The following is a 50,725-nucleotide window of genomic DNA, read 5'->3' on the forward strand; positions in this document are numbered from 1 at the left end:
TCGGCAAAAACAAAAACAAATAAACGAAACTTTAGGCGCCTTCCCAGGAAAATATGTTAGCTCGTTGTCACGACGCGGCTTTGGCTGGTCTTCAGACTCCGTTCACAATTTTTCATTCCTCGCTCGACGTCTTTGATGTACGTGTGTCGCATCGCACAGATAACACGGATGTTCAGGTCATTGCACATACATATGAGCATATCCTACCATTTTTCCTTATGAATAGTTGACCAACCCTACTTCGCGGCAGCGGTCCAATCCAGTTACAGGGAAACTAACTCAAATACTATGAGATTGTTCAGACCTACATTCACAGATGGGTGTGAAAACGGGATCAAAAATGATATTTAAGATGTAAAGCAATACAAAGCTGTATTTGGTGCTACCTTTGAACATTTTTTTAACACTTGAAAGATCCAATTTGAATATCACTAGCAAACTTTACACAACCCTGCTTATTCATGGGTAATTGTGATTATGTAGATTCACCACCATAGACAAAGTGTGTCACAACTTTCAGTTGTGAGGCCAATACGTTATATATTACTAGAACGAAGATAAAACCAAGAATTTGGGCAATTCTTGGAGGCTAAATTGTCAAGGTGCTGTATGGTTTCCGGGATCCGTGGCATGGGAATACTAGTTGCTGGATCACAAGTGGGAGGATGTTTTTGCCTCCGTGTCAGCCTTGTAGAGTTCTCACAGGGACTGCCCACTATGGGGATCAAAGTCTTTTAGAGAGACCTTTGGCCTAATCCAGCCTAAATATTTTCCTTCGTAGTGTTTTCGGGAGATACTCAAACTGCACTTCTTACTGATGCATCTCCCAGTCTGATGACAGCTTTCACAGCTGGAGAAGCTCCCTGAAGGCTCAAAGCCAGTGAGATGGTAGATAAATGCAGTGATGGGAAGAGCAGGAAGACCCTGTAACTTCCCAACTTTTCTTTTAAAAAGGAACAACAAAACTGGGATTTTCTTCAAGGTCGTGATTATCTCAGGGAAAGAAGACAACAGTCCTTAGCTCTTTATGGCTCCTCAAAATATCACCTTGCCCCAGACCGGATGCAACTCTTAAGGCAGAAGTCAAGATGGATGTTTTGCATTTGTTGCCAAAGCAGGATTTCTCTATGCAATGCTGCCATTGGAAGTCACTGGAGTCTTTTCCCCACGCCCACAGAAGACGCACCCTGCAAAATCATACACTGAGCACTTATCCTCAGGTGCAGTAATGGCACAGTGCCCGCCCACCCACTCCCACCAGGGAGGATCAAGCACTTCACCGTTGCAGCTGAATAGCTGTGAGAGACTTGGGCTCTGCTAGGACTGGCAAACCCTTTCACACATTCTCACATTCACGCCTTAGAACCTGTAGTGATGTAGTGTCATTTCATTCAGGTCAACAAATGGGGAAAACAGTTAAAACAAATGGCTGCAAGCTGTTGTTTACACATGAGTGTTAAGAAAGGAGAATGGCTGTTTAGAGCAAGGATGTGAGATGTTGCAGCACAGTGCAAAACACATGACTAATTTATAGGATCTTCTTCCAGAGCTATGGCCAAGTTTCAAAGGAATTCTGCAAAATCAGGAATCACAAAGTTCTGGGGGGCAGAACACAGGCTTCAGTCAAGGATGAGTTGGTGGGGCTATTCTGTTCAACAACCAGGCTAAATCTGAGACAGGAAAATGATCCACCGGGCTCCTTTGAAAGGGAGAGAAGTATACAAACTGATAATACTGATGATGACGTTTCCTAAAAAACATCCTGTATCATCATAGTGATATATTTCAGATGAATAAGTGTTTTTTTTCCAGGAAAACAAACTAATAAAGTTTCTGAGTAATCCCAATATTTTCAGTCTTTTTTCCCCAATGGTTGAACGCAACTGTTCTGCCAGTTTTCTTTTAGTTTGCCTTTTAATTAATCTGGAAGCTGGCTCGCTTTTGTCATTATCCAGATAGTAAAGTATGAATGGAATATGCAGATGAGCTGGACATGATTGTTGATGCTAGAGCTAGCAGGACAATCTACAAATTTCGCTGCCTTCCTAGAGTCCTGGATTACATCTCTCATAAACTTGAAAGCAGATCTGTGTAATGTGTATACAACTTGAGGAATGGTCAAGCTCTCACTGTGCCACAAGATATATGGGTAAGGGTCTGGGTTTGGTGCGGTGATCATTAGCTGTGCAAGACTAGCATACAGCTAATGTTCAATCCCTTTGCCTTTGGTATCTATATTAAAATGAGACTTGTTTTATTATATACCAAGGGGCTCAAGTTGTTTTTTAAAAATTAATACATTATAGTAAGACTAATTGCAACCAAGCTTTGAAATCGTAACAGTAGTGGTTGAAACATAAAATCTCTTCATTCTTGAAATTCCGGGGACCTAAAAATTTCCTTTCCTGAAGTTGTCTTGGTTTGTCACTTATCAGTACTATATTTTTTTTTAATCTATCTATATATATTATTGGGTTCTTTTATTTACATGTAAATGATATTGTTTACTTATTCATTTATTTAAATTTATTGACCACCCAGTTCCTGTGGATACCTCCCAAAGCCCTGGTATCATCCAACATTAGCAAGTATTTTGACTAACTGTAACAGCAGTCAGTAGATGGTAACAGACCTCCTATAGCAGTGTTTCTCAACCTTAGCAACTTCAAGGTGAGTGGACTCCAACTCCCAGAATTCCACAGCCAGCCATGCTGGCTGGTGAATTCTGGGAGTTGAAATCCATACATCTTAAAGTTGCCAAAGTTGAGAAACACTGTACTATAGTATGATGGATACCTATGAAATAATATTAATGAAAAAAGGTAGCTTTGGCAATGAAAAGCATCTAAAACTTTTGTTATTTTAATGCCTAACATAGTAATTGTGGCACTAACTGCTCCATACTCATAACACTTTATGAAGGATTATCCGAGTCGGGTAGATTTTTCTGTCATATTAAAGCAGTTAATCTCTATAATGCCACACGTCTTTAGCATTTATGAAATATCAGGAGTGGTCAGATGTGGTCAGAGCTGCCTCCGTTGAAAATGAATTAAATATTCAAAATTTTCCAGCAAAACAGAACAAGTCTGCATATCTGAGCTTGGGGTAAGCCTGGAGTACTTGACAGATTGTATTTTCGCCTAATCACATATAGAATTGTACTTTGCAGATTAAATATCATTTGAAAGAGGCTGGCGATCCGAATGTTAAAACCAGAAATTTAAATGAATCAACATTAAAGAACAGACTACTGACTGCTTCTTCAAAACTGCTATCTCCCAACAGCCCAAGTATCTTAGCTATATAGCTGCTCTTACGCCTGTATATTGTAATGTTTCCATGAGCATGCATGGAAATCTACTGCTGTAACAGGCAGTTTGGTGTAGCGGTTAAGGCATCAGGCTAGAAACTGGGAGGCTGTGAGTTCTAGTCTTGCCTTAGGCACGAAGCCAGCTGGATGATTTTGGGTCAGTCATCCTCTCTCAGCCCTAGGAAGAAGGCAGACCACTGCAAAAGGTTGCCTGGAAAACTGCTTGGATTTGTCAAGGAGTCAAAGGCAAAAAGACCTCCAGCTCTGTTGCTGCCATCTATTGGTCATCCAGATTTTTACAGCTCAGCAGGTAGTGATGTGAGATGTATCATGGTTAGTAGATCTAAATGGACAGATTCGTAATCTGGAAAGGGAAAAAGACCTCTGAGATAGCCTGTTTGGGGAAGGAATCTCTCACAAGGATATCTGGTAAGGAGCAGGTTTGGATGAGACCCTCTGAACTAAATGAAGACTTCAATACTAAGTCTTTCCAAGGAGATGAAGGGTCTGAGTGAGAGGCCCAGAACAGCTGGAAGGCCAAAGGTTTCCTGTTCTTTCTTTAGAGTCTGGGTTGTACTTTGTATCTATACTTACATGTATTTCCTATGCCAATTCAAAAACCTAAAAGGGCCTTAATTTGGTTTCAAGTAACTACCACATTTTTCTATAACCATTCTATCAAAAAAACAACTCTCTAGTAAAAGAGCTGTGAATATAGACATAGGAATCCAGGGCAGCTTGCCTGCTAGCATTGAAGACAGTATGCAGAAGGCAGCTGAACTTAGATCTGAAAAGATCTAACTGTCTGATCAGAGCTGAAAGTCAGCGTGATCCTCCCTTACCAGACAGGTAGTTTTTACTACTGCAATAAAATGTTTGTTGCACATTTTCACTCAAGATTACATTCTGCTTGGTAACCATGAAATTGCAATAGCCAGTTGTTATTAAAGATAGCAAAATCATATCACTGAATGAAAAAGAATCATAATACAAAGTACATTGAGGCTTGCAAAAGTGTGTGTGTGTGTGTGTGTGTGTTAAGTGATCCCTCCCCACAAATCCAAATGACAGCTCAATGAAGACCTAGCAACTTCAGGTTCTCTAAGAGCCATGGGGAGAGCCAGTTTGGTGCAGTGGTTAAAGCACCAGGCTAGAAACCAAGAGATGGTGAGTTCTAGTCCTGCTTTAGGCACAAAGCCAGCTGAGTGACCTTGGGCCAGTCACTCTTTCTCAGCCCTAGGAAGGAGCCAATGGCAAACCACTTCTGAAAAAAAAAAATTGTGCCAAGAAAACTGCAGGGACTAATCCAGGCAGTTGTCAGGAGTCAACAATGACTTGAAGGCGCAAAAACAAAAAGAGCCATGGGGAGGGGAGGGGAGGGGAAGAATGAAAACTGCTTGTGGGGAGAGATTGAATTGCTTGAGTCCATTATAATTTCTACACAAGGGTGTAGCAGACTGGAATCCTGAGCAGGAGGAATCCTGTAAGGGAAAGAAGCAGCACCCATTTGTTGACAGTGAATACACACTCACAGACAGATTTGGATTTATTGTACCAAATCTTGAAGGATTGCCAAATCTTGCAAGATTTAGCCATATTTGTTCTAACTTCTGTGAGATTGGTGATCTTATGCTTTCAGCCATTGAAGTTAAACAGAATTTTAGTTTAATTTGAGGGTCAGTTGCATTCAGTCTGATAGAGTCATGAGTGCAATGTGCCATCAGATGCCCTCTGGCTTCCATGGTGCTCAGATCTTCCAGCAACAAAGTAGTGGCCCATTTAAAGGAAAAGCATGGTATGCTTGGGCCCAGACATTGTGTGTTATCAATTGTGTGTGACTTCAACCAAGTATACTTATCCCACCTTGATGATGTTTTGGAGGGCCTTCAAGACCTGGCTGTTCTCCCAAGCCTTGGTTGGAGTCCCTTGCTGGATATTGGGGCATATGTTCTGTGTGGTCTGCCAGATTTACTATCTTGTTCTTTTCCCTCTTTTCTAATGCGGTTCTTATTTTATATGTTACAGCATTGTTCTTATTATATTGTTTTTATTCTGTTTATTGTACTGTGAGCCGCCCAGAGTTATTTGGTACCAAATCAAATTAAATCAATCAATACTTTAGCATAATGGCTTAACACAATGTTTGCACTCAGTTATAATAAGATTTTTCATCCAGGATGTTAGGAAAACTGTTGTTTGTAGAATAAAGAAATACAAAGATTTTAGGAAACATGCTGCATTTTTTTTCTTTTTTAAAGATATCATAATATAAGCTGAAACAATATGGTCAGGGCTATCTTTTCTCCCCATACCTGGCTAATGCTAAATGGCAATGCTGTTTTTCTGGCTCCAGCCAGCTGCATGGCTCCAAAAGTTGGCGTGCAAGTTCTTCCATCCTAGTCAGGTGATTTCAGCCCCTCAGCCATAAGATCAAGCTCATAACACCACGTTTCATAGCGGTAAGCCATGCGGATCTGCGCCACATTGGTCCTGCTGATGTTATTACCCTGTGGCCCATCTTCATGGTAGTTCTTGCCCAAAATATGGAGCTTTTCCTGTCAAAGGGATGCAATGAGTCACACATGCATTCCAATAACTTCTTCCCTAATTCCTCCAATTAAAAAAAGAGCTTCCTTTTGCTTCTATTCCTTCTCTGTACCCTTTTTCTCCCTTTGGTCAACCCTTGTCATATCCCCAGGTATTCAGCAATCTTATATATTCCTTTGAGATTTTCTAGTAAGCATCGTACCTCATGAGACAGGCCACACTGCAGGACACTGTTGCGTGCAATCTCACACATGTCACAGGTGCTCAGCTTGAAGACCTGAGCAGCAATTGCATATTCTTCCATGAGAGGCTCCTGAGGAATAAAAAGGTGCTGAAAGGACAAATGCCAAATCTGCAGCCATCCATCCTGCCAGCTTCCCATCCATTTTTAAAGAGCAAATATCCCTGGAAAGGAACTGGCTTCCTACCTTGGTATAGTGGAATTGCATGGGATCATCAGTGGAGAGAGATACCATCAGTCCCTTCTGATGGAAATCAAGGAGTGGGTTTTTGGCATACTCTAAGAAGAGACTGTTGTTGCTGAGTGGAGACATGGCAATTGGGATTTGGGCTAGGAAGTAGAGATACTGCAGCACAGGGCTCTGGAGGAAGAGATAGCAGACTGAGTTAGTACAATCAGGAAGCAGGATCTCTAGGAATTGCATGGGATTATCAGTGGAGAGAGATACCATCAGTCCCTACTGATGGAAATCAAGGAGCGGGTAGAGAATAGGTTTCAGGTTTGTTCTAAGAGAAAGTTGAATAATGTTGTTTCTATGCTCAGGATAAATCCTAGTGCTTCTTATGTTATTCATTAATTGTTGCCCAGCACTTGGAAACACAAATCATTTCATCTATATCCCCACTTAGAAATCTATGATGGGAACTGAACACTGGGAAAACCTAAGCACTTTATAGAAGCCAGCTAGACCATATTTTCAAACGCAAGAGGAGATGAGCTCTCTGTGTAATATTACTATGAAGGAAAACCATATAAGTATCTAAAAAGGATGCATTACACCTGAGTTCTTCTTTTGAATGCTGGAACTCACCTTCATCAGGTTCAAGCCATGAGAAATATTATCTGCAGTCATGAAGGCAGCCAGGAGGTGGGTAAGAGAACCAGCTTCTCCACAGTGAGGACGAAACAGGAAAGTGTTCATACCACGCTTCCTGGAAATAGTAAGGCAGCCTTTATATATACATCTTGGGTTAATTAGGATAGAAGCAATTGGATGAGACAGAAGGATCCCTCCATAGAGGGATCCAGCTAGCTAAGACTTTATTAGATACTATGACACACACTCTCACCCTGCTTTCCCTTCCATTTCAAAGGTATAGTGAGAGGAGAACAAAAAGCAATTGGAAATCTAAATTTCAGGGGGGAATTCAACAGTCTTGACCTTATCCAAATTCATGTGTTCTTTCTTCTATAGTGAATCTGGAATGAAGACTCTAAGAGCTTGGATTGATGAAGGGATCTGATTGATGCAAATGCATTCTTGAAATACATTAGCCAATAATGCATTTGCCAGAGTTAGTGGTTAATCTTATCAGAACCATCAAACTTAAGAATATTACTTCAGATAAGAGTTAGCAAAGGGAATTTGAATATCAAAGCATAATCCAAAAGCAAGCTGGAGCCAGAACTCACCGTCGAAGATGATTCAGCACCAGGATGTTGGCATACATATAATACAAGTAATATGTATAGGATGGATTCTTTTCATGGTCCCACTCCTCTGGCTTGGGGCTCTTGGTACAAAACATATGCCCACTGTGCTTGGACTCATCATCTACACTATCAAAACCAGTAATCTGCAAATAGTAAGAAAACATTGTACAAGATGGCCATCTTTATCCAGTGTGCTAAAATCTCATAATGGTGTGATATCTTATTTCTTGTGATTCTCAGGGTCAAGACCCTCAATTTGATGAGCTGTTAACTTGCTCTAGATAAAGATGTGCTGCCTTAGATTTGCTTTCAGACCTTTGATATAGCACTATATCTTTGATATAGCACTATATCTTCTGGCATGCATTTTTAAGGAGCGTGGCTAGTTTCTGACAATGGAGTTAGGACCATGTCCTCTGCCCTGGCCTTTCCATAGCAGGAAGTACTCACATAACGCAGGAAAACGCTCAATTCCTTATTGTCCTGGGGGTTGATTGTTGCCTGAAACACTGGCAGAAAAATGTTCTCCAGCATCTTCCCAAAGTGTGGTAGAAAGTTCTTTCCCCTGAACACATCACTGAGGGAAGGGATAGGAAAAAGAAAACCAGTTCAGCTGAGTTCCCACACCACAGCAGAAGTGAATGGGCTGAAGGACAGTTTACAGTGAGGATGTAAAACCTGTCACCTCACCGAAGTCTTGGATGTACCCCTTCCCAAGTTTCTCCAAAAATTGTTATTACAAATTGTGTTTATATACCACCAGGTTCAACAGAAATAACTCTCAGCAGTTTACAACATCAAAATATAAAACCAGAATAAAACAAAAACCAGTAACAAACATAAGCAACATAAAAATGATAAGTATTGTATAACAGTGACCATTCATTCCTTAATGGCTCCCCAGAAAAAAATCTTGTCTATTTCTGGAAAGCCAACTATGGAGTGGTGATGTCAATGGTGGGGTTTTTTAGGGTTGGGTTGTGAGTTCCTTTTTTCTTTTTTTGGCATATGGGATATGGTTGTCTGGACACTTCAGATTCTCCCTCTATTTTCTTCTGTTTTTAAACTGTAAGCTGCCAGAGTAATTCTGAAGTTGGACAAACTCTAAATCTAACCCTCCTCCTCCTCCATCATCGTCATCATCATCACCACCATCACCATCTACTTTCAAAATGGAGGGTGTTCCACAACATGAAGGTCACAACAGAAAAATATTGCCTGTGAGCTCCAGCCCCTTTTACCTCTTCTACATGGATGACCGTTAAGATATTGGTATTAGTCCTAGAGAACTAAAAAAAGAATGAATTAATTCAAGGCTATGCCATGGCTACGGCCTTGGAGTTGGAGTCAGAAGATTCCACCTCACACTTTCCCTCAGGCTATGAGAAATACATCAGGAGCTAGAGCTTCCCAGGGCAGGCATCCTGAGAATGGCAACCACCAACTACCAGCTGTCAGGCTTCACATAAGGCTCAGCAGTAAATCTTGGCTCTCCAGACACTGAAGCCTTTATTCAGTAATTGGCTTACTTGGCTCTCAGACATGACCCAGTTGATTAGTCTCTTTATTGCACACAAGAGTGAAGCCATATATACACAGATTGGTCCATGGCAGTAAATGGAAATCAAAACCCTTATATAAGTGTTCAGAGTTCAAGTTTTGGGCTTTTTCCTCCTGCTCTTCTGAGTCAACAGATACTTGACTGTTCTATTAATGGCCATGAAGGATATCTGATATATAACAGTTCTATCTAGCCTGGGAATCATTGGCTCTTGCCTCTTCAGCTTCATTCCTTATACCAACTAGCACAGAGCATAAATAAGGGTTTTCATTAAGCCCACAGAAAGAGTGAGAGGAAAAGACAGCAGATTTAGACCCAGGAGAGACAAGACAAGAGCAGCTATCTTAACAATCAGAAGGCAATCAACTAGTTGAAGTGGCTTCAGTTCTAGTTACAATAGCTATACTGCATGAAGTTTCTGAGAAGCTTCAGCCAAGTTCAAGCCAACTAAGACTGACATAGCCCTTATTTGACTGAGGAATCAGTTATCTCCTGTTTCATTGTAGCTCAGTCGTGGCTCAAGGGAACTTGCTAGTAGGAAAATTAAAGGGAAGAGAAATATGAGCCTTTTGGTCAGGGAACTGGCCATTTAAGAATTCACACGACTTTGGCAGATAGTGGATTAGATGGGATTGGATCATGAGCAGTTAGTCCATCACCAGTCTTTGTTGGAGCAAGTTATTCTCTTAGAACTTCCCATTCTATTACAAGTTCTGGCCTGTCTTGTCCTTGTATCTTAAGTTCTTATGGTAGCTGAGTGAAAACTAGCTGCCCTGCATCTGCTTACTCTTGCCCTATTTCTTACGGTGTTTCCAGACTGATGCTCCTGGTGCTATTAATGAAAGATATTATAAAGCAGTTCAATGTCTGCCTCTTTAATAGATTTTAATGTGTATGATAGAAAACAGATGGAAGTATGTGGAAAAATGGGTTATAGATGGAGGCTAATGACATCTATGCTCTGTGTCAAATGAATGAGGGTGAGCAACTGCACAGTAAAAGCCTAATTTGGAAGCACTCTTGATCCACAACAGAGTATGACAATGCCTTACTTACTAATATATATAGGTATATATACTAATATATATAGAGATACTAATACTAATATACTAATATATTACTACTATGTACTAATATAATATACTAGTATACTATAGTATACTAGATACTAATATATATACATATATATTTTGCACTTTTAACTGTATTTTCTCATTCTTCTAAGCTGCTTGGGAATTATTTTAAAAATTCAAATCAGAATCTCAATAATAACTTGCAACTATTAAAACCTAGCTAGAGTCAAAACTAACGAAAGTCCAATAGTTGGGCCCAAAAAATATCTTTTGTAAATGCTAACCTCACCCTTTTGTACTTACTAAATTCTGGGTATCTGGATCATCCATCTCATATTGGGTGAATATACACGATGCTGGGTGAACCATCTAGCTAATTTGGGCCATTCTTCTGGTGAGCATCCATAGATAGAAAGTCGTGGCTCTGCGTATTGGTACTTGGCATCCTCTAGGTCAGAGCCAACTTCCTGGTAAATCAGAAATAACAGGTAAATGATCTGCTTCCAGTAGATTATCTCATGCTCAAATTATCTCCCACATAAACATATGTATATATCATACTATCTAACCTTAATGATGGTAGCAAAATACTCGCCATTGATGGCATTTTCAGTCTTGAGGTAGAGATCACGCAATTCACTGGCTCCTACCGGGTTATACTTGGCATTGAACTTATCAAAGCGTTGGAAGGTCTGGCGGCCCTGCAGCATGAAGGAATAGTCATAGTCAGGTACACAAACCAATAAGTGCTGGTTTAATATTAAGAGCGATGGAGGATTTAACTACTTGTATGACTTATCCATACTCAAGTAATAGAAAGAGATCACTTGCACAAGGAAAGAAAAATGGAACTTACTGCATGCACATCAAGTGAATCCACAGTCAGATCATAAGGGTGAAGATTGAGCTTCTCAAAGAGCTGCCTGAGGGTCAGTGTTTTGCCCTTGGATCTGTATACCACCCTTTCAGCATCTACCCGGTATGACTTCTTAATGAATCGTAATAAATGCTTTTGATTCATGCAAGCTGCAGCATGGATATGTGTATCTACCTGTTAGAGAAGTCAAAGGTCAACTGGGAAGAAGATAGTGGTTACTGTTGAGGAATCCCTCCCCCAGAACCCATCATAAAAATGATATTTGAATAGATCAGCCTGCCTCTCTCTGGTTCATCCCAGTTATAAAAACTGCAACTTCCAGAATTCTCAAGTAAACCATAATGAGGGAGCCCTTCAATCCTGTGCTTTAAAATCACATTAATTTGTGTTTAGAAGACCAGTGTCTAAAAAATAAAAACAAATGAAACAATTTGGCACTTCGTTTAACACATTCTACCTTTCTTATTTTGGAAAATCAAAAGTTTTTGAAAGGAATGAAGGAGGAAAAGGCAGGCTTTTAGAAGCAGGAAAGAAATAAATCTCAGGGAGCAGAGTTTTTCATCTGAGCGTTTGCAAAGCTGATGCTAGCAAGAATAAGCAATACTGTCTTTGATGGATTAACACGTGACTCACGTATACATATTTCCAAAAATCATGCAAGAATGAGATGATTGTGTGTCTGAAGTAATTTCCAGTAACTGCTGTATTTAGGTGAGAATGTAACAGTGTGAAAGTCATCGTGAGAATCTCTTTGGCTTCTTTATCTGATGTTATGCTTTCTGATATAAGGAGATAATGTATCACCAAATCCCTCACCTTCCGACAATTATAGAAGTCCCGATGGGGATTGTTCTTCAGCTCCTTCAATTCTTCCATCTCATTCAACATCTCATGTACATTGAACTTGAAAGAGAGGAATCGAAGTCTTCGGTGGGCATAGGTTTTACTGCAACAGTCGCAAGAGAGACCATATACTTGCACATAAGTATCCCATAGAATTAGGAACAAAACACAGATGCAGAAGAAAGAAAAGCGTTTGCCAGTACCACCACCATCTGCTAGGCATGATGGTCCCTGCTATTGTCAGTTTAATAAATGTCACATTCCAAATGGAACAAAGGTAGCAGAATTCATGGCAGCAGAGTCATACTTGTTACCAAGTAGAACAGCTTCTATAAGACAGAGTACAGTTGCTGCATTCAGCTACAGACCTCAAGTGTCAATACAGGGAATTGGTTGTGGTTGGTTTATCATTACTTCTTTTAATTGCAGAAAGTCGCTTTTAAGGGAGTTTGTACTTCTGCACTCAGCACTCTTAGGCTGGCCCAGTTTCTATGTGGATGGTTCATACCACAGGTAAGCACTTCTAGGGGAGATCATCCTTGTTGAGCCCCTCAGAGGCCCTCTGATCATGACTGCTGAAAATGAACAGCACAGCTTCCTGGCCTTTTCAGATGGGAAACACAAGAAACTAGGCATACTGCTATTGAAAACATTTTAAAACTTCCCCAAACTCTCCCCTCCCTCTGATATGTACTGTGGCTCCATCTACTTTGTGACACTCAGTACTTCAAGAATGTCAAGAGCTGCTTTTCTCTACCTCAAGGTCACCAGTTCCTGCTCTAGGACACTTACACGGGCCCCTGTGCTATAAGGGCAAGCAGGAAGTTCATGTCATCAAGAAAGACCTCCAGATTAGGGTAGGACAGGTCCATGGGCTCACCCCTGGCAGCAGCTTGCTTGTCAGCATAGACATATACCACCCCTTCCTTCATTTCTGTATGGTAGTCCAGATTCTCAGGAAGATTGTCAGACTGCAAAGGATCTGCACCATCCTTCACTGCTGAAGTGAACACTAAAATTAAGCAAAGGAGCACTCAAGTGAGGGCAAGGAAAGGTACAAGGTTTATGCCACCCTAGATGTGTAAATAAATGCTACAAATCTGTGGAATCATTAGAAAATAACTTTTTCTTGAGAAAGAAGATCCCCCCACCCCCACCCCAAGCGATGATTTCCTTGGTTGCCAAAAATAAGAACTTTTGCTGAGATTCTTTCTTTTGACTTCTGACTTTTTGGCTATTTGAACAAAAGACTTCTCTTTCCTCCCCACCCCTTGTTTTTCTCTTTACTGTTTCTTGCAGAACTGCTACATCACATGCTCACAGTTTGTTCCTATTAAATATCTTACGCCAAAAAAAACCCTACCATATGCTAACAACACCAGTGAACAAAACAGATCTTTGTCCCCCCTCCCTTTTCACTCCCCCCAGATACATTGGTAAGCAAATGAGGTTAGAATAGGCTTGCTGAGGGTGGCATTCAGTTCTGGGACCTTAGCTTGCCCGTGCTTGCATCATTACTTCCAAAAGTAAAGGAAGAAGGGGATTAAACTCTGTTCTCATTCAAGAACTTTGTACAACTTTTACAGCACTGTTGGGTATTCAAGGTTTTGTCAGCTTGTTTACAGAAGGAACTTGTAACAGAAATTCTGTCCAAAGAATTAAGGTTAGAATTACATGCAATTGATAGGGGAGACTTTAGATCTGGGGCATAACACTTCTGTTTCATATACTGTAGAAGGATTCAGGTTCAATCCCCAACACCTCCAGTTTAAAAATACCCCATATAGGACAATGGGACATCAGCACATTCCCTTTGCATTAGCCATAAACCCAGGGCTGAATGCCATAGCAGAGGGTCTCTGACTATCTGCCTACCTAAGGTAGCAGAGTTAGGTGTGCATTAACAGAAGATGCCGCATACTTGCTCAGTCAAAGGTGACTTGAGAATCAGACTTCTATAACTCCCTCAGGAGAGTTCATCTCTCCCATTTTTGCATTTGATGGACTGGCTCTCACAGGGGCCTGGCAGAAAGCCCTTCTTGCTCTGCCAAGATACCAGGCGTCTGCATCTTTAGTGCCCAGTCTCTGCACCAACAGCTTTTTACTAGCATTGCTGATCAGGTTCCATAATCTCTTGGTATTTCTGCTCTGGAAAACCCTTGTAAGGTTTGACTGGGCTTGACTGGGCTCCCTCAGGAATTGTTCACCCCAATGGCAACACTGTTCATCCTGCACTGGCAGCCTAAATAGCCCTCCTTTCAAGCATATATTTCCCATGTACTCCCAGCGAGACTGGCCAATAAGAAGTTTGTTCATAAGTTACCTGGCCACATCTCTTCATTGGGCTTCCACACCTCATTTTCAATGGTGCGTAAGAACTGGGAGGGAGTCTTAGGGAATCGCTGGAAAGATTTCTGCATATTCTTCTCTCGGATGCACAGGGCACGGTACAGACCTTTGCAGACTAATTCAAAGTCCTCCACAGATACCTATAAATTAACGTAAGTTAAGATTCCTAGCTCCAGATAGTTCATAATGATAAGAGCATAAAACACAATAATGGCTGAAAACTACAGAAGTCTACTCTGGGATCTATATGCATTGTGTAAGGATGGAGTAGATCCAACCTCAGCATATAGCAACTATCAGATCCTCATACCTGGAAAATCTTACCATGCAAAGAGAGAGAGAGAGAGAGAGAGAGAGAGAGAGAGAGAGAGACCATTGCTTAGCAACCTATAAGTCCTTGCAAATCTTAGCAGGGGCAAGCACTCTGCCAAATTGAGAGTCACCCAATGGATGGAACATAGAAGAATTGAAGGGAAGTTGAGAGTCCATCAGTATAAAGTTTTAAGGGGTTGCGTAGTTTTTGTTTTAATCTTGTAGCCTTGCTTTGAGATTATTATAATGAAAAGTGGGCAATATGTTTTGTAAATAAATTAATATTGTAGCAGCAGCCATCTCCTCCAATGATCCATCATCTGAAACAGCAATTAAAGGAAATCAAAAGCTGTGACAAGACCCAATGCTGGAGCTCTTCTAAGTATCTGAATGGTTCAATTTCATTTTTATTTCTTTTGATTCACTAAATCTGTTTTATGATGTATTTGTCTTGGATTCAGATTAGTTCATTCATAACACAGTTGCTGCTGCTAATCAACACAGCTAGAATTTATCACAAGAAAGCCTTAGCACCTTTTCTTTCCCATTCCATTTCTGGACTGTATCCTTTGGGATTCAGAATGTGCAGTGGGGACTGGGAACAAGCAGCAATAATTCACTTTTCTACAGGTTTTGTTATGTTATTGTACTCGGCATATAGTACAGTCTCTCCATTTAGTCAGGGATGGTGGTAGTTTCAGTTATACTTTCAAAGATTTTATAGCTATATTTTATACTTGGGACAAAACTTTATCTCAGGAAATATATTGACTTCATATAGTAGTTGCCATGTCACAGGCTCCTACCCTGTTTGTACCATGCTGCAGAACTCTTGCTGGCTTACAGGGAGTGGCATAGGATAAAACATTTAAGTTCATTTGAAACGATGTATTTTCCCCTACATACTTCAAGTAATCAGTAATAAGCAAGACTTCTTATTTGCAGCATTTACTTTGCAATAGGGCCTATATCATTTGGCTTTCAGGGGTTTCTTTTGTTTATTTGTAATTCTTGCAAGACAGTTTAACAGGCCTCTTATTGAATACTTGCTGTATAGGATAGTACATTGGAATGTTACCAAATGGAAATTATATCTTACATAATTGTTATTGAAAAGTCACTAATGGTAACATCACATCCAAACTGTCTGGATGGTGGAAGGAAGAAGTGACAAAAGAAGGCACAGATAGACATGGTTCAGCATCTTTAGCTACTGACCCCTGCAGCATAATCTCCTGTGATCTGCACCCGCTGAAATTTGGGTACATCTTCATACAGAGCAGTAGTAGAGATGACCTCCTTTAAGGTGGACAGTTTGGTTGAAGACTGCTCAACAATAGGAACAACCAACGCAATGGTTTTCAGCCGCAAAAGTCTCTTCTTCCTGGGATCAGTGAAAAGAACGGAACACAAGCTCAAACTCTGTTCATACTTTGGCAGCAGTTTAGTCCAGTTGATCATTTCCCACATTTATTATTTCTTGTTCTGGTACATTTAAAGTCTATTCAGTTGTTAGGAGTAGAGGAACATGAATTGATCCATCTGCAAATGTCTTTAAACGGATCTAGGACCTTTTGAATTTGGTTTGCATCTTCAGTGCCTTCTTCTTCCTATATTTGCATTCACGCATGCATGCATGCATTCATTCATTCAGTATATAAGATTTTTATATTGCTTCAGTACAGCACGGCTCTAAGCAGTATACAATGTTCACATTATAAAAACAATACTCAGTTAATAACTGTATCCTCATATCCTCAGCCCCACTCAAACAGTTCAATTTCCAAAAAGCCAGGTCTTCCAGAAAAGCCAGATCTTAACAAATCTCTGAAAGGCCATGAGAGTAGAAGCTAACCTTGCCTCTGAGAGCAGATTGTTCCAGAAGATGGGGTGGAGATATATAGCTGGGTATCATAAGCATATTGATGATACCTCGTCCTGGATCTCCCTAGCAGATTCATGTGATTATTAAACAGGATGAGGGAGAGGACCAAACTCTGGGGCACCCTTTAGTAGAGTTCCAAGCCCTTGACTTCTCCGCCCTGCAACCTCTGACCGGATCTGCCCAATCAGTCAAGAAGGAACAGAACCACCAAAGAATGCTGTCCCCTTCTCCTAACTCATGCAGGCAGTCCAGAAGGTTACTGTGGTTCAGAGCACTGAAGGGCACTGAGTGGGCCGAACAGGATGAAAATGGTCATGTTCCCTCTATCCAAATCCCTCCATAAGTCATCTGTGAGAGTTACCAATGCAGTTTCCATCCTGTACCCAGCCCTGAATCCTGATGTCATGGCTACAGATAATCTATTTCTTCCGGAGTCTTTTGAATGGTTGCCACACTACTATTTCAACAACCTTCCCCCAAAAGATATAGAATAGTAATTGTCTTTCAGTGTTGGATCTAAGGCAGGCCCCTTGAGAAAGTTGAGTACCTCTTCCAAGGCCACCGGCAACTCCCCCTCCCATAAGAAGATATTGACCACAGTCACACTCCAATTCCTGGTCCTCTCTCTTGCTACTTTAACCATCCAAGAGGACAATGAGTCAAGTTCACATGTAGCAGAGTTAATATCACAAAGAATCCAGTTCACTTCCTTGAGATCTATAGCTCAAAAACTCTGCATTTTCATGGACTAGAAAATGCAAGGCAAAAGCTATCATTCCTGTAATTCCAGCTAACTAACCCTCTTAGATTTTGAAAGCCTTTACTATTCAAAGTCAGTCATGTTGAAATACTTGGCTACCTCTGGTAAGTATATTAGACTAGACATTTTGAAATGAAGGCTGCTCTGGCACATTTGCATTAGTCATACTGTATAATGTCCCATACATGTAAACCTTCCTAGTCTTGAAAGTCTTTTCCAAGCAAGGAATCAGCTTTGCTCATCACAGTATGTAAGTGTATCTGAAGCATGTGTTTAGTAATATGGGTAACACAAATACCACATGATTCCTTCTTCAGCCACACCTTATGACAGGTGATTCCCAATCTTTCTGGGCTGGTGAAATATTTGGAATGGTGAGCACATGTTGCTGAACTACCCTATTCATAAAATGGCTACCATGAAGAGGTAAATGGAAAGTTATTTGCCTTTTTGCTTAGCATCCCACCCTAATCCTTCTTGGCAGGATACTCTCTAGTACATCTCTGCTTTCCTTTGTTCTTTTTCTAGTTAGATGGCCACCCTTCCAAACAAAGCTCTGGCTCTCATTTTTATTTTCTAAAATGCACATGGGTTTTACACAGAGTTAAATAAAAAGTTGCTACAGAATCAGGTCAGCTTCTCACTTAAAATAATTTCTGTTACTATCAAAAATTAGGTGGGGCAGAAAGCTATATAAATATGATAAATGAATGAATGAATGAATGAATGAATGAATGAATGACTGAATGAGAGGTATGAAGAAAGGTATCTGCACTGTAAATAAGCATTGCTTGCACCATAGCAGAGATCTCGGCTTTACAATGTTACTTATCCAAACTTTCAGGAGTTGTCTTCTTCAGATTTTCTCTCTGGCACACTTATGCCCAATTCTCACCGTTTATCAGAAACATCTGTGTTCTCCTGTTTGATTATGCGCTCTTGCATTTCATGATGTGAGATGGGACAGACATCTGCCACATCAAAAGGAGAGATTTCATGCCGTTCTCCTTCATCCTTCACCTCTGAGGCAAAGACCATCTCTGCTAAGGAACGCATGGCATCATCTGTTTCTGTTGGGACAGGGCAATAGATCAGTAGGTCATCTTAATCCACCAGATCCACCAGAAGGGTTGATATTAACCTCGTGTGTATTCTGAGGAGAGACCAACCCTTCGAGTTGTAGTGCTAAGGAAAAAATATGGAAGTAGTGACTCATCTGGAACAAATGTGTTGGTTTGATGGTGGGTGGGGTCGGCCCTGCAGAGGGGGTTGGTCCTTGTCCATGCTGTGGACTCCACCATCCCATGGGGACTCAGAACTCAGCAAAAGGAGGCTGTAATGGAAGGAAAAGCCACAGCCAGGGCAACGGTCAGATAAGAGATGTCTCAGCTCACAGAAGGAATGGGAGAATGGAAAGCATCTCAGAAGGGACCCTCCCTAGTTCCCTGGAAAGTAAAGGCAAGGGGGGAGAGATCTGCTCTCAGACTTGCAAGATTCTGTAACCTTACAATAGAGGTAGTTTTGGAACTCGTGGTACTGGGTTCCTGTCTGGACTACTCTGAAGGGCTGACAGAGGCAGAGTAGAGAAAAAACGCATTTACTCCATTATATCATTGACTCATCTAACTCAACACACTTTGTCTTGACTGCAAAAATTGAAATAATTACAACAATGCCATCTCCTGGCTATGTAGGGTAGATTCATGGTGACTGGAGGATTCAGTCCTTCCTTCCTCCTTTGGGGAAAAAAACAATCTTAGAGGAGATAAATAAAATCAACCTTATTTTAAAAGGATAAAATGTAACTTCTCCCTTTTTCTTTTTTAACTTTAAATGTTACAATGCAAACATTCAGCATAGAAGGAGATATATTACAGAACTTCCTACATTATGATAGTACATCAGTTGGCAAATTAGTTTAAAAAGGAACATCTAAAAGAAAATATACTACTCTAGAGCTGTGTTTCTCAACATTGGCAACAAAGTGGAATTCATCTTCCAATATTCCCCAGCCAGCATGCTGGGGAATAAATCACTAAAAGTTCTAAAGGAAAACTATATCTTCATCAACATAGCCTGAGATCTGATTAAAGGCTGACACTAAATAATTCAGTTCCATAACTGGTACAGAGACATTAAAAACATGAGATTTAGCACAGCACAGCAAACTGAAATAAAGCACCTAGTACAAATTCCTGGTTGTGCATTTTTCCTATGACTACAGAAATAGACATCCTCTGAAACAATTGTTTCTCTATTCCAGTTACCTGGATTTCTCCAGGTTTTTGAAAATTCCAATCCATTAATCAGAGATTGCTGAGATGGGGGGGGGGGGAACAACAACTGTTCTTTATGGGCCCTTCTCCATGAGCTTCTGCCAAATTCTACCCTTTTCCACCTCCAGCAGAGGGAGGGGCTGGAGTTCCTGAATCTGTGTACATTCACAAAGCCATCTCTCATGCAGAGGGATATGTACAATATTATATGCTGTGATCTGCATTTACAACACATACAAAATACTGCAAACTATATTGCACAACAATAAACTACGACTAGTATTACTATTACTATAGTGGAGGAGAAGAAATAATCAAATGAGTATCTGATCTGTAGATAGGGACTGGAACAAGCAAGAAGGTGATAATGCTTCAGCAAGAGATGTGCAAGTGGAGTAAGCAAGATAAGCATAAGATGTCATGATGATTAAAGGGGAATGCTGGAGACCATGTTAGTGACAGCTGTTTGCAATGCCACTGACATTGCATATTGGGAATGAGTTAGAAAGAATGAAGCCCCCCTCTACTCGAGGACACAGATTAGAAGATGGGCAAGAGGGATCATTCTATTCTGGATGTTTTGCTCCTGCTTAGAGACATTCTTTCTGTATAGGGTTATCAGATATCTGAGCAGGCAAAGGAGGACATGGACAATTGAAGAGGAGGACAAATGTTGGGGGAGAAGAAGACACACTAATAGTTTAACTTTCTTGGCATCCATGACAAAAATTACAGCAAAAAACTGCAAAAAAATGTACTTAGGCCTAATTGTATATGAAATTACTTTTTCCAGCATCAAAAGACTGGTTTTTCAATTGCAGGTTTTTTCCTACAAATCTGTATTTTCAAGAACATAGGATAGCGATAATATACAGTAGAATCGGCCATGATGCACTTTTCAAATTTCACTACAGAAACATATGATGAGTCATGTGATCTACAGACTGGAGCAATCATAGATTTGAAGGGGCTGGACTAAATCCAATTGCTGGAATCAAGAAATAAATCAAAGAATGTAAATCTAGGCTGTTGATGCTTTTGATGGATAAGAAAAAGAACAAAGACAATTTATAAGGTCACAATCCATGAAAGTTTGAATGACTACTGTTGTGAAAACAGTCCAAAAAACACACAAACAAGACACTCAAAAAGCCAGGCAATAATTGATTTTAAGGCTATGCCTGCCAGACAGCGGACATGAGGACAAAAAGGAGGACCGGTCCCCCGTTTGCTGGATGTCTGGTAACCCTATTTCTTTGCTGCCACGGCCACATTCTGCAAAGACAGAGAAGCAGTCTTATTTCTAGCAGCACCAAATCCTTGTATATAGAGCTGTTGAACAAAGTGAGTCATGCTCAGCTCTGTACCCAGCAGTAGCCAGGCATCCATAAAGAGAGACTTTTCTCACCAGGGCAGACTCTGCCAACACCTAGTCTTCTGAGCCAAGCACTAAGTCCAACAGGAGTTCAAAGTATAGAACCCTACAGCTAAAGCAAATGGTATGGTCAACCATACAACCTTGTTTTTGGTTTCTCAGCAGGGCCCAATTTTCAACAATAGATTATTAAGCTAGTATATTCATTCAAAGAGAAGAATTAAGTGGATTTCAGCCTTCTCAATTCATAATATTGAAATATCCAGCTATAGAGAGCTTTGAATTGGTTAAGAAAAAACTATATAATCCAGCTACCCATTACAATTTTATTTTTAAAAATCAAGGATGATGTTTTTTGGTAGAAAAAAAGGAATACAAATGAACAGGCAGAAAATCCCCATGAATGAAATAATGCTTCAATTAATCCTGACACCAAAATATTGATAAAGTTTATTGGACTGTTCCTGGAAAACTGATGCTTTAATAGTTTCTCCTTCAAATGGCAAATTGAGGGTTGATTCCAGCTTTGTACGGATACTCCTGAGTCAACTGGGCAGAAGATAAATGCAACAGTTTTCAAACATGACTCCAGTTGTATATTCGTGTATGAAAGAGGTGGTTTGCACATAATGGGTAGCTCATTGTCCCATATCTGGTTTAAAGAAAATGTTTTTTTTTTAAAAGTGACATTTTGCAACATCTCACCCAGGCTAACGAGGGCAGCACACTCCCTTTGGATCCATTCTTCTACCATCTCTATGGAGTAACTTATTCCCAAATACAATTGCGGCTGAAAATGGATTATGGTAATCATTTGTCTATTTGAATATTTCAAAGATTGGCTCCTTGACAATACTTATGTTTCTCAACTAATGTCAGAAATTAAATAAAATCTGATCAGGTTGCAGGTTGGAACACTGGAGAAAAGCTTTTTGCTTCATTCTCAGCTGTACAATTGTAATTTTCAGTAGACAAATGCCTGAAAAGCTGTGGCTTAAGCATTCTGCATATCACCGTTTATGAACTGTTCAGCAGGGAGAAAGAAAGAACATTAACAAAGCATTGGGGGGCATCTTGGCCAGACTCCCCAAGAGAATTTTAAATGTCTCTCAAAGCCTCAATCTGGGCAAGGAAGAATCTGAAAGTCCCATCACCAACAGCACTTTTTGTATATTATTTCAATATGTGTCAAAAGGTGTGGCCTTCATCTTTACATATTCATAAATATTATCTGCACAGACCTAAGACACCTATTCAAAGCTCATATGAACATGATCTGAAACTCCTGCCTACAAAGATAAGCACTGTGCAGAGAAAAGCAATGAACTGGATATGAGTATTTTCTTAGCAAAAATATAAATATGCACAGTTCACATACATTTCTATATACTTCATGCTCCATAAGCAAGTTGCTGGGGTAAATTCTCAATGTACATTAATTCTTTTGAGAGATTGTTAATATTTCAATAATTACCTCTGAATAAAACCGTTCTATTTAGCAAATAGAGTTTTGCCTCATTTCAGTTTGTATCTTTATTAACTCTCTTGGAAAGCTTCCTAGCTGCACTGAGTTCCAGGTTCATATTAAACTTCTGTGTAAACTCCTGTAATTCTAGTTGGCATCAGCTGACACATTTCTTTGCCCTCATCTTACCACCTTGCCCACCACTTTACCAGTTTCTGCTGAGGGAGGGGGCTGGAATGGGCTTTCTTGAACTGAATTCACAGTCTCTTCCACCTTTTCTCACATCTGTGACATAACAGTTACTTGCTTCCCGTTCTACCCAAATGACTTATTTGGGGAAAATTAAAAAGCTCACCAACACCTCATTCAAGTTCTTTTTCCCCCAGGACCTTGGAAAAAAAGTAGCAAATGGCTTTTATACATATGAAGGCAACCTAGCTATACTGAGATAAGTCTACCTACCAACCTGCTGGGTTTAGACCTACCTGGAACTTTCACCTGCGGCATTTTCCTACCACCTTAGCAAAGTTTTCAGGAACTGACTTTGGAGTAGGCGAGTGGAATAGTAAAGGTTCACAGCCAGCCAGCACTCATTTTATTATTTATCTGGGCTCTTGTAACCCAACTCCTCTTCTCTAAAAGGAGTGGACAAGTAAGCAACAGACTATTTAAAGCTGCCAGACCAACTTTTCACTGCAGCCAATGAAGCCGCAGGCTTATTTGGGGTTAATTGAGAAATACATTACACACTATACTTGATACTACACGTGATCTTAGCCAAAAGGCCGAGAAGCGATACATTGAAAGCATCCCAGATTGAACACTGTGGCCAGCATCCTATGTAGGGCTTCTGGTTGGCATCAATGGGCACTCTTCTTTTCTCTTCGAACAACATTTAGCTCTCATTCCTCTTTTTAAGATGAGTGAAGTAATCTGAATGTGTGCCTCACTGCCTTGGCTATTGTATCCTATTTGGCAATTTTTGAACCAAAGCAATAAGTTGATATTAATTATTATTAAAACAAAGTGCAAAAATGAAAACATTTTTGCAAGTACCTATACCAAATGCGACAGCTTGTTTCATTTTTATTATGCATTTTACAGATTCACAAAATATGCTTTACTCAAACGTTCAGTATGAATTACAGTATTAAAAGCCACAATCAGTAACCACAGTCTTCTTCCTCCCCAAACCAAAAAATCAGGAAAAATTGACTGCCCAACAGCTGGACACTACAGTGGAAAAGGTTCTGCTTCCAGTTATGGGAGATCTCATATGAAAGAAAATCTCAGCTGTAATATAGGCTGGGTTCATGCATCAGCCTAAGCTGTGATGAAGTGGGTTTTGGTTTCATTTATTTTATGAACCTATTCAACTACAGTTTATTCAACAGACCATGGCTGTGTATATAGCTTAAAGGATTCTGCTCCACGGCCCTTATGCCATGTAAATGAGACCTGCACAATTTGGGACTAGTTGATCTGACAAAGAGCCAAAAGATATGTCTATCTGCCACTGCTACATTTTCTTCTTTTGCAGCAAGAATAGAAGTGTTATCAGCCCCCAGAAGGATGAGTATAGACTTAGCTGGTGACCTGTCCATAATTTAGATAAACTATTTACAGAAACTAAACAAAGACATTGAAAGACAAGGATCAGGGACTGAAAAAAGCAGAGGCAGGCAGGCAGGCAGGCAGGCAGGCAGACATTCAGAGACAGGCAAACTTCTAGACACTAAATCTGTTCCCTAGAAAGGATCCTTTTTTTTTTTCCTCTGAAAACCAATCCTGTCAGAATATATCTAGGAGACTGTTATTTCAGTAGTTTAAGTGAAGAGACATATTTTATTGCTTGTCTTGAAGGAGAAGATAAAGATCCCCATCAAAGGATTTCCACTGACTTGTTAGCTGAATCTCACTTTAGTCCCGATCGATTGATCAATCACAGATCAGCATTCCCCACTGTGCTCGAGGGCAATGAGCTAATTTAAGGGCTGCAGGGCAAGTCATATGGGAGACATACCTCTCCTCATCAAGATCTCCTCAATGCTCTCTATCCCAGCATCTGCTACCTAAGAATGTTGTCTCAGGGGTTTCTTTGCAATTCATACATATAATACTTAGGTTTTAAATGATCTGCAGAACTACTTTTTCCTGCAAAAAAAATCTCTCAAATCAGCTTCAGCTGCTAAACTTTATTAAACAATTAACTGAATACAAGGACTACAATATTCTGTTTCCTCAAAGGCAGCTAATTATTTGTCTGAATTTCCTCAAATATCCTTCCGTTTTGAAATGCAATTGTGACAATTTCTGGATCCTAGTCTTCAGGTCAGGCTCAGTATCTCTCCTGTTAATTTACTGAAGCCCTATAGTCCAACTCCACATGTCATCCTTGGACAGCACTTCCAGCTTTCTCAGTCCCTCTTCAGAGAGCTATCTGCCCTCTATAGCTGGCTGTAAAAACTTTTTTTTTTTTTTAATCTGCGCTCAGTCGTTACCGACTCTGCAGTGACTGCTTGGATGAGTCCTTGCAGTTTTCAAGGCAAGGTGTTTCGGAAGTGGTTTGCCAGAGCCTACTTCCTAGAGCAGAGCCCAGCTGGCGAGCGCAGGAGGTGGAGTTTCCGTTGCTTTGCGCCCTTTTCGGGCGAGCGCGGTTTCGTGCTTACCGGCAACTGCTCTTGACTCCTTTTGCAAGAAGCCGCCAGCATTTTTCCTCCCACCGGAGTGAGAGTCCCCATTTATCTACTCACGTGAGTTTTCGAACTGTTGGGTTGACAGGAACTGGGGAGGAAACAGGAGCTCACCCTGTTAACGCGAAGGCTGGACTCGAACTGCTGAAGCGTCGACCATTTCTGGCCGGCAACTTTCAGCGTCATTAAGCCGCTGCGCCACCACGTCTATATTTGCTTCTAATCTTTCTGTAGTGAATGTCAGAGGTATTAAACTGCATCTGAAACCGAGAATGACCTTCAGGCTTTACAGTAACATTAATTCCCTTTTGAGCTCTTGTGATTTCTTTCATTCAAAAAGTCAGATGAATTAGAGTAGGGTCAGCAGCAAAAGAACAGAGAATGTGTGGAGAAGAGCTGGTACAATAGCTCTTCTGGGGGTTGTGGCCTCGTGATAGAGAACTACAAAAATATGACATTCCCCTTGATATCTGTACAGCCCCAACTTTAGGAAAGCCCTTAAAATGTGGCTCTTTCAGCACGCCTTGGGGCAGGATGATTTGTGACTGCACGGACACTGGTATTTTATTCTTGGCTGTGTTCAATTCCCCTCCCCCAACACACTAACTTATATGGTTTAGTAGCTTTGCTGTTTTTTGTCATCATTCTAACATTCATCACCTAGAGTAACTTTAATGATTGAGGCAGCTTATAAACTGAACAAACAAATAGCTATTAAAAACTAATTTGATCCTTAGATAGCAACTATTCCCAATCTAGATCTCTGTGGCCTAGATCACAGATGATGGTAATTTAACATATGTTCTGTTCCACTCAGTTACTGTGATTTATAAACCATAACTTATGGCTTATATATTCTGTAACCCAGTTACATTTTATTCACCAAGCCATGACCTAATATACCATGGCTTAATGCATGGATGGGCAACATGTTGCTCCGCTTAGCTCATAGCACTTTTGCTAGTATGCCAAGATCATGTTGCCAAGATCAGGTAGCAAAGTGGCCATTTCTGGCACTTTTCAAAATTCAGTCCTTAAATAGGCATGTTAAACATCCACTGGGTTTAATATGCCTGCATTCCTTGCAATTATCCCCCAGGCACCAAAAAACCAGCATTTCAATCTCGCCTCCTCCATTGAGACAGTGTGACATCCCTCCCACTCTCCCCACCACCTCATAGCTGACTGACAAAAACAAAAAAAGCATAACCAAAAAGTTTTTTCAACCTGGTGTAGTGTGATGTGTGAATCAGGCCTATCACTGTCTCCCAGGTGTTTGGGCCAGGAGGTTAGAGAAGCTCTATTGTGATATAGCTTTTATGATTGGGATGTATTGTCTATCTTGGGTATCATGGGTTATTGTTTGCAACTGTTGGTTTTAATCTTTGTACACTGCCCAGAGCCAATGTTGTAAGATGGGTTGCTATATACCTTATTTAAATAAAAAAACTGTTCTTTCTTTATATGTGTACATATCTTCCTATGTAGTAGGTCAGTCATGTCCAAAGTCCGGCCCGCGGGCCAATTGCGGCCCGTGTTCCAGTTTAATACGCCCCCACAGGTAATTTGGCAAAATCCATCTGTTGTGGCCCCCAGTGAATCCCCAAGCGCCACTCAGGACCCCTGGGATCTCGGGATCTCTCAACACCGCGGAACTGCACGTCCTCAATCGGCGTTCTCGCGATCTCTCAGACGTTGGGGGATTTGGTGCTTTCCTTCTCCCTGTGCTGTGTCTTCACCGCACACAGCCACAAGGGCAGGCAATTAATCTTTGCTGCAGCTGAAGAGAACCTGCACCTGCCATCTTTATTCAGGACAGGGGACAATAGACAATAGTCCAGAAGGGCGCAAAGGGCTAAAAGTAAAAAAGATCAAAGTTTATTACATGAGGCTACAAGACACTGCCTCCAGACACTACCCCTCACTTGTGGCCCGCCAGCATTGAGCACTGTACACTACAGCGTAACTTCGTTTGGAAGAGATCTCTGGCAAATTCTTGTTGGGCAGTGTATTAGTGCTCGGGCGAACACACTTAGTATAATTAGGGCTTGGGCGAACACACTTAGACCAAAACCTCTGGCACTGTGCTCACATGATCCCTTCCCCTTCTGGCCAATTTCTAAAATGGCAACTGTAAATAAGAGAAGGAAAGTTGACAGTGAGGGCCGCCGCTTCCAGGACAGGTGGAAAGTGGAATATTTCTTCACTGAAATACGGAATCACTGTGTTTGTCTGATATGCCAAGAGACTGTGGCTGTTTATAAGGAATTTAATGTCAAGAGACACTATCAGTCAAGACATAGCACATACGACAAGCTAACAGGGCGCGACCACAATGAAAAATTGAAGCAACTTGAAGCTGTTTTAATGTTACAACAGCGATTTTTCACAAGAGCTCGTGAGTCAAATGAAAATGCCACAAGGGCGAACTATAAGGTGGCAACGTTAATTGCTAAAAATTGCAAATCTTTTGCTGAGGGTGAATTTATCAAAGAATGCGTTATGAAAATGGTTGAGAATATCTGTCCTGAGAAGAAATATTCCACTTTCCACCTGTCTTGGAAGCGGTGGCCCTCAGTGTCAACTTTCCTTCTCTTATTTATTAAGTCAAATGTTGACTTTGCCAACATTTGGCTGGCTCGTAACACTGTAGCATGGAGAATTGAAGATATTTCATCAGATATTGATGACAGTTGACGTCCAAAGGAGTGGATTTTGACTTCTTTTCAATAGCCTGTGATGAAAGCACGGACCTATCTGACACAGCTCAGTTGCTGATTTTTATGAGAGGTGTGGACAATGAAATGAATGTGACTGAAGAGCTACTTGACCTCCAGAGCCTTACGGACCAAATAAGAGGAAAATATTTATTTGTTTCTATTAGTTCCACCATAGATGACATGAAACTGCCCTGGAACAAAGTTACTGGGATTATTACTGATGGGGCACCTGCCATGGCTGGTGAACGAAGTGGATTATCAACCCTAATCTGTAACAAGGTGATCGAAGAAGGAGGCAAAGCTATTAAACTCCACTGTATCATTCATCAACAAGTTCTCTGTGCTAAACATCTCAAATATGATCATGTTATGAAACCGGTGCTAAAGACTATTAATTTTATTTGCTCTAAAGCCCTGTGCCACCACCAGTTTAAACAGTTTCTACTGAACATCCAGGCTGAATACGAAAATGTTTTATATCACAATGATGTAAGATGGCTCAGTCGGGGGTCTGCACTGCAGCGTTTCTACTCTCTCAGAAAGGAAATCGGAGAATTCTTGGACCCAAAGGGACAACCGATGCGAGAACTATCTGATCCTATTTGGCTGGCTGATTTGGGGTTTCTAGTTGACATAACAAAGCATCTGAATGTACCGAACACGAGTCTTCAGGGAAAAGATACAGCGGTGAACCAGCTTTATTTACACCTCAAAGCATTTGGAACAAAGCTGCAACTTTTCCTAAGGCAGTTGTCACAAACACAGCCCAATACCATACATTTTTCAGCATTTCAGGAAATAATGAACAGTTTTCCACAGGACAATATCAGTGCGCAAATGAGCAGGTATGCAGCAGACATGGCATCTCTGGCTGGGGAGTTTAAACGGCGCTTTCAGGATTTTGCAGCTATTGAAAAGGAGATCAGTCTTTTCTCCTCTTCATTCTCTGTTGACCCCGATGATGCTCCAGATCAGCTGCAGCTCGAGCTCATTGAGCTGCATTGTGACAGCGAGTTACGCAGTCGTCACCAACAGCTCTCTCTTGTGAACTTTTACTGCCAACTGGATAAGGGCTGGTTTCAAGAGATTCGAACACTGGTTAAGAAAATGCTGAGCTTGTTTGACTCAACATATTTGTGTGAGAAGACATTCTCTGCTATGAACTTTAACAAGAACTGCGTGAGGACAAGCCTAAGTGACTCTCACCTGCGTGACGTTTTGCGCATTAAAACCACTGCCTTAGAACCAGACCTAGCCTATGTGCTACAGTCCAGATCTCAGTTTCACCCTTCACATTAGTGCAGGCAAGTTTTTTTTTCAATTGAGATGAATACATTGTAAAATCTCAGTTAATGTCAGTTGGTCTAAATCAGTTATAAATATATTTGGACATAACATGTATACTTGGTGTTATGTTCCTGTTCATATTTTTTGAACTTAAAAGTTGACAGACAACCTTTATTACCAATAATATGTAATGTACTTTACAATGTTCCTGACATATATTTCAGCTTCCTGGATTTTTTTTTCATCTGGCCTTCAGATAGGAAAGGGAGAGTGATTTAACACCAGTTTGGATTTGTCATCCATGTGAAGAAATTAAAAGTATGCCGTTTGCAATAAACTTTGCATAAAATAGTTAATTTGCATTTAATTTTAATGGTTCAAAGAATGTCAGGCAAAATGGTCGGCCCTCACACGTGTTCACTTCATCAAATCTGGCTCTCTTTGAAAAAAGTTTGGAGCAGGTCTACCTCTCAATAATGTTTAAGGCTACTGCTCATTTCAGAGATTACATGAATATACTATTGACTTTTTGAGAAGAAATTAAGATCAAAGTGGCTGGCAGAGTAGAAATGGGGCTTTAGAATTCCTGTTGGGCCAGTACAAGTCACACAATTTACATTCCCTTCTTAAAATAAGAAGGTAACAGGTCATTCTCTGCTCAGTCACTTCCAAGGAAATGTTTCATATAGAACTCTTAGGGCACAGATATCAAGTAGGAAAGGACCTCTTTCTTAAGTTCTATAAACCAAACATTTCATCCATCAAATTTTAATTCAGTCTTTGACAATAAGGAAAAGAACGGATTTTAAAATGTATGGAGAACTCTTTTGTAGATGACACAAAACTTAATTCAGAATAAAAATTATTGAATGAAGTACTAAGTCAAAGATGACAAAATTACATTCAGCCAAATAATATCCTTTACATATTGGGAAAGGTGTGCACAACAGGCTAAACCAGGGTCTGCTTAGACAAAATTAGGTGGGTTCAAACAACAGACTGAACTATAAACAATGGGAGGGAGGGGTTCATACAACATGCTAAACCAAAACCAGACATACCATATTATGGCTAGCATGTGAAATGAACCCAGTCAGTGCCAAGCCACATCTTTATACATGTTAAAAGATAAAGATGCCCTTGAGATAAGGCCAACTTCTTGTGATTGCAGTCATGAAGTTTTTTTGGCAACAGTTAATTTGCCATTGTCACCTTCTGGGAAGTATTTTGACTTCTCATTTCTAGCTTTTAGCTTCAACTGTGCCTAGATAATGGAACTACCTAATAATAACTATGTAACATTAATAATAATGCCATATTATGTGATTGATTTATTGTTTGCTGATACTTTTATATTGCCTTGAGGGTTTTCAAGCAGGTGATATAGAAATAGTATAAATGAAGAAGGCTTGTAACATTAGGCCTAGCAGGAACACAAAAGGAATTTGGAGTTGGAGACAGTCCTGAACTAAACACGAGCAATCCCTGTGATATAATTATAAAAGAGGCTAGTACATTTTAGGTAGCATTAATAGAAGCAGAGTTTCAAAGGAATAGGAAGTAATAGCTTCACTTTATTCTGCCCTAGTGTTCTGCATCTAGATTACTGTGCCTAACAGCACTTTCAGAAATTGGTATATTTAAATGGAGCCAGTGGATTCTATGAAAGTGGTCAGCTGCTTGGTGAATGGGTTGCCGTGGTGAAAGATGGAACTGGAGAAGATGGAGATTATGAACAGGGGCAGCCCAAGAAGTTTTGCTGCCCAAGAAGAATAGCAAAGCATGCCCCTATCTCAGTAAATGCATGGTGCACATTGCCAAGGACCAGCTGAATTATTTTGAACCTGAGCCAGAAAACAACATCAATACCTCTCAGCTTACAGCAGAACAAAATGCAATGGTTAAATATCAGTTATTTTCTTGTCTTTTGTGACATCCAAAATCAGCTACCAGAGACACTTACTTTTGAACGTTACAGACAATACAACTGCACTTTTAAAGTAGCTGAAAGGTTGGCGTACAGAAGAGGGAAGAACATAAACCAAATCAAGAAGATTGGAATGGATTTTGATTGAACATGAGATTGTATTAAGAGAGGCTGAGCAGATAACTGCTGCAACAAACTATGACCCATATCAGAAGTTTGAGAAACAGATTATGTCACCAATTCAAATTGGGGGTTAAGCATTCAAATAATCAATGCTTCCAAGGACTCCACAGTTCAACTTTGAGCTACATATATTCTTTTCTATTGGAATCTATGCTTCACAATTATTGCATCACAGATGGACTCTAAAATAATTCCTTTTGGAGTAGCAGACTTTGTCTAATTAATATTATCTATGGCTATATTAAATAACTAGATAATTTAAATTCCTTTGCATGCCACTGAAAGCCATCAGGTAGCTATGGCATTTCAGAAGAAATACACATAGCAAGATGTTGTTTATTGAATTCTGACTACATACAGCATAGTAACTGGTTCGTCTGTCTTTTGTAGAAAGGATTAACATAATTGCAGCAGTGAAAAAAGACTTTTAGCCTATTTCCATACTTTTGACAGTGTGCATCTATAGTAAGTTCAAGCTGTAGAGGTCTATATACAAAATCTTGCTCAGCCAGAAGAAAGCTGATAGCAACATTCTACAGTAATAGGATTTTCTTGGTTGATTTTGTATCTTGACATGCTACTTACAGAGCCAAGCACCTCCAAGGTAGTTGAATTAAGCTTTAATTGTTATGGCTTTGCAGCTTATAGTCCTTTGCAGCACCAACATTTTTCAGCATCTTTATCCCCTGGAACTCTGGTGGGAGAAGCTTATAACTTAAAAAGTGGGCATGGTGAGTGTAACCCAAGCAAAGTTTCAGGCAGCTAGGCCAAGGGTAATTATGGCTAACTTGATACAGGAGGTTCAACAATTTGGAAAATACTCAGGTCATATGACTACTTGAGAAAAATCTAGTTCACTTCCTTTGGGATCAAATATATCAATAGATTAATGTAAGATGTTGGGTTTTATCATATTAAACACCCACACATATATGATTAAAAAGCCTGGGGCCCAGGTGTGTGATGGAGCCCATTGCTTGATTATGTTAATGACTGCTTTTATGATTTCCTAGGTGCTGTTTTTTTTTTAACTTTTTGCACTGTATATTTTAATAATGTAAGCTGCCCAGAGTCACATGCTTACCCTATCTGATCTGGTACAATGGACTTATACCCTCAGGGAGAGTCAATCCCGCAAATTAATATTAAAATTAAATTAGATTAAATTTCCATTAAGTTGGTAAAATTAATGTTCTTAAAATGGATATTACCCCTCGAATGATATATATTTTAAGAGGTATCCCAATGTTAATTCCATATAGCATAGGTATTTTATTTAGATCAATAGACTTTCAAGAAAATGTATATGGCAAGACCAAGGATTTCATTGGCTAAGTTGAGACTATTTCTTCAAGAAAGAGATGTAATTTACCAGACTTTCAAAAATACCATTGGACATTTATTTTATCCTCTGAATTTAACTGAACATCAACCTCTACAGGCTTTATTAGAATGTTATTATGTATTTCTGTTAAGATCTTGGGTCTACATATAGCAAAAAAGTTATCTTATTTCCTGACTTACTTGCAGCTAGATATATTTAGGCTTTATTGTGACATGAAATTTGATGCTGAATATTATGAATATTTAACTTCATGGAAAAAGTCTACTTTGAAAAAAGGTGGGACGACATTAGCTATTTTCAAGCTATTGCAGTCTAGGGATCTGACCAGGCCAAAATGTACTGTCATTATTCATAGATCTCCAGGTGTTTTGAAGGTGGTCCACATTCATTTGACAAGGAATTCATCTTGCAATAGTTACAGGTTCTGGTAATTAATTATGACCTACCCACATTTCATAATACAAAGTAGAGGATGTTGTTTCTGACCCAATTATTGAACAAACACACCAAAGAAATATTTATGTATTTTAGGGGAAAAAAAACATTGTTTGCTCAAACACAGTTAAAAATGAATTACATTACAATGGAATTGGAACTGGATTTAGTGCTTTGACAATATGTCAACCTTTAACATTTAGTAGTGGTCTGGAAATCCAGAGAGTAAGTTCATGAAATACCATACATTGGAAGCACGGCCCGTTTTTTATCCACACAGTCCTATATTAACTGTGGAATTCAGCTATATGAGGCCTAGAAATAAGCATATAACTAAAAGTGAAACCAGTTGTTACAGTAAATGTTATAGCATTGTTAAGACAAGTCCCTTTGCTATCCAAATAAACATAAACTGATAGAATATCAGCCCCAGAACTCCAGAACAATTTTTAGCTGCCTCTGAATTATATATAATCAGAATCTTGACCTCGTTGATCTAGCAATGATGACCCTCAATGATACACATAGCATCTTGCAATTCCTTCTTGTTTTGTCTGTAGAAATAGAACCTAACCATGTCTAAGCTCTATCATATATTGTGCTAAACAATGAGTAAGGGACTAGCAATACACAATTATATTTTACGCACACGTAAAAAAGATGGGAGTTTTAAAGTCTCTCTGAAGTGAAGCTTGACTCCTAATGACTATATGGCAACAGTATGAAGCTTGGTGAAAGGGGGATGGTTTGTTGGATTTTTTGTCTAGTCTATAATCTTGGGATACTAACCCATTCAACCCTGCTTAGCTTTTTCAAGATCAGCCTAGATTGGCAAGGTGCTGTCATCTGCTGTGATTGGGAATTTCTAATCGTACATAAACTTCCAGGAACTCAAATTTATTAGGCAACAAAGGCACTTCTGCTTTCAAACAGTCCAAATGTACCTTACCAAAATTCGGAGAACTAATCAATATAGGCATTTTTTTAAAAAAACCACAGATAGCAGCTAACACAAGAAACTGACCATGAGTTTTGGTGGACCAATTACATTTTCATATGGGCAAAATATTTCTGAAACAGTTAGTATATTAAACATTCTGAAAAATTAAAAAAGATAATCTACACATGTCACAGCAGGCAACTTACAGAAGCCATTCATCCTGTGAGAGAAACCATTCCCTTTAAAAAGGGTCAACACTTTGTATAAGTACACATATTATTATCCTGCTGTACCAGGAATATTTTTTTAGTCATTGAAAATGTTCGAAAATATTAAGCAGATTAAACACTGTAATCTTGTTTTCTAATTAACAGTCCAGTAAAATTAATATATACGGTCCTTACAGAACATTATTAGTATAATTTTAACAGCATTATTATAATCAATTAGATGAAAAACAAGGATCCTTAAGTGGAAGCCCAGCTTGAATTAATATATTTTCCTTATGTACGCTTTAATGTTATTAACATCATAAACTAGAAAATCCAACTTCATTCAACTTGTTTTGGAAAGGGGCTTTTGCAGAATGACATGAATCAGTGAGACTGTCTTCTAAAACAGTAACAAAGACATCCCTGATTAGCTGAGAAACATGGTTTTAAAACTTATTTTAAAATATACCACTTTTTAAACCTGCAAACACCATAAGCATGTACCATACTCTTTCAAGAGTATGCTGTTGTTTTAGTTATACATCTATTCATGATAATTAGTGAGCAACAATTCTACATAAATAATCTGTGTGTTTTCTTGAATTTCCAAATACATGAGGTTTAGCTTCATATCTGTTACTGCTGCATGTTATTTCAAATGCTTCCTATGGAATCCCTTTTTTACTTAACGCTACAGGAAGAGACTAACAGTGATCTGGGGAAGACACCTATGAATAATATATTGTTGTGGCTCAGGCTAGCCACTACAACATCCTCTGCATATAATACAAATGTAAACGCAGGAGATTTCACAGGCAAGAATTACAAATCTTATCAACTGTTGGAGAAATGTTTTACATGCTGAAGCAAACAATTGCTTTGAGAATTGCTTCCATCACCCAAACTAGCCAACTTCACTCACTTCATCCTAGAAGCTGATTTTTAATTAAACTAAAACATTTCACTTGTAGTGAAATAACATCATTCATAACAAGTGAATTCCTGATGGAAAATTACTAATATATTACTATGTGCTTCTCAGATGTATACTCATTTGCAAACATGCAGAACACAGAGCCAAATATGACACTTAATCTTCAGACTCCTGGAATTACAATTTTCAAACCGCAAATGCCAACCAAGGGGTGTGATTTCTCACTAATTCTTTTAAGTCCAACAATTCACTGTCGTTTCTATTTAGATAGTCCCTTGTTTTCTAGTAGTGCTCCTGTACTTTAGAAAGCTGCCTGACATATAGAAATTCAGAATATTTCACTATCTTCACCAATGTTTATGCCACACAGCTACTAAAGAACAAAGAATGACACTAAGAAAAAATTGAACACTATCTAGCACTGAGCAACATGCAAAGGGACTTTAAACATATCAATTTATTGCTCAGGTGACATCAGTTTCTTGAGAAAATGAGCTCTGTGATGCTTGGTTTAATATTAACATATTAGCCAGCAATAAAGCATATTAACACATCTATTATTGTATGGCCCTATGTAATGCAGTATGAGATTAGCTTCAGATAAAGTATGTCTGAAATGATCCATTAAGTTATATATTTAGGAAATAATGTTATGCCAACTTTCTTACTTGGTGATTAAATAGATTGGATTAGATAGTGGTTTTCTATCCAACTTAGAATTTATGCAGTAAAATGGCAATATTGTAAACCAGTAAAGCACTTAATGACCACAAATTCAGTTTCTACTAAAGTCATTTCTGTGCTTCAACTTAGAATTCATAAACATATTAACCACATCAACCAGATCTGCATATGTAAAACAGTCACCACAGACAGCTTTCATATCACCTCACATCATTTTAGGCATCTACTTTCAGATGAAGGCAGTTCACTCACTTAGTTGCAAATGAGATGATACACATACATGAGAATCAGGACCAGATTTTAGATACAACATATAAATAGTAATCTATTCAGTCAACTACTTCCCAGCATTACAGAAAGGAAAACTCACAGCTCCTCTTCTTTTATCATAGAGGTATGTAGGCTACTGAGGAATCCAGCTCCATAGTTTGTAAGGTTGAATGTACAGTATCAATTTATTCCTACTTTTAAGCAGCAGGAAAATTAAGTTCATCCTCTACTCCTCTAGTTCCATTTTACCCTAGCTCTTCACCTCTAGTTTCACTGCACAGCAGTAGCCTGGAGAGAGCTTTCAAAATGAATAATGCTAATGAAGTTGGCTCCCTAAATATGTTTTTTCACTAGTTAAGCGTAAAGACACTGTGCTTGACAAAGATGTCAAAATTTAACTAAAAATAGAAGTGCAGAGATAGCTGGGATAGCACAGCTTTTTTCCTACACAAACTTCATACAGCCATGTTTTATGACTGACACTGGAGTAACTGCTGTTGACAGTATCCACAGCTAATAAGTGGCCCTGATGAGAAACATCAGTACCTTCAAGCACAAGGTAAATGGAATGTATTTAAAAATGGAGAATAGCAGTTGACTGCTATTTCCTCAAGAGAATCTTAATCTCAAAGTGCCTTTCAGTCAATGATGCAAAGAACTCTGATGATAAAGCCCAGTGATAGTAAATATGTTCTGCAGAAGTTCCCACATTCAGTACACTGGGAAGCCCAATTAGGAAGGATAAAACAATAAAGCTAAGAAACTGAACCACTATTAGTCAAGCATAGATAATACTGGGTTACACAGACCAATAATCTGAGTCAGCTTCAAACATTCAAGATGGGTCAGCTAGGAACCAGAGCTGCAACCTGCATGATAAGGCTTAAGGTCTAGCTTGCCTTTGTAAAGAGGCACTTGATAATCAAAGAATTTCCCTTTTGTTATAAAAAGGCCAGAATTAAAGAGGTCAGACTAGGAGTGATTAACTTAATGTACTATAGGAATATTTATGTACATAGTATAGGAAATGTGACAAATATCCTGTTTTAAAATGGCGTATAGGAAATCAAGCATAATATTACCATACAGTGCTATGTAATGGCTTTTCAGGATAGCATGATCACAATTCATTCCAGCCTTCTTTCCAGAAAATGAGATGTTATCTTTTCATAGCATTTGGCCTCTACAGTTCCATATAATCAGTTTCTCTGTTTGAACCTACCCAAGAAAGGTGAAAAATCCCACACATAACATATGAGATTTTCTTTGCATGCTCAACTGAGCAAAGAGGTAGATGTTCAGAAACAGTATCTTCTGGTGCTGATAGAACGTTTTAGTATTGATCAACTGGCAACTTGCATGATACTGGCCAAGGCATCATCATGAAATGCAACACAGTGGAATTAAGATTCAACTTTGAGCTTGGTTGGATGATTCAAGCAGCTGAAACAGATAAATATGTTTTGTTAGTTCTGTTCCATTATACATAAAATATTATTAGCACAGCTTTGTCTTAGAACGTCTCTGCAAAATTCAAGAGGAGCTACACATGTAATACTGATTTCCAGAGGCTGAATTAGATACTGTAGTGCATGCCAATATAAAGTTAAAGCAAAAGAAATTCCAGAGCCCAGAAGGCTACAAGCACACACATTTTATCATCAGGAATGCGTTATCCAAACTGCAAGAACTTTCATTTTTACAAAATATGATGCAGAGATTTGGTATCAATTACATCAACTTCAACTGATCTGCAGCACAACAAAGCAACATTCTCCACCAGCAATGATGAAGGTGCCAAGTATTTTTTGCTAAATCCTTTAACGTAACTGAGCTTTGAAGAAGCATATCCAGGGTCTCGTCAGCTTGATGACAGAAAAGCTCAATGCTTTCTAAAAATCATTCACTTTCATTGCTCACAGATTGCCTCCAGTTGAGATTCGTTCCTTCTTTGAACAAACGTACATTATAAAAAATTTACAAATTGTCAAAATAACTGATATTCCAAAAACGTTACACTGTACCTTGTCAAACATAAGCTATCAGCTAGTCCAATCCTACCTGATCACATCACAAGGCACGAGACCCCCATGCAGCCTTGATTCCCATCGTCATTGCTGTTGAGCCTTTTCATTCGATACTGACGGATCTCTCTCACCAGTGTGTAAAAAGCATCTTCAACACCCTGAATGGAAGGTTGGGAGACATACTGTCTTGAGCAAATAAATTATTTTCCTATGCTTTAAATTATCTCACATTCCTCCTGAAAAACCCTATGCTGAATTTACCAATAATATTCTTCATTAATGTTAAGAGTCCTCCCCCATTTTAAAAGAACTAGGATTCTGCATCTGAAATATAAACTGTTTCTTAACACAGCTGTTAACAATTAAAAGCAAAGAAAACTTAAATGTATAAGAACTTATTAAATTCCATGCAGGTCTGTGACAAGGAAAACTTAGGAAAGTAGATTTCACTTCTTCAAAATCCAGTTACTAGATTAGTAATTAATGTAAAAATGCAAATAGGACTAGGCAGTATAGTTCTTCCAAATTACAAATTTAAATAGCCTGCAAGATGGCTGCTCCTACCAGCAGGTTCTAATGTCATGCCTTCCCTCTCAGTCAGATTTGTCCATATACCTAACAATAGCTCTAGCTATTCTCTTGAGAGATGAGCAGAAATACCAGAATTCATTACCTGTCTTGTTTTGGCAGATGTCTCAATGAAGGGAATACCATAGCTCTTTGCTACTTCATGAGCCTGTTTGGTGTCTACTGTCCGTGTTGGCAAATCACATTTGTTTCCCACTAATACCATTGGTACATCTTCTGAATCTTTCACTCTTTTAATTTGCTCTCTGGAGAAAGATATGATGGGAGAGAGAAAACATGCTTTCTGTACTTCTTTCCAACACTGTTTATGCTGTCGCTGATGAACAGCCCAATCAAGATACAACTGATGCCCTGTCTCTGGCTATTGAGAAGACTTGCAATCCTGTGGGAATTATTCCGCCAAAATAATGCCCTCCATTGGGGGAATTAAATCCAATATTATTTTGTATTATTTTATGGAACCTCTATTTCTAGATAAAAGGCGGGTAGAAATCAAAGCAAATTTACTTGCTATTATGCAAGTAAAACAATGAGGCTGAAAAGATGCCTTTCAAGTCTATGTTATGCCTACCTATGTTTATATTTCTAATCCTTCCAGTAACCAGATTATGTTCTTCTTCATCTACCACAACTAGCGTCCAGTACATTTTGAAAGTTCCATTTGACACTGATATACAATATTAAATAAAATATCTCGGCAGTTACTAATCATTACCTTACTAACCATCTCTCTTTTAAAGCTGTGATAGCTACTGGACAATGTGCCCACCCCATCTTATTTCTTTTCATTTATAAGGAGTACTTACCTGTAAAGATTTATATCTGCAAATGATTTGCTGTTGTTAATGGCAAACACACAAAGAAAGCCTTCACCAGTCCTCATATATTGGTCCCTCATGGCACTATATTCCTCCTGCCCTGCTGTGTCCAGGATGTCTAGCAAACAAGTCTCTCCATCAATAACTACTTGTTTACGATAAGAATCCTGTGGAAAATAAATGGAGTTTCAAAAGTAAGTATCCAATCCTTCAACATTCATGAGCAAAAATATTTTTCAAATTATAGTCAACAAGGTAAGGTGTGGAGGGGTAGGATCACAATATGTTATATTTTAAAAATTCAGTAATCTAATTAAACATATTAATATTTAATTTTCTCCCATTTTTAATTTTTTTTACATGACCTCAGCTTCTTTTGTGGTGTGGCCTACAACATCAAAGCCTAATATGGCTCTCTATTTGATTGTTCATCTTTACTTTTATCCTACAACATCCTCTGCTCCATGCTTCCTATCAAGTCTTTGCTAATTAATTTTTCAAGGCAGTGAAAATAAATATCAGAGTTCAGTAGTCAACAGAATAGAAAGTGGTAAAACAAAATGTACAGCTTCCATAAGCAGAATAAAAAAGTAAAGAATTTTCTGGATTATAGCATGACAAGAAGGGATTGGCAAAATGGCTTTATATTTGAATAACGTAACAGTATACATATACAGATCCCTGAACGCTGAAACAAACAAACAAAAAAAGGTGGAAACTGATAACTGTGAATACCTATAATTCAGCATGTAAGAACATGCTTCACCTGGAGCACTGTAGCAGCAAAGAAAACAAAGGTTCATACACACACTCAGTATGCTGAAGAAGTTAATGCTCTCAAACCTCACCTCAATAGTAGGATCATATTCATCCACAAAGTGATTCTGAATAAGCTGGATCGTCAGGGCACTTTTTCCAACACCACCAGCTCCTACCACCACCAGCTTGTACTCAGTCATTGCCTTCCTCAGGGCCCTGTTGGTAACCCAAATACATTATATATAAGTGCAAGCCACACTCCATTAAAATATCCCATGGGCATGTAACAAGAGCATATACATCAATGTTACATTTTTTTAAAAAAGTAAATAATAAAGTTAACAGCATAAAACACAATTCATCTATCCAATCATATTAGTAACAATGACCACTTCATGACAAGTATTAACAATTTTAACAACTTATCACCTTCTCTTAACATTCAACAAAAAATCTCTTCATCCCATATCTCATCTTATATCTATAAACAGATCCTTATAACCTCATTGTTCAGTCCTGGTCAGCAAAAGTCCACAAAAGGTTACCAGAAATAACAACATATCTATTTTAACCTTGATCAAATAAACCAACTTTATATTCCTTTCTTTTACTTTTTACCATCTTGATCTTTAATCCCTTCAAATAATGTACTGGAGTTTGTTTTCTTTTCATTTTTTCTTTGTCTCTTCTCATAAAAGCCTTCGAAGTTTTAACAGATCTTTTTTGTAAACCCAATATAAGAAAATTATCCAAGTCACTCTTTTGATTTGCCACTTGTACATGCCTTTCAGTTATTAAGACATCTGCTGGTTTCATCTGTATATCCAATGTAGCATCTTTTTCCATATCATTCTTGCAGCCTGACATTTTCAAAGCCACTTTCAGATCAGTCCCAGTCCCATCCAGTAAAACCTGTTCCTCTTCCACAACATCCCTTAAAAGCCATTTATCTATAATGGCAGACAATTTTAAGATTAACTTCTGGATCCATTGCTCGCAAATATTCTCGAATACATCCAGTGTTAAAGTATTTTGCTCCAGTCTATGTTAACAAGTCAAATTTAAGTGTTCTTCTCCTTTAATTGTTTAATTGTATTTTTTAAATTGTATTTTAAGAGATGATAAGTTGTTAAAATTGTTTATACTTGTTGTGATGAAGGGGGAAGTTACTTCTTTATATATTTCTTTTTCTTTGCTATGTGTTTTTTTCTTTTTCTGCACTTTTTTTCTTTTTATTCTCTTACTGTTTGTAGTTTATATTAGTTTTTATCTGTTTAACTATAATGCTTAATAAAATTATTATTAAGAAAATGACCACTAACTATTCACAAATGCCAGATGAAAGATGTAGGTTTTAGTCAGGGAGCAAAATGTCACTGAAATTAGCACCTGGCACATACCTCTTCTGCTCCAGCCTATCCAAGAAATGTGCCAGGTGCTAATTTCAGTGACATTTTGCCATTCTTTTAGGGCAGGTATGGAAAACATGCAGTCCACAGGCTATATTGTAGCACCCCAAAATCATCCCATCAAGATTCAGTGCAAAATGGTTTATTTTAAATGATATAACATTTTCCTTTTACAGAATTATGGATGAGAATGGAAGCAAAAAGCCTCAACCAAAAGGAAAAAGAGAAAAAAATAAGGATCACATTACTAAAAGATTGTCCATTCCCAATGCAGATGTTAAAAAGTATAGGATATAAAACAGCATCCTTTAGGACCACATGGCACAAATTTCATGAAGAGTTTAGAAGTATTTTGTCACTTCTTGGACAGATCCTGCAAGCAGGATAAAAACAATTTAGTTGTGCCTGAAATGTCCAACTCTGAATCAGTTCACTAAGTGGTCAATATCAAAAGTGGCTTTTGATATTGGGATACATGCTTCCTATTGCTCTTCTGACAATTAAATTCCTATGAGGATAACCATTTCAGCACTAAATTCAAGACTATGGCCTCATGGACATAGATAATCCTTTTCTGCAACATGTTCCAGAGTTGTCCAAATGGAGGCAGCACTTGCCCTAAACCTCTGGGACAGCATCTTTTTTTTAAAGCGTGTATACATCACAACTTTATTCAAGATTATGGGACTTCCTCTCTCCATCAGAGTCATCAATCCATCCAGTCAATCACATCATCCCTAATTACGTACTACCACTTATGAAGCATCTTTTTTGTCTCCCTGACCTAGCACTAATAAAATGCCTTAAATCCAGATCCTGAGTCAAGAGACCTCCTGGTAAAAGAAATGACCCCTCTTCCCACTCCAGCTACTCAGACTGGCATAGCTGTGACAGGTCACTTTTATATAAGCTCCCAACCAAAACCAGTTTGCTTTTCAAAATGATATTTGCAAAGCTTAAGAGCACACAGGAAAAAAATAAATCTCTAAAGCAATTATTTGAATGCTGAAGGAAAGTTAAACACCAAGCACATTTGATCTCACAAAATAACTTGATGGTTGCTGGGTGTACAACAAACACAAACACAATAAGATAATACATGAACGATTGATCTGAACCCGATTCTTCACTGTAAAAGCTCAGAAGAAAGGGATACCACATACATTGCTAGCCTTCCTCCTAAATAAGTATGTAAAGGAGAGTAGTGTACATTGTATTGAACTCAATATTACTTGTGTGTATGTCTCTCTCTATATATATATAAATAACATAATAATAAATCAGATTGCACTGATACTAAAAGGGTTCAAATTCATATTCTGCTAAGAATTATTTGGCGGCCATGTAAATTACCAATCTCATTTATATTGCAGGATTGTCAGGAGGACAGTTCTCTTCTCCTTAATAAGACACGGAACTTAAAAAAAACAAACCACATTTTAGCTTTAGCTTTGTCTATGAACCAAGTCACCGTGGCTTGTAAACCACTGCTTACGGTCTAGTGTGTACTGCGAACCACGTCAGTATGGTTTGCTCTATAAACCGTGGTTGAATAAAGCCCGATGACGTGTGTGACTGAACACAGCGCAAGTCAGCCTTCTCGACCAGCTGCTAGCTGGTAAGGCTGCACTAAGCCCTCAGGATCCTAGTCAGAGAATAAGTAGCCCCGCAGGACCACCACCACCCCGCCCCACACACACGCAGCTGAATTGAACGCCCTGCTCTCCCAGGCAGGAAGGGCTCTCCAAAGGGGCACCAAGCACGTCGGGCACACGTTGAGGGCAGGGAGACCGGATTCGAGCGGGAGCGACGGGCACACCCAACCCTGATAGCAAATACCTTCCAAGGCAGCGCCTCTCAACACCGGGCGGGGAACGACGAGAGACCGCTGTCTCTCCTGACTGGGGCACGCCGTTTCCACGCCTCCTCCCACCCCAGACTAGGAGCGAAAGAACTGCAGAGAGACTCCCCCCTCCCTTCCCAACGGCTGGCAAGTTAAGTATGAATCCCCTCTTACTTCACTTCCAGGCTTCGCGGCCGCCGGAACGCCCTTCCGACGTAGCACAGCGCTGGCGTCATCAACCGGTGCCGAACGCCTGGGAGGGAGTCGTGCCCGGGGAGAGCTGGAGTCCTGCTCCTGGTTTCGTAAGGGCGGGAGCGTCTGCTGTGGTCTGAAACAGTTCTCCAGGCATTATACGTAGGCTAAAGGCTCGCTATCCAAATAGGAAAGGTTAGGGGTATACTCCCGAGAGCAGCCTTAGGAAAAAGCTTTTCTGCTGTCTTCCGTGAGCTTATGGCAGAACTCCCAGGCTGGTCCGCCTGCCTGGCTAGGTTTGGTAACTCCTAGAATTCCCAGCTAGCACGGAAGATCAGGTTGGAGATAGAAAGTTTATGGTGTCATCTTATTGTGGCTCAGTCCGTTGCCCATGAAACCCAATACTGTGAATTCAGTAAAGTCCGAGGCAGCGCATTCTGAGGGTGTAAATGCAGTGCACGTACCTCGGAGCCCGTGGGAACCGGCAACAGCTTGTTGGATTGCCGGGTAGTATTTAGATTACAGTTCTTAGCTTGCAAAGAACGGTGTGAGGATGCTTGAGATAAAATTAGGCATTGTTTGTGCTTGTGGCATGCTGGCCTAAAGATGACAAAAAATGACTGGTAATATTTCCTTACTGTTAGCATATTCTATGTAGCACAGGTACAAATAAAGCCAGTAATCTAGACTACTACTCTGTGCCATGTCATGATCGTTAGTGGGGACCCACTTGGTGGTGATTGTGGCACATGGCAGATTGCAACTTGGAATCTGAGAGGATTAAATGGTACAAAGAATGAATGAGCAAATGAAATGAAAAATAGATACGTTATGTGCTTGGGAAACTAAAAGAAAAGGGAAGGGTGTAATATGGTATGATCTTGTAGACTCAGGTTGATGAATACATGAAGGTATAGGTTTAATTAGAAATGAAGGGGCTAAAATGTATGCCAAATTATGAGTGGATGCCTCCTACACTGTTGTGGATCTGTATATGTTCTTAGGCTGGTAATAGTTGTATGCTTTGTACCAGTGAATATTGATAAGAATGAGATAGGAGTTTTGAGGGAAAAAGTTGTGCAATGTTGTGAATTAATGCCATCCAAGGCAAAACAATTATGAATGGCTGGAAACCAGATGAGAGAATACAGAAAAAGTAATAGAACCATTCGGAGACCTAAATATGAATTTATCATTCATTAATGATTGATTAATACCTGTTTAGATTAATATCTGTTTAGAAAAAGGTTTATTTCATAAATGTGATTTAAGCATAAGTCAATTCATAGAAGCATGGGAAAGCGAATAAAAGGCATGACTGTTTATGATGAAAAATTTAAGATAATTATTGAAGGTTTAGAAGAATGAAGAGAGGATTGCAATGTAAAACTGACCATTTTTTTGAAAGGGCAAAAACTAAATACGGGGGAAAAATTGAAAAAGAGAAGAAACAAAAGTGAAAGAAATGATTGCAGGAAGAGAAAGTATAAATGTTTGTGAAAAACGTAAAGTGAGTACACTTGAAAAAGAGTGGTAAAATTATAAGTATAAAAAGGATGCTTGGTGGAATGATGAAGTGAAAGAGCTGTAGATGAGAAAAATGCATATAATGCTGCAAAATGAAAGTGAGAGAAACGTGTGTGTGTGTGTGTGTGTGTATATATATATATAGAGAGAGAGAGAGAGAAATAGTTATAAAGAACAAAGTACAGTTAAGATTAAAAGAGGCAAATAAATGAGTGATTTTGAGAGAAATAAAAAAATTGTTTTGGAAGTTGGTGAAGGGGGCTAAACGAGCAGCCTCCAGCAGATTGTATGGGATTAAAAATAAATGTGCTGAAATTATTTAGGATGAGACTGAAGTGAGATATCGCTTGAAGTAATATTTTTAGAAATTTCTATGGGAATAATCCCACAACCACCACCTAAATCCTGCTGTGCTTTCTCATTGTGGTGGAGGGCTGTTATTGGGAGGGATGAGTGAAGAATGTTGGGAGTGTATGCCAATGATATGTATATCACAGCAGGGTCACCCAAAGCATGAATGGGCAGATGGCAACTGATTCAAAGAAGCATAAACAAAGATGGAAATAACATATTGAAATACTTTATGGTAGAGATATCAACATCCAAGATACCTTAGAGGATATTCCCTACTTATAAGAACCTCTAATACTAGAAGCTGAAGTTAGATCAGCACTCCAGTAATTACCAAGTTGGAAGCCTACCGCAACTGATAGAATATTGACACAAATATGGCAAACAACAGAAGAAAAATCAGTCAAGGTTCTAACAAAACTATGGCAGCAAATCTGGAGAACAACACAGTGGCCCATGGATTGGAAGAGATTGATCTACATATCAATACCAAAGAAAGGAGACATAACAGAGTGTGTGAACTATTGTACAATATCCTTAATTTCACACACTAGCAAAATAATGCTTAGGAATGTTGAATGTACATTTCAGCCTTACATAGAAAGGGAGATGACAGTTGTTCAACCTGGCTTAATTGAGAAAGCCAAAGAATATCCCCCCCCCCCCCCAAATGTGCTTCATTGATTACAGAAAGGTCTTTGTTGATCATGTCAGTTGTGGAATGTGACTAGAAAAATGGGAATCCCAGAACATCTCATTGTCCTCATGCAAAACGTAGGTCAGGAAGCCACAGTATGGACAGAACATGGTAAAACAGACTAGCTCCAGGTTTGCAAAAAAGTGAGACAAGGCTGTATACTCTCGGCTTATTTATTCAACCTATATATGGAATATATATTGAGAGAATCTGGATTGAAAGAAGATGAGTGTGATTTTAAAATTGGAGGAAGAAACATCAGTAACCTGCAGTATGCTGATGACAATACTCTGATACCTGAAAATGCTAATGATCTGCAGACTCGAATAATGAAAGTTAAGGAGCACAGTAAAAAAGTGCAACTAAGATTGGATATTAGAAGATGAAACTAATGACAACAGGTGCAGCAACCAGCCTTAGAATTAACAATGAATATATTGAAGTGCTATCCAGCTTCTCTCTTTTGGGATCAACTATCAACAGTTAAGGAACCAGCAGTAATGAAGTACATTGCAGACTACCATTTGATAGAGTAGCAATGAATTCTTGTAAAGATATTCTAATGCCCTGATGTGTCTGTACCTACAAAGATCAGAATTGTGCAGGCAATTGTTTTCCTATGACACTCTATGGAAGTTGGACTTTGAAGAAGCAGAATAGAGTATTGACACTTTTGAACATTGGAGAAAACTCCTGAGAATAGCATGGATAGCTAAGAAAAAAAATGGATCATCAAACAAATCAACCCAGGGTTCTCACTTGAGGCACAAATGACCAGGTTGAAATTATAGTACTTTGGACACATTATGCAAGGCCTACTCTCTGGAGAAATCTATAATGCTGGGAAAGGTGGGCAAGAATGACAGGACAACAACCAGCAGGGTGAATGGACTCAATTACAGTGGCAATGGGTGCACCATTTGAAGACCTGAAGGACCAGGTTGGGGACGGATCCTCTGGGAGAATATCTATGTGGTTGCTAAGAATCAACACCAATTTAATGGCACGTCATCAAATCAAATCAATAGGAATGATACTCATATGTCGAAGATGAAATTGAAATCAATGCCATAAATGCTAATCTTTCCCCATACCAATGATGAAAAGGAAGTCATAAACGTTGAGAGAATGTTGAAAATTGCAATCATGTAATTGAAGATGAAAATGGAATAGTTGTGCAGTTTGATGTGTGTGTAAAGACTTCATCCTGTGCCTAGTGATTTGAAAAATGTTATGTTTTCTTTTAATAAAAGAAAGTTAGCAAGAATATACCAGGTAATCCCCAGGTTAAGAATGCCCGGTTTAAGGATGGCCCACAGTTAAGAATGGAGCCTATTGTAGCAAAAATCGAGTTAAATACGCAATGGTTTGAGTTAATTACACAATACTACTTATACAGCATTAAATAATACTGTTCCAGCTTACATACAAATTCAGCTTCAGGAGAGACCTTAGGAATGGAACTCGTTCTTAAACTGGGGACTACCTGTATAGAAAAATTATAGCTAGATTCGTTCCTTATATGTGTTACACGTTATATTGAAAGGGGACAAGAGGACAATGAGCAATATTTGGGAAGATGAATGTGGCTTTATTTCAGGTGATATGCAGATTAGAATTTTTTTTCTTCAGGTCATGGAGAAATGTGTGAATGTGAGAAAGTGTATGATAAAGCCAACTAGGCTTGAATTAACAGAATATTTTGTGCAAATATGAGGATTGATTCCTGAATGAGATATGTAAAGCACGTGTGAGAACAAATGTATTGGCTTAGCAAACAGCTCGACACTGAGCAGGGAGAGATTGAAAATTTCTGTGATTAAGATGAATGTTTTACCCAAAATGTTATTTTTGTTTCAGACAGTACTTGTTTTGGCAACTGATGTACCGTTTAAATAATGGCAGAAGGATTTATGTATTTATTTATATTTCAAATTTAGTCACCACCCATCTAAATTTGTTTGGCAAGGGAAAAAACCTCAAGTTAAATATAAGGTATTACAATATGCAAAGTAAAGAGGATTGGGTTTACCAGATTTGAAATTATATTTTGCGACTTGCTATTTAGTTTGGATGAAAGAGTGGGTGTTGTTAAGAAACAGAAGGCTATTGGATTTAGAAGGTCATGATTTGAGATTTGGGTGGCATGCATATCTGTGGTATGATAAAGCTAAGGTGAATGTAGACTTTAAAAGCATTATGTTAGATAGGCTATTCTTAGAGTATGGAATAAATATAAACTCAGGTTTTACCTGAAAACAAATTTATGGCTTTCAATGCAAGAAGCATTTTATAGATGAGAATTGATAAGTAAACATAAATGGTTAACCTACCAAGATGTACTAGAATTTTCTCAAGGGGATTGTAAAATGAAATCAAGAGAAGATTTGATAACAGAAGGATATTTTTGTCAATGGTTTTCTTATGTACAATTTACAGAAAGGTTTAAAGTGGATAAAAGATTTTATGGGTTTGAACAAAGTAAGTCTGAGTTTGAAATAGAATTATGTACTAACAATTAACATGTTGCTAAAATGTATAAACTTTTGTTGAAATATGAGACAGAAGAACAAGTGAAAGAATATATGATAAAATTGGCTAAAAATGTTGGCTATAATATACAAATGGACCAATGGGAAAATATGTGGTTGAAAGGATTGAAATTTACATTATGTTCTAACCTTAAAGAGATTTTTTATAAAATGATATTAGTATCTGTCACCAGAGAAATTGTCTAGAATGTATAAAAGTAGTTTGAATCTTTGATGGAAATGTGAACAACATGAAGGGACATTTTATCATGTTTGGTGGACATGTAAAAAAGCCAAAAAAATTGGGATACAAATACATGCATTAATTCAGAAGATTTTAAAGGTTAAAGTACAAGTGAAACCAGAGACTTTTCTTCTATGACTAATGGACAAGCAATTAGAAAAAGTCATGGAACTTCATTTTTATATATGACAGTTGCAGTGAGACTATTATAAGCTCAAAAGTGGAAAGGTTCAACACTACCTACAATGGAGGATTGGTTGGTGAAAATGATGGAACTTGCGGAGATGGCTAAATTAACCTCTTTCATCAGAGAAAAAACAATTATCTACATTTATGGTTGACTGGAAACCTCTTATGGACTTTGTATGAAATGGAAAAAATGCACTTGTGGTTTTGATAATTAGAAAAAAAATGGATAATAGAAAAAAATGAGCTTTTTCATATTCGTACAGTAAGAGATACTTTTGTAATTGTACTTATTTTTCCTGCAAAAGAAATTGGAAGCTTCTATTTTATTCTTTTTTTCTGCATGTTTGCTTTTTCTCTCCCTCCTTTCCTTTCTTCTTTACTGTTTCTACTCTTCATTAGTTTCTGTTAGTTTTTATGTACTTTTTAAAACTTTTAATAAAAAATTATAAGAAAAACACTGAGTAGAGAGGAAGACAAAGATGTGTGTTGTTCTTTGGTTGTATACAGGCAGTCCTTGTTCAGTGGCCAAAGTTACTACAGCACTGAATGAGACTTACCACTGGTCCTCATAATTGCAGCTATCACAGCATCCCCACAGTCACAATCACAATTTAGGCACTTGACAACCAGCTTGCAATTACATCACAGCATCCTACAGTCACATGATCACCATTTGCAACCTTCACTATTGGCTTCCAACAAGGAAAGTCAATGGGCAAGGTGGCAGGCAGTCGCAAATGGTGATCATGTGATGTGCCGATCGTGTGGGATTCACCTAACAATAGCAACTGGAACTGCCATAGTAAGTCAGCGTGGTCATATGACATCACACTTTATGACCATATTGCTTAGTAACACAGTCCCCAGTCCCAACTACTGTTTTAACTGAGGACTACCTGTAATATATGTATGGATAAATGTGTAACAAATGCAGTGATTTTAGAGATGTGTTGGTTGGGTATATGAATGTCCATGTACTTTCATATGTAGACAGTGCTATATTGTTGACTGAAAACCTTCATGATTTTCACCAAATACTTGATGGATTTTATGATGTAGCAAGGAGTATGAATTTGAAAATTATGTATTGAAGACCAAGACGGTTGTTTCTGAAAGGGTAAATAGACTAAACAATTGCAAGTTATACATAATTGATGAAAATTACAGCAAATAAGTGATTAGTAATTTGGTAAAATGTTTGCCCAGGCATGGGTTGTGAAGTTAGTGAATCCCAGTTAGGTTTATACTGTATTGTTTTCACTCGTCTTATGTTTCCTTTTTGAATTATATGTTTTGAATGTATGCTTTAATGATTTTATATTGTGGTTTGGTTTTAAATTTGTTTGCCACCCAGAATCACTGTGTCAAGAGGGGCAGCATTTAAATCTAAATAAAGTCACTTCACCTTTATTCTTCCTGTTGGGAAAATAATTAATTTTGATGCTTTGCAGTAAACACACTAAAATCTAGATTATTAGTGCAAGACTAAAATGCAGTATTAACTGCCATTGCTGAATGTGTTACATTTAGAGCTTTTAGAAGGAAATGAAACTAATTCATGGAATAGGTTCTATGAGTGGCTGTATTGTACCAACATAATAATATATAA

The 50,725-nt window shown here is 38.8% G+C and overlaps 3 protein-coding genes and 1 pseudogene across 5 annotated transcripts; 1 reads left to right on the forward strand and 3 right to left on the reverse strand.

Moving 5' to 3' along the window:
- Window positions 1-5,392: 5,392 nt before the first annotated feature.
- Window positions 5,393-22,901, reverse strand: AMPD1 (adenosine monophosphate deaminase 1). 2 transcript variants are annotated; one of them, XM_088153389.1, is made up of 15 exons: window positions 22,797-22,901; window positions 18,091-18,265; window positions 15,769-15,934; window positions 14,213-14,378; window positions 12,682-12,901; window positions 11,863-11,992; window positions 11,026-11,220; window positions 10,739-10,870; window positions 10,473-10,636; window positions 7,986-8,112; window positions 7,515-7,678; window positions 6,913-7,033; window positions 6,289-6,462; window positions 6,063-6,173; window positions 5,393-5,868 (listed from the first exon to the last, which is right to left on the reverse strand). In XM_088153389.1, the coding sequence occupies exons 1-15, from the start codon at window positions 22,816-22,818 to the stop codon at window positions 5,710-5,712; spliced, it is 2,226 nt and encodes a 741-aa protein (XP_088009515.1). In that variant the 5' UTR covers window positions 22,819-22,901; the 3' UTR covers window positions 5,393-5,709. The 2 variants fall into 2 exon arrangements, with proteins under 2 accessions (XP_088009515.1, XP_088009516.1); XM_088153390.1 differs by lacking the exon at window positions 18,091-18,265 and having other exon boundaries at window positions 22,797-22,881.
- Window positions 22,902-23,031: 130 nt separating this feature from the next.
- LOC112540834 (U2 spliceosomal RNA) lies at window positions 23,032-23,108 on the reverse strand (annotated as a pseudogene).
- Window positions 23,109-27,808: 4,700 nt separating this feature from the next.
- On the forward strand, window positions 27,809-29,023 carry LOC148214239 (general transcription factor II-I repeat domain-containing protein 2A-like). The gene has a single exon (XM_088154022.1). It carries the CDS (start codon window positions 27,809-27,811, stop codon window positions 29,021-29,023), a length of 1,215 nt encoding a protein of 404 aa, XP_088010148.1.
- NRAS (NRAS proto-oncogene, GTPase) lies at window positions 28,418-43,661 on the reverse strand. Of its 2 annotated transcripts, none has more exons than XM_007429873.3 (6): window positions 43,560-43,661; window positions 40,223-40,349; window positions 39,363-39,541; window positions 38,642-38,801; window positions 38,003-38,126; window positions 28,418-37,384 (listed from the first exon to the last, which is right to left on the reverse strand). In XM_007429873.3, exons 1-5 carry the CDS (start codon window positions 43,619-43,621, stop codon window positions 38,007-38,009), a joined length of 648 nt encoding a protein of 215 aa, XP_007429935.2. In that variant the 5' UTR covers window positions 43,622-43,661; the 3' UTR covers window positions 28,418-37,384; window positions 38,003-38,006. The 2 variants fall into 2 exon arrangements, with proteins under 2 accessions (XP_007429935.2, XP_007429936.1); XM_007429874.4 differs by lacking the exon at window positions 43,560-43,661 and adding an exon at window positions 43,382-43,515.
- Between the last annotated feature and the right edge of the window lie 7,064 nt (window positions 43,662-50,725).

The sequence above is a fragment of the Python bivittatus genome, unplaced genomic scaffold, assembly GCF_059951505.1.
Source record: "Python bivittatus isolate LINGU-HERP-01145 unplaced genomic scaffold, Pbiv_v1 ctg000700_np1212, whole genome shotgun sequence".
NCBI classification, from domain to species: Eukaryota; Metazoa; Chordata; class Lepidosauria; order Squamata; family Pythonidae; genus Python; species Python bivittatus.

Excerpts from the sequence above, each read along its gene's own strand:
- AMPD1 (XM_088153389.1), bottom strand. The coding sequence starts at position 22,818 with ATGCCGCAGGTGAAAGTTCCAG. Across the intron at positions 18,266-22,796 it reads GCCGCAGGTGAAAGTTCCAG|AAACAGATGATGCCATGCGT; the intron begins GTAGGTCTAAAC and ends CTGTCCCAACAG. Across the intron at positions 7,679-7,985 it reads TGAGCGTTTTCCTGCGTTAT|ATTACTGGTTTTGATAGTGT; the intron begins GTGAGTACTTCC and ends TACTATTTGCAG.
- LOC148214239 (XM_088154022.1), top strand. The coding sequence starts at position 27,809 with ATGAATGTGACTGAAGAGCTACTTGACCTCCAGAGCCTTACGGACCAA.
- NRAS (XM_007429873.3), bottom strand. The coding sequence starts at position 43,621 with ATGACGCCAGCGCTGTGCTACGTCGGAAGGGCGTTCCGGCGGCCGCGA. Across the intron at positions 39,542-40,222 it reads AATATGATCCTACTATTGAG|GATTCTTATCGTAAACAAGT; the intron begins GTGAGGTTTGAG and ends TATTTTCCACAG. Across the intron at positions 38,127-38,641 it reads CATCTGCCAAAACAAGACAG|GGTGTTGAAGATGCTTTTTA; the intron begins GTAATGAATTCT and ends CCTTCCATTCAG.